The sequence below is a fragment of the Manis javanica genome, chromosome X (assembly GCF_040802235.1).
Source record: "Manis javanica isolate MJ-LG chromosome X, MJ_LKY, whole genome shotgun sequence".
Taxonomy (NCBI): Eukaryota; Metazoa; Chordata; class Mammalia; order Pholidota; family Manidae; genus Manis; species Manis javanica.
In genome coordinates this window covers 41939890-42011978 of record NC_133174.1, presented here as the reverse complement: position 1 = coordinate 42011978, position 72089 = coordinate 41939890, and the positions used below count along the sequence as shown (strand labels likewise).

Genomic DNA, 72089 nt, shown 5'->3' with positions numbered 1-72089 from the left:
TTCTCTGCCTGGCTTATTTCACTAAGCATAATACCCTCTAGCTCCATCCATGTTGTTGCAAATGTTAGGATTTGTTTTCTTCTTATGACTGAATAATATTCCATTGCGTATATGTACCACATCTTCTTTATACATTCATCTACTGATGGACACGTAGGTTGCTTTCAATTCTTGGCTATTGTAAATAGTGCTGTGATAAACATAGGGGTGCATCTGTCTTTTTCAAACTTGAGTGCTGCATACTTAGGGTAAATTCCTAGGAGTGGAATTCCTGGGTCAAATGGTAAGTCTATTTTGAGCATTTTGAGGAACCTCCACAGTGCTTTCCACAATGGTTGACCTAATTTACATTCCCACCAGCAGTGTAGGAGGGTTCCCCTTTATCCACAACCTCACCAACATTTGTTGTTTGTCTCTTGGATGGTAGCCATCCTTACTGGTGTGAAGTAATACCTCATTGTGGTTTTAATTTGCATTTCTCTGATAATTAGCAATGTGGAGCATCCTTTCATGTGTCTATTGGCCATCTGTATTTATTTTTCGGAGAACTGTCTGTTCAGTTCCTCTGCCCATTTTTTAATTGGATTATTTGTTTTTTGTTTGTTGAGGTGGGTGAGCTCTTTATATATTTTGGACATCAAGCCTTTATTGGATCTGTCATTTCCGAATATATTCTCCCATACTGTAGGGTACCTCTTTGTTCTATTGATGGTGTCTTTTGCTGTACAGAAGCTTTTCAGCTTAATATAGTCCCACTTGTTCATTTTTGCTATTGTTTTCCTTGCACGGGGAGATATGTTCAAGAAGAGGTCACTCATGTTTATGTCTAAGACACTTTTGCCTATGTTTTTTTCTAAGAGTTTTATGGTTTCATGACTTACATTCAGGTCTTTGATCCATTTTGAATTTACTTTTGTGCATGGGATTAGACAGTGGTCCAGTTTCATTCTCCTACATGTAGCTGTCCAGTTTTGCCAGACCATCTGTTGAAGAGACTGTCATTTCCCCATTGTATGTCCATGGCTCCTTTAGCAAATATTAATTGACCATATATGTTTGGGTTAATGTGTGGAGTCTCTAATCTGTTCCACTGGTCTGTGGCTCTTTTATTGTGCCAGTACCATATTGTCTTGATTACTATGGCTTTGTAGTAGAGCTTGAAGTTGGGGAGTGAGATCCCTCCTACTTTATTCTTCTTTCTCAGGATTGCTTTGGCTATTCGGGGTCTTTGGTGTTTCCATATGAATTTTTGAACTATTTGTTCCATTTTGTTGAAGAATGTTGCTGGTAAGTTGTTAGGGATTGCATCAAATCTGTATATTGCTTTGGGCAGGATGGACATTTTGACGATATTAATTCTTCCTAGCCAGGAGCATGGGATGAGTTTCCATTTGTTAGTGTCCTCTTTAATTTCTCTTAAGAGTGCCTTGTAGTTTTCAGGGTATAGGTCTTCCACTTCATTGGTTAGGTTTATTCCTAGGTATTTTATTCTTTTTGATGCAATTGTGAATGGAGTTGTTTTCCTGATTTCCCTTTCTATTGGTTCATTGTTACTGTATAGGAAAGCCACAGATTTCTGTGTGTTAATTTTGTATCCTGCAACTTTGCTGTATTCCGATATCAGTTCTAGTAGATTTGGAATGAAGTCTTTAGGGCTTTTTATGTACAATATCATGTCATCTGCAAATAGTGACAGTTTAACTTCTTCTTTACCAATCTGGATTCCTTGTATTTCTTTGTTTTGTCTAATTGCCATGGCTAAGACCTCCAGTACTATGTTAAATAACAGTGGGGAGAGTGGGCATCCCTGTCTTCTTCCCGATCTCAGAGGAAAAGATTTCAGCTTCTCGCTGTCCAATATGATATTGGCTGTGGGTTTATCGTATATGTCCTTTATTATGTTGAGGTACTTGCCCTCTACACCCATTTTGCTGAGAGTTTTTATCACGAATGGATGTTGAATTTTGTCAAATGCTTTCTCAGCATCTATGGAGATGATCATGTGGTTTTTATCTTTCTTTTTGTTGATGTGGTGGATGATGTTGATGGATTTTTGAATGTTGTACCATCCTTGTATCCCTGGGATGAATCCCACTTGGTCATGATGTATGATCCTTTTGATATATTTTTGAATTCGATTTGCTAATATTTTATTGAGTATTTTTTCATCTACATTCATCAGGGATATTGGTCTGTAATTTTATTTTTTGGTGGCATCTTTACCTGGTTTTGGTATTAGGGTGATGTTGGCCTCATAGAATGAGTTTGGGAATATTCCCTCCTCTTCTATTTTTTGGTAAACTTTAAGGAGAGTGGGTATTATGTCTTCTCTGTATGTCTGATAAAATTCCGAGGTAAATCTGTCTGGCCCAGTGGTTTTGTTCTTGGGTAGTTTTTTGATTACCGTTTCACTTTCTTTGCTCGTAATTGGTTTGTTTAAGTTTTGTGTTTCTTCCTTGGTTAGTCTTGGAAGGTTGTATTTTTCTAGGAAGTTGTCAGTTTCTTCTAGGTTTTCCAGCTTGTTGGCATATAGGTTTTCGTAGTAGTCTTTAATAATTCTTTGTATTTCTGTGGAGTCTGTCGTGATTTTTCCATTCTCATTTCTGATTCTGTTGATTTGTGTTGATTCTCTTTTTCTCTTAATAAGTTTGGCTAGAGGCTTATCTATTTTGTTTATTTTCTCAAAGAACCAGCTCTTGGTTTCACTGATTTTTGCTATTGTTTTATTCTTCTCAATTTTGTTTATTTCTTCTCTGATCTTTTTTATGTCCCTCCATCTGCTGACTTTAGGCCGCATTTGTTCTTCTTTTTCCAGTTTCGATAATTGTAATGTTAGACTATTCATTTGGGATTATTCTTCCTTCTTCAAGTGTGCCTGTATCGCTATATACTTTCCTCTTAAGACTGCTTTCGCTGCGTCCCACAGAAGTTGGGGCTTTGTGTTGTTGTTGTCATTTGTTTCCATATATTCCTTGATCTCTATTTTAATTTGTTCGTTGATCCATTGATTATTTAGGAGCGTGTTGTTAAGCCTCCATGTGTTTGTGAGCCTTTTTGTTTTCTTTGTAGAATTTATTTCTAGTTTTATACCTTTGTGGTCTGAAAAGTTGGTTGGTAGAATTTCAATATTTTGGAATTTAGTGAGGCTCTTTTTGTGAGCTAGTATGTGGTCTATTCTGGAGAATGTTCCATGTGCACTTGAGAAGAATGTATATCATGTTGCTTTTGGATGTAGAGTTCTATAGATGTCTATTAGGTCCATCTGTTCTACTGTGTTGTTCAGTGCCTCCGTGTCCCTAGTTATTTTCTGCCCAGTGGGTCTATCCTTTGGGGTGAGTGGCGTGTTGAAGTCTCCTAAAATGAATGCATTGCTTTCTATTTCCCCCTTTAGTTCTGTTTGCATTTGTTTCACATATGCTGGTGCTCCTGTGTTGGGTGCATATATATTTAGAATCATTATATCCTCTTGTTGGACTGAGCCCTTTATCGTTATGTAATGTCCTTCTTTGTCTCTTGTTACTTTCTTTGTTTTGAAGTCTATTTTGTCTGATATTAGTACTGCAACCCCTGCTTTCTTCTCTGTTGTTTGCCTGAAATATGTTTTTCCATCCCTTTACTTTAAGTCTGTGCATGTCTTTGGGTTTGAGGTGAGTTTCTTGTAAGCAGCCTACAGATGGGTCTTGCTTTTTTATCCAGTCTATTACTCTGTGTCTTTTGATTGTTGCATTCAGTCAGTTTGCATTTAGGGTGACTATTGAAATATATGTACTTATTGCCATTGCTAGCTTTAGATTTGTGGTTACCAAAGGTTCAAGGTTAGCCTCTTTAGTATCTTACTGCCTAACTTAGCTTGCTTATTGAGCTGTTATATACACTGTCTGGAGATTCTTTTCTTCTCTCCCTTCTTATTCATCCTCCTCCATTCTTTATATGTTGGTTGTTTTATTCTGTGCTCTTTCGTGTTTCCTTTTCCACTTTCATGTTTCCACTGCTTTTAGTGGGTAGTTGATTTTATTTTTTTGTCTTTAGTTAGTATTTGGTTGGTCTGATTTCTTTGCTGTGATTTTATTTTCTCTGGTGACATCTGTTTAGTTTTAGGAGTGCTCCCGTCTAGAACAGTCCCTCTAAAATACTCTGTAGAGGTGGTTTGTGAGAGGCAAATTCCCTCAACTTTTGCTTGTCTGGGAATTGTTTAATCCCTCCATCATATTTAAATGAAAATCGTGCTGGATACAGTATCCTTGTTTCAAGGCCCTTCTGTTTCATTGCATTAAATATATCATGCCATTCTCTTCTGGCCTGTAAGGTTTCTGTCGACAAGTCTGATGATAGCCTGATGGATTTTCCATTATAGGTGACCTTTTTCTCTCTAGCTGCCTTTAAAACTCTTTCCTTGTCCTTGATCTTTGACATTTTAGTTTTTATGTGTCTCGGTGTTGTCCTCCTTGGGTCCTTTCTGTTGGGAGTTCTGTGTATTTCGTGGTCTGTTCGAATTTTTTCCCCCAGTTTGGGGAAGTTTTCAGCAATTATTTGTTCAAAGACACTTTCTATCCCTTTTTCTCTCTCTTCTTCTTGTGGTACCCCTATAATACAGATATTGTTCCTTTTGGATTGGTCACACAGTTCTCTTAATATTGTTTCATTCCTGGAGATCTTTTTATCTCTCTCTATGTCAGCTTCTATGCGTTTCTTTCTCTGGTTTCTATTCCATCAATGGCCTCTTGCATCTTATCCATTCTGCTATTAAATCCTTCCAGAGTTTGTTTAACTTCTCTAATCTCCTTCCGGGCATCTGTAATCTCCCTCCGGACTTCATCCCTTAGCTCTTGTACATTTGTCTGCATCTCCGTCAGCATGTTTATGAATTTTATTTTGAATTGTTTTTCAGGAAGACTGTTTAGGTCTGTCTCCTTCTCAGGTGTTGTCTCTGTGATCTTTGTCTGCCTGTAATTTTACCTTTTCATGGTGATAGAGATAGTTTGCAGAGCTGGCACAAGTGATGGCTGGAAGAACTTTCCTTCTTGTTGGTTTGTGGCCTTCCTCTCCTGGGAGAACAGCGACCTCTAGTGGCTTGTGCTGGGCAGCTGCACACAGACAGGGCTACTGATTCCTGCCCAGCTGCTATGGAGTTTATCTCCACTGTTGCTTTGAGAGTGGCTTGCTTCGGGCTGCTGCTCTGATATGGTGAAGCCATGTTGGACCTGGAGCGGCCGGGAGGCTATTTATCTCCGTGAGGGGCCTCTGTGCTCCCTGCTGCCCAGGGGGTGAGAGTGCCCAGAGATCCCCAGATTCCCTGCCACTAGACTAAGTATCCCAGGACGCTTCTGTCTGGTTTTGGGGTCCCTGTCCCTTCAAGACTTCCAAAAAGCACTCGCAAAAAAAAAGAAAAAGCCACTTGCTTTTCTTTGTCCCCAGGTGCCGGCCTCAGGGACCCGCTCACAGGTCTTACTGTCCTGTTTCCCTAGTATCCAGGACCCCGTGCATGCACTGTGTCTGCCCTCTTGTCTGGATTGCTAGGTCTGGGTGTTTAGCAGTCCTGGGCTCCCTCTCCCTCCCTGCTCTGTCTCCTCTCCTCCTGCCAGGAACTGGGGTGAGGGTTGCTCGGGTCCCGCCAGGCTGGAGCTTGTATCTTACCCCTTTCGCAAAGCGCTGGTTTCTCGCAGGTGTGGATGTGGTCTGGATGTTGTCCTGTGTCCTCTGGTCTCTATTCTATGAAGCGTTTTTTTTTTTGTTATATTTTCATAAATATATGTGGTTTTGGGAGGAGATTTCTGCTTCTCTACTCACACCACCATCTTAGTTCCACCCTGATCTTTGCCATTTTAATTAGTATATGTCTTGGTGTTGTCTTCCTTGGGTCCCTTGTGTTGGGAGATCTGTGCCCCTCCATGGCCTGAGAGACCATCTTGTTACCCAGACTGGGGAAGTTTTCAGCACTTACCTCCTCAACGACATTTTCTGTCCCTTTTTCTCTCTCTTCTTCTTCTGATACTCCTATAATGCAAATATTGTTCCATTTGGATTGGTCACACATTTCTCTCAATATTCTTTCATTCTTAGAGATTCTTTTATCTCTCTGTGCCTCAGCTTCTTTGTGTTCATCTTTTCTAGTATCTATTTCATTCATCGTCTCCTCCACCATATCTAATCTGCTTTTAATATCCTCCATTGTGCTCTTTAATGATTGGGTCTCCAACCAGAATTCATTCCTGAGTTCTTGAATATGTTTCTGTACCTCCATGAGCATGTTAATGATTTTTATTTTGAACTCCATTTCAGGAAGATTCATGTGGTCTGTGTCATTCAAATCCTTCTCAGGAGTTGTATTAATATTTTTACTTTCAACCTGGTTCCTTTGGTGTTTCATGTTTGTATATGGCGCCCTCTAGTGTCCAGAAGCTCTACTCTATGGAGCTGCTCAGCCACTGAAGCAATGGGTCACAGGGGAGTTGTACTGGTGCCTGGGGGGAGGAAAGAGCTGTTTCCTGCTTCTAGGCTGCTATGCCTTGTCTCCACTGCCTGATCCAGTGGGCAGAGCACACAGGTATAAGCCTTTATGCTTTGCTTTTGTAGTTGCTGTAGACAGATCTTCCCTCTGGTTGGTGTAGTGCCAAGGTAGGGTTTGCCAGTTTGCGAGCCAGGTGGGGCTGGCTGGGAGAAAGGCACAGTAGGCTGTGTATCACAGAAGGGGACCTTGGAGCTGTTCAGCCAGCCAGGTAGCTGGAGCACCTGAAGATTATGAAAGCTCCCAACCTGCTAGGCAGAGTACACCTGGACACTTTTGTCTACCTGTCCTTTCTTCTGAGCAGTAAGCTCTGTGCAATCTTTGCCCCTTTAGCAGACTTCTTGCTAAGGATTTCCTTGTTAGGAAGTCTCTCAGACTGCCCACCTTTCTTTTGTCCCAGAGCAGCTGGCTATGGATCCCTGCTTTCCACAAGTGGCTGGAATCTCAGTCACTCCAGGAATTCTGCCTGTCTTAGCTTTCAAACCTCCTAATCATGAGAGTACCATGCAAGCACCATGAAATGTAGGTTTGTGCTTACAGAGCAGATCTCTGGAGTTAGGTATTCAGCAGTTGCAGGCCTCCACACCCTCCCTACTCCATTTCTCTTCTGTTGGTGAGCTGGGGTGGGGGAAGGGCTTGGGTCCCACCAGGCCACAGCTTTGGTACTTTACCCTATTCTGTGAGGTCTGCTCTTTTCTACAGGTGTATGCTGTCTGGTGCAGTCCTCTTTCCTGTTGCCCTTTCAGGATTAGTTGTATTAATTATATTTTCATTTCATATGTGGTTTTATGAGGGAGCCTCTATCTCACCTCTCATGCCGCCATCTTTAATCCCTATTACTTATCACTCTACTTTCTTTACTGTTGTTTTATTTAATCTGGTGACAGCTATTTAGCCTTAGGAACACTTCCATCTAGAGCAGTCCCTCCAAAATACAGTGGAGATATAGTTTGTGGGATGCAAATTCTCTCAGGTTTTCCTTATCTGGAAATTGTTTTATCCCTCCTTCAAATTTAAATGATAATCTTGTTAGGTAGAGTATTCTTGGTTCAAGGCCCTTCTGCTTCATTGCATTAAATATATTTGCCACTCCCCTCTGGCCTGTAAGTATTCTGTTGAAAAGTCTGATAATAGCCTGATGCACTTTCCTTTGTATGTGATCTTTTTTCTCTCTCTGGCTGCTTTTAATAGTCTGCCCTTATCCTTGATCTTTGCCATTTTAATTAGTGTATGTCTTAGTGTTGTCATCCTTGTGTCCCTTGTGTTGGGAGATCTGTGCACCTACATGGCCTGAGAGACTATCTCCTTCACAAAATTGGAGAGGTTTTCAGCAATTACCTCCTCAAAGATACTTTCTATCCCTTTTTCTCTCTTCTTCTTCTGCTAACCCTATAACACAAGTATTGTTCCGTTTGGATTGGTCACACAGTTCTCTCAATATTCTTTCATTACTAGAGATCCTTTTTCTCTGTGCCACCTCAGCTTTTTTGTATTCCTGTTCTCTAGTTTCTATTTCATTTACTGTCTCCTCTACTTCATCTAATGTGCTTTTAAATCCTTTCATTGTATGTTTCATTTCAGATACTGAATTCTTCAATGTTTGTATTTCATTCCTGCATTCCTCCTTGAGTTCTTGATTTTTTTTCTGTATCTCTGTGAATATGTTTATGATTTTTTTATTTTGAAACCTCTTTCAGGAAGAGTGATGAGTTCAGTTTCACTTGGCCCTTTTCCTGGTGGGGATTTTGGTTTGAACCAGGATCCTTTGACATTTCATGTTTATAGGTGGCACACTCTAGTTCCCAGAAGCTTTACTCTTTGGAGCTACTCAGCCCCTGGAGCAATGGCAGGGGTTGTAGGGGGGCGGTGATGGTGCCTGGGGGGTGTCCTGCTTCCCGACTGCTGTGCCTGTCTCCACTGCCAGAACCAGTGGGCCAAGTGAGCTCACAGGTGTAAGCCTCTATGCTTTGTGTTTGTGGGTACTGTAGGCAGGGCCTCCCTCTGGCTGGCCTGACACCAGGACAGGGGCTCCCGATTTGGAAGCTGGTGCCAGTTGGCTAGTAGGAAGGCACTGCAGGCTGCATATCACAGTGGTGGGCCTCGGACCTGAGTAGCCAATCAGGGGCATAGAGCACCTGAAGCTCCTGAAAGTTCCAAACCTGCTGGGCAGAGTGCACCAGACAATTTTGTCCACCTGTCCTTTCTTCTGAGCACCAAGCTCTGTGCAATTCTTGCCCCTTTAGCAGCCTTCTCACTGTTAGGCAGTCTCTTAGACTACCCATCATTCTTTTGTCCTGGAGCAGCTGGATGTGGATCCCTGTTTGCCACAAGTGGCTGGAATCCCAGTGTCTCCAAGTATTTCACCTGTCTTAGCTTTCCAACCCCACTAATCGCCAGAGCACCATGCAATGTAAGTTCGTTCTCCCAGAGCAGATCTCCAGGGCTAGTTGTTCAGTAGTCCTAGGCCCCCACCCCCTTCCTGGTCCATTTCTCTTCCTCCCGCTTGTGAGCTGGGGGTGGGGGAAGGGCTTATTTCCCACAGGATCATGGCTTTGGTGCATTATCCTGTTCCATGAGGTCTGTTCTTTTCTCCAGGTGTATGCAGTCTGGCATAGCCTTCTTTCCTGTTGCTCTTTCAGAATTAGTTGTATTATTTTCATATTATATGTGGTTTTGGGAGGAGGCCCCTGTCTCACCTCTCATGCCGCTATGTTTAATCTTTCCTACCCCTAAGAATTTCATAATTTTTATGATATTGTAAATGTTTCTTTTGGTATCATTAATGTACAATTACTTGAGTATTATGTTTACTAGACTCCCCCTATTATCCCCCCCCACATACCCCATTGCAGTCATTGTCCATGAGCATAGTAAGATGCTATAGAATCATGACTTGTCTTCTCTGTATACACTGCCTTTCCTGTGTCCCCCACCACCACCACTACATTATGTGTGCTAATTGTAATGCCCCTTTTTTCTGCTTATCCCTCCCTTCCCACCCATCCTCTCCAGTCCCTTTCCCATTGGTAACTGTTAGTCCATTCTTGGGTTCTGTGAGTCTGCTGCTGTTTTGTTCCTTCAGTTTTTACTTTGTTCTTATGCTCCACGTATGAGTGCAATCATTTGGCACTTGTCTTTCTCCACCTTGCTTATTTCACTGAGCATCATACCTTCTAGCTTCATCCATGTTTTTGCAAATGGTAGGATTTATTTTCCTATTATGGCTGAATAATGTTCTATATTTACCACACCTTCTTTATCCATTCATATATGGATGGACACTTAGGTTGCTTCCATTTCTTGGCTATTGTAAATAGTGCTGCGATAAACATAGGGGTGCGTATGTCTTTTTCAAACTGGGCTGCTGCATTCTTAGGGTAAACTCCTAGGAGTGGAATTCCTGGATCAAATGGTATGTCTATTTTGAGCTTTTTGAGGAACCTCCATACTGCTTTCCACATTGGTTGAACTAGTTTACATTCTCACCAGCAGTGTAGGAGGGTTCCCTTTTCTCCACATCCTCACCAACATTTGTTGTTTGTCTTTTGGATGGTGGTGATCCTTACTGGTGTGAGTTGATATCTCCTTGTGGTTTTAATTTGCATTTCTCTGATGATTAACGATGTGGAGCATCTTTCATGTGTCTGTTGGCCATATGAATTTCTTCTTTGGAGTAGTGTCTGTTCAAATCCTGTGCCCATTTTTTAATTGGATTATTTGCTTTTTGTTTGTTGAGGTGTGTGAGCTCTTTATATATTTTGGATGTCAATCCTTTTTTGGATATGTCATTTTTGGATATATTCTCCCATATAGTAGGATGTCTTTTTGTTCTATGGATGATGTCCTTTGCTGTACAGAAGCTTTTCAGCTTGATATACTCTCACTTGTTCATGTTTATTTTTGTTTCCCTTGCCCGGGGGGATATGTTCATTAAGAAGTTGCTAATGTTTATGTAGCTGTCCAGTTTTGCCAACACCAGTTGCTAAAGTGACTGTCATTTCCCCATTGTATATCCATGGCTCCTTTATCATATATTAATTGACCATATATACTTGGGTTTATATCTGGGCTTTCTATTCTGTTCCACTGGTCTGTTCTTGTGCCAGTACCAAATTGTCTTGATTACTGTGGCTTTATAGTAGAGCTTGAAGTCAGGGAGCATAATTCCTTCTGCTTTATTCTTCCTTCTCAGGATTGCTTTTGCTATTCGCAGTCTTTTGTCCTTCCATATGAATTTTAGAACTATTTGCTCTAGTTCATTGAAGAATGCTGTAGGTATTTTCATGTGAATTGCATTGAATCTGTAGATTGCTTTAGGCAGGATGGCCATCTTGACAATATTAATTCTTCCAAGCCAAGAGCATGGGATGAATTTCCATTTATTAGTGTCCTCTTTAATTTCTCTTAAGAGTGTCTTGTAGTTATCATGGTATAGGTCTTTCACTTCCTTGGTTAGGTTTATTCCTAGGGATTTTATTTAAATGGTGTTTCTCATATTGATTTCCAATGGATTATTGCCTATATTGGAATGTAAATTATTTTTGTTTATTGATATATCCTGCACCCTTCTTAAACAATTTATTATTTCTGGTACATTTTTTGATTTTCCATCTAATTTCTGCATAAATAATCATCTCTGAAATATAGTTTTACTTCCTCCTTTCTCACCCATATTTTTTTTTGTCTTATTCCTTTGGCTAGAACCTTCAGTATAATGTTGAACAGAAGATCCTTTTCTTGTTACTCATCTTACCAGAAAGCAATCAATGTATCCATTACTATTCCTCTCATAGTCTCACCCAATTCATTAATTTAATCCAATCTCCTCTTAATTCCACTCCAGCATAATTAATATTAATTGCTATAAGATGTGGTGGGCCTACCCCATTTTAAACAGCCCTTTCATGAATTTATGCCAAAATTCTTTTTAGCCCTGTCCCCTTCATGTATTTAAGTCATTTACCTTTCTTAAACCAATCCCGCTTTTTGCACTGTTCCATTCCTGGGTTTGAGTAGAACCCCATCATAGCATGCCCCATGAAAGTATTTAAACCAATGTCCTTCTTGACCCTCTCACACTCTAGGATTTAAGACTGTCTTCCCTCCTAAAGCCTCTTTTTTCAGGGATTTCAGCAAGATTCTCTTCAAGTTCTGCCCACATGCATGTACATCTGATCCTTGCTCAATGCAGGGGTTGGAATACCAATCCCCCATGCAGTTAAAAATCCACATAGGGGCGGAGACAGGATGGCGGTGTGAGTAAAGCAGTGGAAATCTCCTCCCAAAAACACATAGAGCTATGAAAATATAACAAAGAAAACTCTTCCAAAAATAGAGACCAGAGGACACAGGACAACATCCAGACCACATCCACACCTGCAAGAACCCAGCACCTTGCGAAAGGGGAGAGGAAGGCCACAAACCAACAAGAAGGGAAGCTCTTCCAGTGGTCACTTGTATCAGCTCTGCAGACTATCTCTATCACCATGAAAAGGCAAAACTACAGGCAGACAAAGATCACAGAGACAACACCTGAGAAGTAGACAAACCTAACCAGTCCTCCTGAAAAAGAATTCAAAATAAAAATCATGAACATGCTGACAGAGATGCAGAGAAAAATGCAAGAGCAATGGGATGAGATGCAGAGAAAAATGCAAGAGCAATGGGATGATGTACGGAGGGAGATCACAGATGTCAGGAAGGAGATCACAGAAGTGAAACAATCCCTGGAAGGATTTATAAGCAGAATGGATAAGATGCAAGAGGCCATTGAAGGAATAGAAGCCAGAGAACAAGAACGTATAGAAGCTGACATAGAGAGAGATAAAAGGATCTTCAGGAATGAAATAACACTAAGAGAACTATGTGACCAAGCCAATAGGAATAATATTCGTATTATAGGGGTACCAGAAGAAGAAGAAAGAGGAAAAGGGATAGAAAGTCTCTTTGAACAAATAATTGCTGAAAACTTCCCCAAACTGGGGGAGGAAATAATCGAACAGACCATGGAATTACACAGAACCCCCAAGAGAAAGGATCCAAGGAGGACAACACCAAGACACATAGTAATTAAAATGGCAAGGATCAAGGACAAGGAAAGAGTTTTAAAGGCAGCTAGAGAGAAAAAGGTCACCTATAAAGGAAAACCCATCAGGCTAACATCAGACTTCTCGACAGAAACCCTACAGGCCAGAAGAGAATGGCATGATATACTTAATGCAATGAAACAGAAGGGCCTTGAACCAAGGATACAGTATGCAGCACGACTATCATTTAAATATGATGGCGGGATTAAACAATTCCCAGACAAGCAAAAGCTGAGGGAATTTGCTTCCCACAAACCACCTCTACAGGGCATCCTACAGAGACTGCTCTAGAAGGGAGCACTCCTAAAAAGAGCACAGAACAAAACACACAACATATGAAGAAGGCAGGAGGAGGAATAAGAAGGGAGAGAAGAAAAGAATCTCCAGACAGTGTATATAAAAGCTCAATAAGCGAGCTAAGATAGGCAGTAAGATACTAAAGAAGCTAACCTTGAACCTTTGGTAACCACGAATCTAAAGCCTGCAATGGCAATAAGTACATATCTCTCAATAGTCACCCTAAATGTAAATGGACTTAATGCACCAATCAAAAGACACAGAGTAATAGAATGCATAAAAAAGCAAGACCCATCTATATGCTGCTTACAAGAAACTCACCTTAAACCAAAAGACAAGCACAGACTAAAAGTCAAGGGATGGAAAAACATATTTCAGGCAAACAACAGTGAGAAGAAAGCAGGGGTTGCAGTACTAATATCAGACAAAATAGACTTCAAAACAAAGAAAGTAACAAGAGATAAAGAAGGATACTACATAATGATAAAGGGTTCAGTCCAACAAGAGGATATAACCGTTCTAAATATATATGCACCCAATACAGGAGCACCAGCATATGTGAAGCAAATACTAACAGAACTAAAGAGGGAAATAGAGTGCAATTCATTCATTGTAGGAGACTTCAACACACCCAAAGGATAGATCCACCGGGCAGAAAATAAGTAAGGACACACAGGCACTGAACAACACACTAGAACAGATGGACCTAATAGACATCTATAGAACTCTACATCCAAAAGCAGCAGGATATACATTCTTCTCAAGTGCACATGGAACATTCTCCAGAATAGACCACATACTAGCTCACAAAAAGAGCCTCAGTAAATTCCAAAATATTGAAATTCTACCAACCAATTTTTCAGACCACAAAGGTATAAAACTAGAAATAAATTCTACAAAGAAAACAAAAAGGCTCACAAACACATGGAGGCTTAACAACACGCTCCTAAATAATCAATGGATCAACGAACAAATTAAAATAGAGATCAAGGAATATATGGAAACAAATGACAACAACACAAAGCCCCAACTTCTGTGGGACGCAGCGAAAGCAGTCTTAAGAGGAAAGTATATAGCGATACAGGCACACTTGAAGAAGGAAGAATAATCCCAAATGAATAGTCTAACATTACAATTATCGAAACTGGAAAAAGAAGAACAAATGCGGCCTAAAGTCAGCAGATGGAGGGACATAAAAAAGATCAGAGAAGAAATAAACAAAATTGAGAAGAATTAAACAATAGCAAAAATCAGTGAAACCAAGAGCTGGTTCTTTGAGAAAATAAACAAAATAGATAAGCCTCTAGCCAAACTTATTAAGAGAAAAAGAGAATCAACACAAATCAACAGAATCAGAAATGAGAATGGAAAAATCACGACAGACTCCACAGAAATACAAAGAATTATTAAAGACTACTACGAAAACCTATATGCCAACAAGCTGGAAAACCTAGAAGAAACTGACAACTTCCTAGAAAAATACAACCTTCCAAGACTGACCAAGGAAGAAACACAAAAGTTAAACAAACCAATTACGAGCAAAGAAAATGAAATGGTAATCAAAAAACTACCCAAGAACAAAACCCCGGGGCCGGACGGATTTACCTCGGAATTTTATCAGACACACAGAGAAGACATAATACCCATTCTCCTTTAAGTGTTCCAAAAAATAGAAGAAGAGGGAATACTCCCAAACTCATTCTATGAGGCCAACATCACCCTAATACCAAAACCAGGCAAAGACCCCACCAAAAAATAAAATTACAGACCAATATCCCTGATGAATGTAGATTCAAAAATACTCAATAAAATATTAGCAAACAGAATTCAACAGTATATCAAAAGGATCATACACCATGACCAAGTGGGGTTCATCCCAGGGATGCAAGGATTGTACAACATTCAAAAATCCATCAACATCATCCACCACATCAACAAAAAGAAAGACAAACACCACATGATCATCTCCATAGATGCTGAAAAAGCATTTGACAAAATTCAACATCCATTCATGATAAAAACTCTCAGCAAAATGGGAATAGAGGGCAAGTACCTCAACATAATAAAGGCCATATATGATAAACCCACAGCCAGCATTATACTGAACAGCGAGAAGCTGAAAGCATTTCCTCTGAGATCGGGAACAAGACAGGGATGCCCACTCTCCCCACTGTTATTTAACATAGTACTGGAGGTCCTAGCCATGGCAATCAGACAAAACAAAGAAATACAAGGAATCCAGATTGGTAAAGAAGAAGTTAAACTGTCACTATTTGCAGATGATATGATACTGTACTTAAAAAACCCTAAAGACTCCACTCCAAAACTACTAGAACTGATATCGGAATACAGCAAAGTTGCAGGATACAAAATTAACACACAGAAATCTGTAGCTTTCCTATACACTAACAATGAATCAATAGAAAGAGAAATTAGGAAAACAATTTCATTCACCATTGCATCAAAAAGAATAAAATACCTAGGAATAAACCTAACCAAAGAAGTGAAAGACTTATACTCTGAAAACTACAAGTCACTTTTAAGAGAAATTAAAGGGGACACCAATAAATGGAAACTCATCCCATGCTCATGGCTAGGAAGAATTAATATCGTCAAAATGGCCATCCTGCCCAAAGCAATATACAGATTTGTTGCAATCCCTATCAAATTACCAGCAACATTCTTCAATGAATTGGAACAAATAATTCAAAAATTCATATGGAAACACCAAAGACCCCGAATCGCCAAAGCAATCCTGAAAAAGAAGAATAAAGTAGGGGGGATCTCACTCCCCAACTTCAAGCTCTACTACAAAGCCATAGTAATCAAGACAATTTGGTACTGGCACAAGAACAGAGCCACAGACCAGTGGAACAGATTAGAGACTCCAGAAATTAACCCAAACAAATGTGGTCAATTAATATTTGATAAAGGAGCCATGGACATACAATGGGGAAATGACAGTCTCTTCAACAGATGGTGTTGGCAAAACTGGACAGCTACATGTAGGAGAATGAAACTGGACCATTGTCTAACCCCATATACAAAGGTAAACTCAAAATGGATCAAAGACCTGAATGTAAGTCATGAAACCATTAAACTCTTGGAAAAAAACATAGGCAAAAACCTCTTAGACATAAACATGAGTGACCTCTTCTTGAACATATCTCCCCGGGCAAGGAAAACAACAGCAAAAATGAGCAAGTGGGACTACATTAAGCTGAAAAGCTTCTGTACAGCGAAAGACACCATCAATAGAACAAAAAGGAACCCTACAGTATGGGAGAATGTATTTGAAAATGACAGATCCGATAAAGGCTTGACGTGCAGAATATATAAAGAGCTCACCAGCCTCAACAAACAAAAAGCAAATAACCCAATTAAAAAATGGGCAGAGGAACTGAACAGACAGTTCTCTAAAAAAGAAATACAGATGGCCAAGAGACACATGAAAAGATGCTCCACATCGCTAATTATCAGAGAAATGCAAATTAAAAATACAATGAGGTATCACCTCACACTAGTAAGGATAGCTGCCATCCAAAAGACAAACAACAACAAATGTTGGCAAGGCTGTGGAGAAAGGGGAACCCTCCTACACTGCTGGTGGGAATGTAAATTAGTTCAACCATTGTGGAAAGCAGTTTGGAGGTTCATCAAAATGCTCAAAACAGACCTACCATTTGACCCAGGAATTCCACTCCTAGGAATTTACCCTAAGAACGCAGCAATCAAGTTTGGGAAAGACAGATGCACCCCTATGTTTATTGCAGCACTATTTACAATAGCCAAGAATTGGAAGCCACCTAAATGTCCATCGGTAGATGAATGGATAAAGAAGATGTGGTACATATACACAATGGAATACTACTCAGCCATAAGAAGTGGAAAAATCCAACCATTTGCAGCAACATGGATGGAGCTGGAGAGTATTATGCTCAGTGAAATAAGCCAAGCAGAGAAAGAGAAATACCAAATGATTTCACTCATCTGAGGAGTATAAGAACAAAGGAAAAACTGAAGGAACAAAACAGCAGCGGAATTACAGAACCCAAAAATGGACTAACAGGTACCAAAGGGAAAGGAACTGGGGAGGATGGGTGGGCAGGGAGGGATGAGGGGGGGAAGAAAAAGGGGGATATTAAGATTAGCATGCATGGGGGGAGGGAGAAAGGGGAGGGTGGGCTGCACAACACAGAGAGGACAAGTAGGGATTCTACAACATTTTGCTAAGCTGATGGACAGTAACTGTAATGTGGTTGTTAGCAGGGACCTGATATAGGGGAGAGCATAGTAAACATAGTACTCTTCATGTAAGTGTAGATTAAAGATTAAAAAAAAAAGAAAGATAGAAAGAAAGAAAAGGGGGATTACTCCTTGATAGGATAAAACTATTGGTAAATCAAAGATCAACGCATGCTTTAAATATCCTTAATGTTGATCACTTAAAGGGTGTCAGATGATCAGCTATGGAGTACTCTTTTCTGATAATATTCCTTTCTCTTAATAAAAAAAAAAAAAGGCAGTCCCTGTGTGCTGACCTCCAATGAGTTCTGCACAGTGGTATAGAGGGCATGTCAAAGTGTGGGCAAAGGGTCTATTTGTTTCTATGCAGAAGATCAAGGCCTAGCTTGGATACCCAGAAAATGAACTAAGATACGATATGAGGAGGAGCTTCCAGCATCAGCACTCTCTGGAGGACTCGTGCTGGGGGATGATCATCTAAAAGCCTCCACAGGGATCCGGGCGATGCTCCGGTTGTGGCTGCGTCCACCCCACCATTTCCTGGACTTGCCATTGGAATGAGGAGGGAGATGTCTAGGCTGGCATGTGCATACAGTGAGACAACGAATTTGACCGGATCTGTACTGTTGGAACTCAACCAGGAGTTGGGAGGGGTGCAAGTTGTAGCACTCCAAAATCTTATGACTATAGACTATCTACGGTTAAAAGAACATATGGGATGTGAACAGATCCCAGAAATGGGCTGCTTTAATTTGTCTGATTTTTCTCAGACTGTTCAAGTACGGTAGGACAATATCCATCATATCATAGACAAATTTTCACAAATGCCTAGGGTGCCTAAATGGTTTTCTTGGCTTCACTGGAGATGGATGGTAATTATAGATTTGCTTTGTTTATTTCACCGTATTCCTATTATGTTAATATGTGTGTGCAAATTAGTTAGTAGTTTAAAACCTATACATACTTAAGGTACTCTACAAGAAGATATGTCAAAGAAATAATCAATCCTCCCATGTTTTCTTCCATATGCTACCTCTATAGCTTTTCTTCTTCCTTCCTAATTACAACCCTTAAATAGAATTCGTGCCTCATATCGAATTTACCGAGCATCATAATTCCTCCAGGTGTAAAGATACCTCGAGAAAAGTGCTGGGTATAGAAGCCACATGGCATAAATCTGCAAAGAAGTAAAAAGCTAACCTTTTCAAACAATATGGCTTCTCTCTCACTCACCAACTTTACATTTCCCTGTATGGCCCCGGAAGATGACTGGTTAGCCAGAGACGGGTAAGATTCCTCAAGGGAGGAACAACCTAAGACAGGCACAGTCGCAGGGGGGCCATCAGGTGAGAAATTGGGGATCAACAGAGGTGAGGCTCAGAACCTCATCCCCCCTGCTTTGAGAGAAATCTTCTGCATCCGTGGATGTTTTGCTGCCCTTGTCTAGCTTGGATTAATACTTAGTCCATAGGCACACACCTGATCATCTACATTTGCCCTCTTACAGCACTAAACTATGTTTTCTACCTTTATCTTGCATCTACCTACCACTTCAGCATTTTATTAAAAATAAAAATAATAATAATAATAAAGGGAGAAATGTGGGATCAACATATAAATCAAGTATAAAAATCAAACGAATATTCATATTTGACCTGATTGTTTATAGTCCATAATGCGTGATCAAAACCGAAAGTTTCTGTGATGAATGCCCTTTTACTGTTCACCATGTAAGAATTTATTCACTATGTAAGAATTCGTTCACCATGTAAGAACTTATTCGTTATGCTTCAGAAGATTGGAGACTGACGAGAATTAGGCTTGAGATGGATCAATGATTGTACATTGAGCATTGACCCCCCTATACTGAATCTTATTGTTGTTAACAACCATTTGATCAATAAATGAGAGATGCCCTCTCAAAAAAAAAAATCCACATAACTTTTGATTCCCCATAACTTAACTACTTATTGCCTACTATTGACCAGAAGCTTTACTGATGACATAAATAGTTCATTAATACATTATTTATATGTTATATGTATTACATTCTATATTACAATAAAAGAAGCTAGAGAAAATGTTTTTTTCAAATTATCACATCTCCAAAAACTTTTCCAATATATTATTGAAAAAACTCCACATATTAGTGGACCTACGCAGTTCAAACCCATATAATTCAATGGTCAACTGTATTGCTATCATCCCCATCTTGGCCCCATACCTTCTTTGATTTAGGCCAATATACCTCATAAATACTACCCATTCACTTATTTGAGTCTCGCCCCTTCACTGCCATCTTCCTGGATGTAAATTTAAAAGCCTTGCTCCTTTTAAATATTTCAGTCCTGCCCCTTCCATGGATATAGACATTCTGTACCCATTAAACAATACTCCTATTCCCCCTTTCCCCCAGCCCCTGGTAACCTCTATTCTACTGTCTGCCTCTGCGAATTGGCCTAGTCTAAGTACCTCATGTAATCAAACACTATTTGTCCTTTTGTGACTGGTTTATTTCATTCAGCATAAAGTCTTCAAGGTTTATTCATGTTGTTCCATGCATCAGAATTACATTCCTTTTTAAGGCTGAATAATATTCTATTGTGGATATAACACCACATTTTGCTTATCCCTCAATGGACATTTGTGTTGTTTATACCTTTTGACTGTTGGGAATAGTGCCACTATGAACATTTGCACAAGTATCTGTGTGAGTCTCTGCTTTCATTTCTCTTGAGTATATATCTAGGATGGAATTGCTGGATCATATGTAAGTTTATAGCCAACTTTTTGGGGAACCACCAAACTGTTTTCCACAGTAGCTGTACCATTTTATATTCCCACTGCAATGCACAAGGGCTCCAAATTGTCTACATCCTAACCAGCACTTGCTCTTTTCCATTTTCATACTAGCCACTCTAGTGGGTGTGAGGTGGCATGTCACTGAAATTAAAGTGAACTGATTTTCCTAGCACCATATACTAAAGATTCTGTCCCTTCTCAATTGATTTGTAGTACCACCTACATAATGTATTGAGTTCCTGTACATACCTATTTTGTTTCTGAAACCCCAGTACCTCTTTGATTATCTGGACTGTCTAATCCATGCCCAGGTCCACACTCTTTTTATTACTATGCCTTTGTAGCATGTCACAAAATTTTGAAATTTATGTCCTCCCTCTTTGTTTTTGAGGTTGACCAGGCCCACCCATAACATTTGTGAGGCAAAGGGTGAAGATACAAATGGAGGTCCACATATTATTAGGCAAATGTCTAAAAGTAATCAATCAAGGTAACTTAAATAAAACATGATGTACCCTCCTACTATGACAAGTACATTTCCACACAAACCTACAAGGCAGGCAGATCCCACCCTGACCACACTGTGTTGTCAACGTGTGTGTCAGTGTCTGGTGGAGCCTCTCTCTCCAGACAGGGTACCTGCCAATGGTAAAGCTGAAAGCCATTCCAGCACCATGTACTCAGCTGGCCTTGGCATGGGGCTAGGCTTTGAATAGGTGGCAGAGAATATCTGTGGAATGCACAAATATATGAGAATTATATAGAAGAGAACTGTAGTACAGGATGTCTCAACCTTCCCCTACCTAACCCCAGACTCAGGTTGAGACACATTTGGGCAGCCAGACAGAGAGCCCACATGCAGTTCAAGAGAGGTGGAATAGTGTGATACTTGAGTGCAGTCTGTGAAGCTAGGAACATCTGGTGCAAATTCTAGCTCCATTGCTTTTTGGCTGTTGCAACCTTGGGAAAGTTATTTAGCCTCTCTAGGCCTCCATCTACCACTCTGTAAAACTAGGAAAACAGTTGTACCTTGAGTTGGCTTATTTCTCATTCCACAAATCATAAGTAAGAGGTTTACACAGCATAATGCAAAGAAAGCATCCTGGCTTCCCTGAAGAGAAGGTGGACAGGAACGGCCAACTTCTGCTGGGGACCCTTGGGAGCACAGACAGCAGCTAGACTCCCAGGACGGCCAAGAGGGACAGAGTGGATCCCAGTGCAGATAGAGCCCAGAGAAGCTAGTGATCCTGATGACCAGCACTGTCCTATAGGATTGGTAAAGTCCCCAAGGAGAGTGTGAGGAGAGTGGAACCTGAAGGAGAGAATGGGAAGGCTTTCTAGTGGAAAACAGGACATGGGAGCCAAGGGTGCAACATTGGTTTTTCTCTTCATTCCAGTTTCTTGGGAAGACGCAGGAAAAGATATCAGCCTGGACTATTCCACAAACAGAAGCATTTTGTTTTACAGTTCTATATACTCAATCATCCATCTTCTGCTTTTGCTGTCGTTTTTTCAGAAATGGAAGAATGGAGGGTGGGAGCCTCTGAACTGGCCCTACAGTCACCTTCCAGGCAGACAAAAGTCTGTAAGGGCATCCCAGAAAGAAGGCATAACACAGGCAAAAGCAGGGAGGTGGGAAAAACAACGGGCATATTTGGGGAGCTGTGACAGCCCTATGTGGTCACCACAAGAAAAGGGCAGAGCCAATGAAGAAGGTCAAGCCTGACCCCCTTCAGACAAGGTCAGGTCAGAGTGGGGAGAGAGGCAGAGGATGGCAGGAGGAATGAGAGCAGGTACCATTCACCCCTTTCACCTATGACAACACTGGGACCCTGAAAGGTGGGTGAGAGAGGTTGCGCAGCGAGCCAGAATGGGCGTCAGGGCACAGGCCAGAGTGTAACAGGGCCCATAGTGAAACAGTCAGAGACCAAGTGAGTGTTGGGGTAAGCTGCCTGAGACCTAGGTCGTTGTTCGGGGAGCTGTGGGGTCCTGGGAAGTTGTCTGAGACCTCCTGCCCTCAGCTTCTTCCTCCACAGAGTGGTGGTCCCAGGCTGTCTCTCACTGCTCCCCATTCGTCCTTCCACTACAGCAACACTGTGCCCAAGCCCTCCTCCACTGGGGTCTGTGCCCTTAGATCCCACCCCCAACTCCCACCGCCCTTTTCAAACCTACCACAGGCCTCCTTTCTCCTCTTTCATTGTCTGGCACCCCACACCCATCCAGGTATCTTCAAAGCCTCTTCAAGTCCAGGAACCCCCCCTTCCACTCTCAAGGGGACCTGCCCTTCCCTGCCTTCTGAGTCCCCCAACCCTATCAGGCTCAGGGCCCCAAACCCTGTCATGGCCCTCAAGGCTCCAAAGGCAGCCCCTCCCCAGCTCACCGGATTCTTTCAGTTCCCCAGCAGGAACCGGCTTAGGCGAACACTCACTGCACATTTACTGAGCGCCTACCATGTGCAAAGCTCTGTTGGAAGCGGCAGAGTTCCCTGATGAAACCTGGGCTCCGGATGTGCATGCCCGGTTCTTAGATGACAGAGCTCAGGTGGGGCCCTTCACTTCTCTGGGCCTCGACTTCCCTTTCCTCACACCTGAAATAACATCCCCCGGGTGGACAGAAGAGCCCCAGCTCAGCGTCCTGGGAGAACAGAGAGGCGCCTGAGACAGCGAGGCCAAGCGCTCGCGCTGGCTCCCGCAGCCAGGCCTGCTTGCCAGCCGCCAGGTAGGTCACCGCGCGGGTCGGGACGCCGGGCACGGGACCGGCCCGCCTCAGCCGCGTTGAGGCCCGGGCAGGCCGCCAGGTGAGCGCACCCAGAGCTCCAAACACGTCGCTGGCGGCCGTGCGTCCACCCTCCAGACCACGGGTCATGGAGCCGCGCGCGGGGGGCGCCACAGACCCCAGGGGAAGCAGAGGAGGTAGGGGGAGGCGGGGAGGGAGTGGGCGCGTCCCTGCCACTCCTCGCTCCGCCTGTCTGCTCCTCAGCTTTTCCTTCCGACAGGTGGCAAACAAAGCAGCACTGGAGCCCAAGCGGCGGCGGCGGAGGCGGCGACCGGGGGCAGGGGCCCGGCGACCCGGGCTGGGCTCGAGGTCCCCTATCTGCACGTGCGCCGCGGGGCGGAACACCAGACCCGGGGGGCTCTTACGAGTCTCCCGGGAGGTGTGCCGGAGGGGTCTGCCGGGGGTCACTAGGACCACCTAGGCCTCAGGGTCTGTGGTGACTTAATTGTGGGGATTTAAGCAGGGGCCTCTGGGGATGTGTGGAGGGGCAATGTGAGGCTGCATGGGCCATCAGGGTTGCCTAGGGTATCTGGAAAGGGAATCGGGGGTGCCGGGCCACAGTGGGGCAGACCGTATTCTGTCGGTACACCTGGGGGAACTGGGGTCCCTCTCGACATTGTGGGGGAAGAGTTTGGAATCTGGGGTTCTGAGGGGGCAGTCGGGGACCTCCAGGGATATTCACAGGCGTTCGGAGGTGTCCAGGAATATTGCGAGCCAATGGCTATCTCCTGGGATATCGTGGGGGCCGACGGGGTGCACAGGCCCACGCGCGACTTTCCGGGGTGGCGGGAGATGAGGGGCACAGTCGGCCACCTCCGGAACTGCCGGGGGAGGGAGTGGTCCGGGGGTCTCCGAAGATCTTGAGGGGCGGGCATTCGGCGTCTTCGGGCGTCAGGGAGCTGGGGGTTTGCCGATGCTGAGAGTGGGCGCTGATCTGTTCTTCCCACCCGCGCAGGCCGGGGCCCTCGCCAGCCCGCAGGCCCTAGGGCCCGGCAGCTCCTGGCACGGCTGGACTGACGTCCCCTGGCTGCGCGAGCTGCGGCCGACGTGGCGGCGCTGGTACGCAGGACGGGCACCACATTGCGCCTGCGCTCCAAGGAGGGTGCGTGTCGGGGGCGGGGCCTCCCCGGGGGGCGGGGGTGGAGCTGGGTTCTGACGGGGACCCGTAATTGTTGGTTTCTCCCCCAATGGTCGTGGCTCGGGAGGGCGGGGCTCGGAGGGAGAATCGAGTGGGCGGGGCCGTGGGGGTATCCTAGAATTTTCTTATAAGGAGTTGACACACCCGGCGGGTCTTTGCAATAGGTGAATGTTGCCACGTGAGTTGTGAGTGCCGGACTGGGTCGGCATCCCTGTGGGCGGGGCGTCGAAAGGCGTTTCTGAGGAGGCGGGGCCTGCAGAGCGCCGGGGCGGGCACTTGACTAAGGGGCGGGCCTGGAGTGCCAGTCTGGCGGCTGGAGCCTACAAACGTACTAGGGGGCAGGGCTCGAAATTGTGAGGACTGACTGGAGGTTTCTAGGCTAATTAGAGGGCGGGTCTGGAATGTTCAGGAGCTGAATCCCGGGTGGGCTTCCCTGGTGGGCCTCAGGGTGTTACTGGAGGGGCGGGTTCTGCGTGTTGTTAGAGGTAGGTAGGAGGGCTTGGTGTTTTATTCCAGTAGTAGTAGTTAAGAAGGCAGGATGTGGTCGTTGATTGGTATAGGCGGAGTCTGGACCACTACTTGAGGGTGTACTATCAAGGTAATTAAATGGTGGAAGAAACCTGGATGTAGGGTCAAATTGGCGAGAATTGAATGTTAATTTAAGTGGCCGGGCCTACGTAGTTTATTCCTAGAGTCACTCACAGCTTTCTTAGCGTATTCCATATTCCAGCGGTTAGCTTGTTAGACTGGCAGGACAAATAATGTCCTGCATAGTCGGGTGTCCCTAGGCTACCTTGCCTTCCATGCGGATTCCTAGCATGACAGATACAGGAAGGTCTGAAAAACTTTTGTGTAGTTTTGGGGAGCTTGAACAGTCCAAGACGCTGGAGACCCCCTTAATGAAATTGGGGGCGTGGATTCAGCGGGAAAGGGTGGTGGCGAAGGATCGGAGCTGAGAATCCAGCTCAAGCCCTGAGTTAATATTGGATATCTCTCCATTTATTTAGGTTACCTTTATTTTCTTTCAACAATGTTTTGTAGTTTTGTGAGTACAATTTTTACACTTATTTTGTTAAATTTATTCCTAAGCATTTTATTTTTTTGAGGCTATTGTAAATGGAATTATATTCTTTCATTTTTATTTATCTATAGAAATAAAATTCATTCTTTATATTGATCCTCTGTAACCTTACCAAACTTGTTCATGAGTTCTAATAGCTTTTTAGTGGATTTATTAGGATTTTCTATATAATGTCATCTGCAAATAGAGATGGTTTTACCTCTTCCCCTTTAATCTGGGTGCCTTTTATTTATTTTCTTCCCAAATTTCCTTTGCTAGAACTTTAAGTACAATATTGAATAGAAGTGGCAACAGCAGACATTGTTATTTTGTTGTGGAAAGTATTTAGTCAAAAATGTGTGTTAGGAAAGACCATAATTTCTTAGCATAAAAAGAGGTTGGGTTCCCTGAAGGAGGTTCATTCACCCTTACAGCATTTACATCATTGGGATCCTACACCTCAGAGGTGTTCTTGAGAGCAAAAGAAAAGAAAAATCCTGAATAGCATGATGGATATGCTTCCAGGGTTGAAAGTTGTGTTTTATTTTACAATGTGGTTTTCACAGGTTACTTTTTTTTTTTCCTGGAGGACTGACTGTCTTTGCTCTTGTTGTTTGGCCAGTGACCAGGTGTACCTTGCATGAAAGTTGTCTTGCAGTTGTCAGGTAGTGGACAGTTTTCCTCCCAAGCCATGTTCACATCTTTAGTAATAAGAATCATGAACTTCCTGATACGATGTGAGGAGAGGGGCATTTCAAAATAAAAATGTATACATTTTTGTTGTATATTGAAAACTGCAGTGGCTTTGCACTTCAGATTAAGGGCCCATTCCAGGATGCCCAGTCTCTGTGGCATTCTTACTTAAAGATCCATAACTTCAGTCTCATCGTGAGACATCATTAGAGGAGCCAAAATAGAGGGACATTCTACAAAATAACTGAACTGAACTTTTCAAAAGTGTTAAAGTCTTGAAAGACAAGGAAAGACTGGAAACTGTCACAGACTGGAGAAGACTAAGGAGGCATTGCAATTATACGCAGTGTGTAATCCTAGATTGAACCCTGTGACACAACATGGAGTATAGTTTGTAGAATTGCACCAGTGTTAATTTCCTGATTTTGATAATTATATTGTTGTTATGTAAAATGTTTAGGAAGATCTAGGTAAAGAAAATAGAGGAACTCTGTACTAGTTTTATAACATTTAACTCAAATTATTTCAAAATAAAAATGTATACATTTTTGTTGTATATTGAAAACTGCAGTGGCTTTGCACTTCAGATTAAGGGCCCATTCCAGGATGCCCAGTTTCTAAACCTGGAAGCATTGGCCACAAGATTGATGCAATATTGGGCTTCCTGTTTTCAAGACCATCCTCTAACCTCCCTTATTAATCTACTTTACAAACATTGTGACTGTGTTCCCATTTCACTTAATTATATTTATAGCTTCACATTAGAAGATTCTAGTATATTTGTTCCATCCAAGGTATGTGCTATTATTCATTTACTCCATTCCCTTCTTTTGAAGTGGTCTTCGAGTTTTTGCTACAATAAATTATACTATGATGAATCTCATATAAAAATCTTTTCGCACATCTTTGTTGATTTCCTTGGGATGAATTTTTAGCAGATTTGTTGTACACCTGCTTGTTGACTATGTAAGTATCAGTCTTCTACTTTAAAAACTCTTGAGGTCCTAAACAAGAGGATTCTGCCTCAATAATCTTTTGAAGTCTTAGTACCTATCTCTCACATTTATTGGTAGGAACTATTTTTAAAAAATATCTGCTTAAGAAAAGACTCACCGACTCCAAGAAGGGACTAGTCATTACTGAAGGGGAAGGGCTGGGGAGGAATAAGGGTATTAAGGGGAACTATAATTCACAATCACAATATAGGTAGGTGATGGGCAAGGCAGTACAGCACTGAGAAGACAATGACTGTAACATCTTACCACGTTGATAGACAGTGACCACAATGGAGAGGGTGAGAACTTGATAATATGGGTGAACGTGGAAACCACTGTGTTGTTTATGTGAGACCATCATAAGATTGTATATCAATGATACTTGAATTAAAAAAATAATCCGCTTAAGTGTCATTGCTCTCCACTGGATTATGAGCTCTAGAGAGTAAGAGATCTATTTCATTAATACCTGATTCCACAACTTGTGGAGTATTAAATCTCAATGATTTATTTTACCTAACTCTTCGCACATCATACGGCACAGTAACACGCACACAGGAGGCAATTAATAAATAGTTGTCAAACGCCTACAGAAAGAAATGACTACGTGGTAAGAATGATTTCACCTTCTACCACGCCTACCTCGCTGAAGAACTACATTTCCCTGTACGCTTGGCCCGACGCACTCCTTCAACTAAAAAGAGCGACAATTACTTCCTACGGTCCTTTAGCCTCCTTCGTCGGCCCATGCCGCAGTGTTTTAAGGGAAAGGTAGTTCTAGTGCTCGACATCTGCCTCCAGCAAGCCGAGCCCAAACTAAATTTCCCAGCAAGCAGCGCGCCGACCTCTGAAAAGGAGCAAGATGGCAGACGCCGGTGAGGGTGTTTTGCGGCAGGCAGGAGTCAACACTGCCCCGATTTCATTCAGCTTCAGTCGCACGTCCGCCCTAAGACGGCTGGCCGACCAGGGGGATGGCGCTGGTGCGGCTCCTGAGGAGAAGTATTTCTTGAAGACCGTGGAAGGAAGGGAGTTGCAGAGGTGAAGCGCTGGGTCTTTAATCCCTTGAAAATCGGTGGGGTGGGTGCTAGCGGGAGGGTAGAATGTGAGTTGTCTGTTTTGGTGACAGTGGCCTGGAAAGCCTGAAGCACAGCCTGAGGAAATTCGTGGAGGTGGGAAGGCTGGAGTTTGTAGGAGAGGTGGAGATATTTGACCTGATAGCCGTGGGAGTTGAGAAGAGAGGATGTATTCCTGAGAGGGTGTGTCTTTAGGACTTGGAGACCCTGAGATGTGTTGCGTTATGAGAGTAGGAAAAGAGAGGCGAATTACAGGACCCCTAGTGTCTCAACTGAAGTGGTGGGGCTTCTCCGATATGGCGAACGGGATGGAGCGGCAGATTCAGGTTGAGGGAAGCCATCGTCAGCTTAATTCGGAAAGGAGAGTTGAAGAGAGGGACTTCCAGAAGAGAATCAAACCATCCAGATGACCGGTATGGAACCTGGACCTGGGCTGAAGATGGTGACTTGTGAGTCATTGTGGAAGCCATGGAAATGGATTTTGTGATGAACAGAGGATCCAGGACTGAGGACCGATTCCTTAAAGACTCAGACATTTAAGAGTTGGGGATGGGGGAGAATCCAAAGAAATCACCATAAGAGCCAGAATAGGAGAGTCAGACAGAAGGAAGGGCATGGTCCATGCTTGTGAGAGTGAGTGAGTTCTGTGTTTTCCCTGAATGAATGGGTATGGCTCAGAGTCCAGTGACTACTCTCCCAACTTCACCCCTGTGTTTCCACATCAGTGTGAAGCCCTCAGAAGCCCCCAAGGAACTCATCATACCTTTGATCCAGAGTGTCCATCACAGGCTGCAACCGACCCATGCCCCTGGGTCATCCACAGATACTAAGGCCTTGGTGTATGGTGTGCTGTCCCAGGCTGTGAAGGAGCTCAGTGAGGGTGAGTGATCCCTCCTTTACCTTGCCCTAATGAAGGAAGAAGGGGAGGAAAATGAAAGGATAGGATAGAGTGGGACCTCATTGCTCCCTTCCATTCTTCCTTAGAATCCAAGAAGTCTTTGGAGGAGAGAGAGAATGCAGGTGTCAACCCCACACTCGCTATCCCCATGATCAAGAAAGGATGCTCCCCCAACAGGGAAGGAGCAGACAGCGAACCCCAGGCTGACACAGTGAGCTGGCCCCTAACCCTTCCTCCTACCTGAACCTCTCTTTGCCCTGTCTGTCAGGCTTGCCTTCCTGCACACAGCAGGGAATATCTATGTGTGTGCTAGAGGCCCATTGCCTATCCCTTCCTCCTTCCACCCTTTTTGCAAGCACTAACAAATTAATTCAGATACCGCAGTGTGAAAAAGTACTTGGATTTTGGGATTATCTGAATGAGATGGGGAGCAAAGGGAACAGGATGTGTAAAGGTCCAGAGGGTAGACTCTGCCTAGAATGTTTGAATAGCAACAAGAAGACCAATGAAGCTGGAGTGGAATGAGTGAGGGGAAGGGTAGTTGATGAGGTCAAAAGTGGGGATGTTAAATTAGGCAGAATCTTGTGGGCCATGGTAAAGACTTTGACTTTTACTCTGAAAGAGATGAGAGCCACCAGAGTGCTCTGAGCAGAGAAAGGACAAGACTTATGATTTGACAGGATCTCTCTGGCTGCTGTGAACAGAACAGACTAGTAAGCAAACATGGAAGCAAGGAGACCAGTTGTCAGGCTAGAAACGATGGAGACTCAGACCTGAGTGGTAGGCGTGAGGCCTGGAAGGACAGGTAGGGTTTAGTGAGAAAAGGAAGAGAAGAAGAGTTAGTATTCCTAACAGCGTCAACAACCCAAGCAATGGCATGGCAGCAGGAAAGCTGTATGGTGTGTCTAGAGTGAGTATAAAGAATTAAGGAGGCAGTGATGACACATGATAACAGGAAAGGTGAGGTGTGTTTACAGAAGTAACCAAGTCTGTCTTTCATACCTATGGGCCCCACTTTTCACCCCTTCAGTCACAGTTTTTTTGTAATGCTTCTTTGGATCCTAGTACTCCAGCAGTCGCAGACCACCCTCTCTTTCAACTGAACTGTTCTCATCAGCCTTCAGATGTCCTCTGGTTTCTTTGATCTCAGAAATTTTAAAAATGGCTTTCAGTCCACTCTCCATCTTGTTCCAGCTTTGGCCTCATTTCTCTAATGTCCCTCTTCTTGCAGCCTTCCACACTGTGACTGACCATAGTTCCCACCATCCTTCCTCTCACTCATCCTAAAAACCTCTGTCACCCTTGACTCCCCTCTTTATTATTCAGTCTATCAGCACAGTCCTATCATCTCCCTTTACAGAGTACATCCAGAATCTGACACACCTCTCACAGTCACTGCTACCACCACTCTGGTCTGAGTCACCAGCTTGTCTCATCTGGACTATTGCAGTAACTTCCTCACTTGTCCTCCTTGTGGCTGCCACCCTCTTGTACCTCCTGCCCAGCTCTCCCAATTAATCTCTTAACACACCTCTCAGCTGCTGTGTCTGTTTCAGTCAGGTTTACTTTCACAATACTCTTCACATGTACCGAATCTTGTTCTGCCCAAGGGCCTTTCTTTGTTTTTACTGTCTTCTGCTTGAAACAGTCTTCCTTCTCATATCCTCACAGCTCCCTTTTCTTTTTTTCTTTTTTTAAATTAACTTATTTATTGAAGTATAGTTTATATACAATATTATATTGGTTTCAAGTAGACAACACAGTGATTCAACAGTTACACACATTATTAAATCCTCAGTCCTCACCCTAACTAGTGTAGTTACTATCTGTCAACATAGAAAGATGTTATAGAATCATTGGCTATATGCTCCATGTTATACTACCATCCCTGTGACCAACTTATGTTATATTGAGATTCTGTGCCTCTTTATCCCCCTCACCCTCCCCACCCAGCCACCCCAACCCCTCTCCCATGATAACTACCAATCACTTATCAGTATCTATGAATCAATGGCTATTTTGTTCATTTTGTTTTGTTTTGTTTATATATTCCAAAAATAAGTGAAATCATATAGTATTTGTCTTTCTTTACCTGGCTTATTTCACTTAGTATAATATCCTCTAGGTCTATCCATGCTGTTGCAAATGGCAGAATTCCTTTCCTTTTTTTATGGCTGAATAATATTTCATTGTGTATATGTACCGCATCTTCTTGATTCGTTCATCTATGGATGGACACTTTGGTTGTTTCCATATCTTGGCTATTATAAATAATGTGGCAATAAACATAGGGGGTGCATATATTTTCCTAATCAGAGATTTTGTTTTCTTTGGGTAAATTCCTAGAACTAGAGTTACTGGGTCCTCATGGCTTCCTTTTCTGATCTCTGCTCAAATATCAACTCAGTGCCACTCCCTTCACCATCCCTCTGCATCCCCTTAACCTACTTTAGTTTCTTCATATAACTTATCACCACTTGACATATCATATTTTATGTATTTTATTTATTGTGTGTCTCCATAACTAGAACTAGAATTTTATTTATTGTAAGCTCCACAAGGGCAGTTTTTGTCTGTTTTATTCACTGCTTTATTCCCAGCACCTAGAACAGTACCTGGCACAGAATAGGTGCTTTATAAGTATTTGTTGAAAGACTGAACGTGGAGGAATAAAGTGAGGGATGGCAAGAGGAAATCAAAAATCACCCTTGAGCTGACTGAAAAAGAACCATCACAGGTTACCCAGTGGGTGATAGCAAGAACACTTGAGAGGGCCTACTGTAAGCCAAGCCTAACTGTCTTTCCTCTCCCTGAACCCTTAGGTGCCAGAGGAGGCCGATTATGAGGCTATCCCTGTGGAGGCCTACGGGCTGGCCATGCTGCGGGGCATGGGCTGGAAACCTGGCGAGGGCATTGGCTGCACCTTCAATCAGTGAGTTCTAGGATAAGGGCAAGGGGACAGCAGATGGGGTAGTGAACCACCCATGCAGAACCATCCAAACAGGGACAGGACACATTACCACCCTAAGTAATTCAGTAGGCCCTTCCACTGCTGTTTCAACCTCCTACCTATCCTTTGAAACTCCATAATGTGATCCCATTTATGTAAAGACTGCCTCTCTGGGCATCAGCTTCCTCACCTGAAAAATGGGAATAATAACAATACTGATTTCCCAGGTCTATTGTGAGAGTTAAGTGAAATTACACACACAAAGTACAGTAGGTCCTGGCCCCAAATAAGGATAGACTAAACATTTGCTATTATCACATGGACTTCCAAACCCTTCTCCACAGTTGTAAACTCCAAAGAATTCTGAAAACAAAACTTTTTTTTCATAGCCATATAGCAGCCAAATGGGTCATGAATTGACATTGAGCGTTTTATAGTCTATTTCTCCTGCTTGGCTGAATATTTGCATGATATCCCCTATAGAAATATCAGGGTATTTAGTTAAAGGGATCTGCCTCAGATCCCACTGTAGGTGCTATATAAAAGATGGTATATGCAGCATGTCATTAGGTTGAACCAAATGAAATTGCCATTGCTATAGGTCAAATGTAGTTCTAATATGAGATTAGGAAATATATTCTTGAATATATTGATAGGGTGGGATTTGGATGGGAGGTTAGGGGCACTGAAGACCATTGCATCCCCCAACAAGCCAATATTCTGTGCTCCCTGCAGAGTGGTGAAGCCCCGTGTCAACTCACTGAGGCCCAAGGGGTTAGGGCTGGGTGCCAGCCTGACTGAGGTCCAGACTCTGGCCCCCACCAGCCCCCACTACCTGCCGAGGCCAGACGAGGAACAAAAGAAGGACAAGGAAGACCAATCTCAAGGACTGGTGCCTGGAAGAGCTGTGGTGGTACTTTCTGGCCCTCATCGAGGCCTCTATGGGAAGGTAAGGAACCAAGATATGCCTGGAGTCCAAAACAGGCATCAGGGAGGATTGCTATGCGGGTCAGAGGGAAGAGAATTAGGTTTGGGGTAGAAAGTCTAGAAGCCCTTGTCTTATGGGTCTTCCTGGCTCACTGCTCATTCAGTAACTCAGGACCACTTGCTGGGCCTTTGTGAGCCTCAGTTTCCAACTAAAAGAGAGAGAATGCCACATGCCATAAGTCCCCAAGGATTAAATGCTTAAAATATGTCCATACCCCACAGTCTGCTGAGGGAGACAGAGACCAGGACTGTTCCCTGCCCACAGGGGTCACAGTCAGCTGGGGAAGTCACCAGAGTCAGGCCTATTGGAGGTAAAGGGGAACAGCTTGGTCCTAGGAGTGTGGGTCGAATCTACCCACCCTCTACCTAACTTCTTCCTACCAACACTTTAGGTGGAAGGCCTTGATCCTGACAATGTTCGAGCCATGGTTCGTCTGGCTGTGGGGAGCCGCGTGGTGACTGTTAGTGAGTACTGCCTGCGGTCTGTCTCCAAGAAAGAGTTTGACAAGAACTCCTTAGACTTCGGTGAGTGAGCCTCTTAACTAGCTGGGGGAGTTGGAGAAGCATTCTAGGGGTGGTATGGCCTATCTCAGGATGAGGGCTAGATCTGCAGAAGAGACATGTGACTTCTGGTCAGAGGTCAAGAGATAAGAATGAAGATAAGTGGTTTATTCAGTTTGATTGAAAAAAGGCTGATATAGTAACCCTGGGTCTTTAGCCTCTTTCTGAGGGAGAAGAAACAGGTGTGGAAACCAATTCCTACCCTCAGGAAGCCTTTGTCTTTTTGGAGTGATGAACCTCTCTTTTGCTAAGGAGTGAGAGCAGCCAGGACTAGGGCATGACCGGGGAGGAAGGCACTGTAGACATGTCAGTAAGAGGGTCAGTTTGGCAACAGAGCTCTCCAGGACTCCCCCGCCCACACTACACGGTTGACCTAGATAAGCACTGTCAGCATGGGCTGGAGTGGTTGAGAAAGGTTTCCTGAAGGAGGCCAGGACAAATGAGAGAAAGGGGAGAGCATTCTAATAGCCTAGGCAAAGGTGTGATGGTAAGAGGGGAGATGTTGGCAGATGGGAGGTGACCTGAGGCTGAGATGTGACCTGGAAAGAAAGAGAGAGAGAGAACTAAGGCCCCTTTTTGGTTCTCTTCACACCCCCCTGCACACAGGCCAGGTGAGCAAAACTTCCCCAGGGCAACAGAATGGAACAGCTTCATCATGCAAGGGCATCCGTGATCAGGACCCCCACGTCTGGCGGGAGGACTCAGAGAGGAAGCGGAAACACTTTCTGGACCGGTGGGACCCTGGGCATCTGGGATGAGGGAAGAGGGCGGGGCTGTGGGGAGGCTCCAGCAGTCAAAGAAGGCTTCCAGGGCAAGGCAAGAGCATAGAAGGAAGTAGGAACAGCATTATGGGTGTTTCTCAGCATTGGCAAAGGTGGGGTGAGCAGAACATGTGTCTGACTAACCCGCTGTTGGCCCCCTCTCCACAGACAAGATGGGCCTGCACCCAAGAGTGAGAAAGCAGCACCCAGGAGTCAGCACTGGCTGCATAGGGACCTGCGCGTGAGATTTGTGGACAAGTTGCACAAGGGCGGCCAGTATTACAACACGAAGGTGGGAACCCCACAACCTAAGTCCCTTTTATCCCCCCAGGGATTAGGCTCCCTTAATTCTCTAACATTCTCACATCCCCTGACACTCTCCCCAGATGACAATTGAAGATGTCCTCAGCCCAGATACCTGTGTGTGTCGGACAGATGAAGACCAGATCCTGGAAGGTGAGTCATGGGTGTCTGTTGGGTCATTACCAGCCTGGAGGCTGATCAAGAAGGCTGTCTTAGGCCAAGAGGCTGGAAGGTTGGGCAGAGTTCAGGTTTTTTGTAAGACCCAGCATGCTTTAATAGAACATTAGGCATTCCTGTGGATTGTCTGAGCCCCTTTCCCCATCTGTAAAATTTGTATGGAAATGACCTCTTCTGCCCTCCCATGAATGGAGCCTTGTAGGGATGTGTACTGAGCTCCCTGTGCAGGGCAGGGCATGTGACATACCTGCAATAATTGGCTTTTACCACCCCCATCCATCATCATCAAACAGAAATGCTCCCTCTATTATAGTTATTTCTAGGAGCTGCTCTTTAGGTTTCCTTAGCTGTGAAATGGGTGTGGTGGGCCTCCCATCTGTCAGCAGCGTGCACAGTGGCTCTGGGGAATACAGGAAAGGCCCTTCTGACAGAATGCTGGCTGGGCTGGCCCTGGCTGCAGGCCTCACTCTCTGTCCTTGCCTGCAGGCCTGAGGGAAGACATGCTGGAGACCCTGGTGCCCAAGGTCAAGGGCAACCGGGTGATGGTGGTATTGGGACCACAGGCTGGAAGGGTGAGTCCCAGACCTGAGAATGGGGGTGGGGGCATGCAGGGAATGTCCCAGGGTCTGTGTTGGCCTTGCTGACTCCAGCTGCCCCTGCTCTAGGTGGGCCATTTGCTGGGCCGGGACAGAGAGCGGAGCCAGGCTCTGGTGCAGCTACGGAAAGAGAATCAGCTGGTAGAGCTTCACTACGATGCTGTCTGCCAGTACATGGGCCCCAGTGACTCAGACGAAGACTAACCCATGGACCCACTTGAGTCCCCCAGGCTGTTACCCATTCTGTACAGAAAAGCCTACTTTCAGGAAGGCGGGAAGGTGATTGTTCCAGCCTCCACTTGCAGGGCAGCCCTGAGACATGGCCAGGGAGCAAGGTGAATGGACTGGAAGGGAGGCTAGAAACAAACCAAGTATTTTCCATAAGTTTGGATAATAAAAAACATATCAAATATTTAGTAAAATGAAGATATAAATGGTGTGTTGAACTGTGAATAGAGGTGGGAGCCATTCCATTTTTCAGCCCCACCACCCTGCTTGGGCTGCCAGACAAGATAAAGAATCCATCCACTCACAGGCTCACTTGGATTACAGAAGCTATGAAATCTGTTCCCTGAGTAGACACTATGGAGTCTGGAATGCCACATCTCTGGACAACTTTCCTAACAAGAACCCTAGCTGTAGCTCTGCTTTTACCCTTGGTTCAAAGCAGATACCCAGAGGGCATTTTGAGCCAGTGATGGGTATCAAGAGGAAGGGAGGCTTCGACGCACACATGAGATGTGTTAGCACTACTTTCCAAAGAAGCCAGTTAACTTCAGGGCACCTGTTTTAGTCCCCAAAGTTTTCCTTGCATGTAAAAATCTGTCTCAGGTAGCATTTCTCTGGTTGCTTTAGGTAACTGGATTCTCAACAAGGCTATTGTCAAAGACTACACAAACTTTTTGCTGTTTAATGGCCTGAGAGACAAAAATCAGCGAGGGAAGACAGTTTTTTAAAAAATTTATTTTGGTATCATTAATCTACAATTACACGAAGAACATTATGTTTACTAGACTCCCCCCATTACCAAATCCCCCACCACATGCCCCATTACAGTCACTGTCCATCCACGTAGTAAGATGCTGTAGAATCACTAATTGTCTTCTCCATGTTACACAGCCCTCCCCGTGCCCCCACAAATTATACATGCTAATCGTAATGCCCCTTCTTTTTTTGCCCCCTTATCCTCCCCTTCCCACCCATCCTCCCCTGTCCCTTTCCCTTTGGTAACTGTTAGTCCATTGTTGGGTTCTGTGATTCTGCTGCTGTTTTGTTCCTTCAGTTTTTTCTTTGCTCTTATACTCCACATATGAGTGAAATCATTTGGTACTTGTATTTCTCCGCCTGGCTTATTTCACTGAGCATAATACCCTCTAGCTCCATCCATGTTGTTGCAAATGGCAGGATCTGTTTTCTTCTTATGGCTGAGTAATATTCCATTGTGTATATGTACCAAATCTTCTTATCCATTCATCTACTGATAGACATTTAGGTTGCTTCCATATCTTGGCTATTGTAAATAGTGCAGCGTTAAACACAGGGGTGCATCAGTCTTTTTCAAACTGGAGTGCTGCATGCTTAGGGTAAATTCCTAGAAGTGGAATTCCTGGGTCAAATGGTATTTCTATTTTGAGCATTTTGAGGAACTTCCATGCAGCTTTCCACATGGTTGAACTAATTTACATTCCCACCAGCAGTGTAGGAGGGTTCCTGTTTCTCCACAACCTTGCCAACATTTGTTGTTGTTTGTCTTTTGGGTGGTAGCCACCCTTACTGGTATGAGGTGATATCTCATTGTGGCTTTAATTTGCATTTCTCTGATGACAAGCAATGTAGAGCATCTTTTCATGTGTCTGTTGGCCATCTGAATTTCTTCTTTGGAGAACTCCCTGTTCAGCTCCTCTGCCCATTTTTTAATTGGATTATTTGCTTTTTGTTTGTTGAGGTGCGTAAGCTCTTTATATATTTTGGATGTCAACCCTTTATCGGATCTGTAATTTATGAATATATTCTCCCATACTGTAAGATGCCTTTTTGTTCTATTGGTGGTGTCCTTTGCTGTACAGAAGAAGCTTTTCAGCTTGATATAGTCCCACTTGTTCATTTTTGCTTTTGTTTCCCTTGCCCAGGGAGATATGTTCATGAAGAGGTCGCTCATGTTTATGTCCAAGAGATTTTTGCCTATGTTTTTTTCTAAGAGTTTTATGGTTTCATGACTTACATTCGGGTCTTTGATCCATTTCAAGTTTACTTTTGTGTATGGGGTTAGACAATGATCCAGTTTCATTTTCTTACATGTAGCTGTCCAGTTTTGCCAACACCAGCTGTTGAAGAGGCTGTCATTTCCCCATTGTATGTCCATGGCTCCTTTATCATATATTAATTGACCATATATATTTGGGTTAATATGGGAAGACAGTTTTAGGCACGATTATTTTTAAATCATCCTCGATCACTAAGTCATTGGTAAAGCAAGTGGTATTTGAGTTAGATCTAGGCCACTCAGATCAGCTCCTGTCAGAGCATGGCACAGTGTCGGAGAATTTAACACTTAAACTCCTAGAGCAAGATAATACAAGTAAAGCTGCCATCCCGCCAAGCAGAAGCAGACTGCTGTTCACAGCCCAAATGAGCAGGTATAGAAAAACTATGAGTTGGCCAGATCAGCAGTGCCCAGTAAGGTAAGGGATGATTAGTAACTTTACAAGAGAGTAACCCCAACATGAAGTACACTTGCACAGGCTGATTTACTTATTTTACCATCCCTAATTAATTAATTCCAGAACTCAAATGGTTTCAAGATTGGACAGCAGGGTTAAAAAGGACAGTGGGGGACAAGCTACCACTCCCAGTTGCTCCAGTTCCTGAGCAATTGTGATTGTACACACTGCCTCCAGAATTACAGGCTGGGTTGTATTTTTCTTTAATTGAAGTACAGTTGATATACAGTTTAGTTTCAAGTATACAACACAGTGATTTAACAGTTACCCACATCATTAAATCTTCACCCCAACTGCATAGTTACTGTCAACATAGAAAAGATGTTACAGAATCATTGGCTGTATTCTCTATGCTATACTACTATCCCCGTGACCAACTTATATTATGATTGGGAATTTTTGTGCCTCAATCCTCCTCACCCTCACCACCTACCCACACTAACCCCTCTCCTATGGTAACTACCAGTCACTTCTCAGTGTCTACTGCCATTTTGTCCATTTTGTTTTGTTTTTAGATTCCAGAAATAAGTGAAAACATGGTATTTGTCTTCTCTGCTTGGCCTATTTCACTTAGCATAATACCCTCTAGATCCATCCATGCGCAAATGGCAGGATTTATTTCTTTTTTATGTTTGAATAATATTCCATTGTGTACATGTGCCACATCTTCTTTATCCATTCATCTATGGATGGACACTTTGGTTGCTTCCATATCTGGGCTATTGTAAATAATGTGGCAATAAACATAGGGATGCATATATCATTTTGAATCAGGAATTTTGTTTTCTTTGGATAAATTTCCGGAAGTGGAATTACAGGGTCAAAATGGTATTTCTATTTTTAGTTTTTTGAGGAACCTCCATTACTGTTTTCTATAGTGGCTACACCAATTTACATTACCACGAATAGTGTAGAAGGGTTCCTGTTTCTCCACATCCTTGCTAACCTTGTTATTTCTTCTCTTTTGATAGTGGACATTCTGATGGGTGCAAGGTGATATCTCATTGTGGTTTTGATTTGCATTTCCCTGATGATTAACAATGTGGAGCATCTTTTCACGTGCCTATTGATCATCTGTATTTCTTCTTTGGAAAAATTTTCAGGTCCTACCGCCATTTTTAATCAGGTTATTTATTTTTCTGGTGTCAAGGCATATGAGTTCTTAATATATTTTGGGTGTTAACCCCTTATCAGATAAATCATTTACAAATATATTCTCAAACTGTAGGTTGCCTTTTGATGGTTGCATACCTCTGTTGATGGTGTCTTGCTGTACAGAAGCTTTTTTAGTTTGATGTAGTCCAACTTGTTCACATTTTGTTTCCCTTGCCTTGGGAGGTGTGTCCAGAAAAAAATTGTTCATGCTTATGTTCAAGAGATTTTTGCCTGTTTTCTTCTAAAAGTTTTATGATTTTTGTATCTTACATTTAGGTCTTTAATCCATTTTGAATTTTCTTCTGTATATGTAGACAGTGATCCAGTTTCATTCTCTTACATATAGCTGTCTAGTTTTCCCAACACCAGTTATTGAAGAGGCTGTCTTTTCCCCATTGTATATTCATGGCTCCTTTATGTACATTAATTGACCATATATGCATGGGTTTATATCTGGGCTGTCTATTCTGTTCCATTGATCTGTGGGTCTTTTCTTGTGCCAGTGCCAAACTGTTTTGATTACTGTAGCTTTGTAGTAGAGCTTGAAGTTAGGGAGTATGATACTCCCAGCTTTCTTTTTCTTTCTCAGAATGGCTTTGGCTATTTGGGATCTTGTGTGGGTCCATATGAATGTTAGGATTATTTACTCTAGTTCATTGAAAAATGCTGTTGGTATTTTGAAAGGGTTTGTACTGAATCTTTAAATTGCTTTGGGCAGGATGGCCATTTTGACAATATTAATTCTTTCTATCCATGAGTATGGGATATATTTCCACTTATTTGTATCTTTTATTTCTCTCATCAGTGTTTTAATAGTTTTCAGAATACAGGTCTTTCACTCCTTGGTTAGTTTATTCCTAGGTATTTTAATCTCTTTGATGTAATTGTAAATGGAGTTGTTTCCCTGATTTCTCTTTTTCCTAGTTCATTGTTAGTATATAGAGGAATATAACAGATTTCTATGTATTTTGTATCCTGCAGTTTTGCTGAATCCAGTTATTAGTTCTAATAGTTTTTTGGTGGAGTCTTTAGGGTTTTCTATATATAGTATCATGTCATCTGCAAATAGTGAAAGTTTTCATTCTTCCTTACCAATTTGGATGCCTTTTATCTCTTTATCTTGTCTGACTGCTGTGGATAGGACTTACAGTGCTATGTTGAATAAAAGTGGTGAGAGTGGTCATTCTTGCCTTGTTCCTGATCTTAGAAGAAAGGCTTTCAGCTTTTGAGTATGCCATTGGGTATGGTGTTAGCTGTGGTTTATCATATATGGCCCTTACTGCATTGAGGTACTTAACCTTTATGCCCATTTTGTTGAGAGTTTTTATCATGAATGGATATTGAATTTTGTCAAATGCCTTTTCAAGCATCTATTGAGATGATCATATGGTTTTTATCTTTCTTTTTGTTAATATGGTGTATCATGTTGATTGATTTATGAATACTGTGCCATTCTTGCATCTCTGGTCCCACTTGGTCATGATGGATGATCCTTTTGATGTATTTTTTTTTTCGTGAAGTATAGTTGATGTACAATACCATATTGGTTTTGGGTGTACAGCAGTGATTTGACAACCACATGCATATGAAATGCTTACCACAATAAGTGTAGTTACCATCTGCCACCATACATAGCTATTATAAAATTATCGACTACATTCCCCATGTTGTGCTTTTCATCCCCATGACTTACTTATTTTATAATTGGATGTTTGTACCTTTTTTTCCCATTCTATTTCACCCGTCCCCTCTACCCCATGGCAAGCACCAGTTTGTTTTCTATGTTTGTGAGTCCATTTATATTTTGTTTGCTTGTTCATTTATTTTATTCTTTTTAGGTCCCATATATAAGTGAAATCATGGTATTTATCTTTCTCTGTCTAACTTATTTCCCTTAACATAATACCCTCTAGGTCCACTCATGTTGTCACAAATGGCAATATGTCTTTAATTTTTATGGTGGAGACATATTCCACATCTTCTTTACTCATTTTGGGTTTCAAGGTGAGAGGAGACTTGAAGATATGCCAATGACATTGGTGTGAGCCTGTGTGTTGGGTGATGGGAAGGCATCCTGTGTAACAGGGAGCTCGGACACACAGACGTGGACTTGAACTCTGAGTCACTAGTTGGTGTATCTGGGTGACCCAGAGAAAGGTGTGAAAGCTTTCAGAGCTCCAGATTCCTCATTCCAAACACAAGAGGTGCATCCCACATCTGGGGTCAGTATTAACATTAAAGGGCAGAATTTTACGTAATTCTTTTGACCAAAAGCTTCATTAAGATAAACATTTTATATTTTACATCTGGACCCAGTACAACCTTACACACACAAACCAACATTTTACAAAATAATTATCTTATTATACATGATGCCCTGATATTTTTTATTCTATTTACTTTTTAAGTGTGAAAAACACTAGTGCACAAGCCCAAGTGCAAGGCACACAGTTGTCAGGCATAAATGAGACCATCATAAAGGTTGGATCAAATAAGTTCTTTAAATTTTAGAAGACTAAAGTCTACTGTTCCAAACAAACATGCCTGAAAGGTGTGGTTCTCGATGGAATTTAGGACTTTAGGAGTGGTTCTCAACCTTGGCTCCATCTTAGAATCACCTCTTGTGCCTAAAAAACTCCCTGGACCAATGGAATCAGAACTCTTAAAGGAGAGCCAGGCACCAATGGCTGAAGCTCCCCAGGGGACTTGATGTGCAGCCAAGCCTGTGACCTCTAGTCTAGTAGGGACTGTCTGTCACTACTCCAGCTCACTCTGCTTATTTCTCAAGGGTTAGAGCCCACTGGACACTCAGTCCTCTGTTTATATGCACCCCACATGCCCATCAGAGGCACTGCTGATGGCCCAGGGAAAATACCCTGATGCTTGTTGTTGGGACTGGAGGGAGAACTCACTTTCCCTGGCTCTGAAGCAGTGACTAAATATTCAGTTATCTGAATTCACCTGAAATGACATGAATGGGAGTCTGCCAGCCTCCTCAGGTTCTTGCTGGGATTTAGCATGTTAATGTTTGTAAGTTGAGGCCCCTAGACCAAGAGACCCAGATTATGAAGTTGTGCCATTCAGAGTTTACCATTGAGCAGACATAAAGGCAAGACAGTGTGTCTCTTTGGGATGTACCCAAATCATACTCTCTGAGGTTGTTACTTAAGTTTGCAAAATGTCTCATCTTGTGATGTGTAGATACTTAGCTAAATGGGAGACAAGAATTTTGCTTTTTTGCCTGCATTTCTAAATACGCTTTTGACCAAAAAACATCACATGGCCCATAAGACACTTGTCAATTGCATCAGAACATAATTTTAACGATGTCCTAAATTTCCAATCTAATTGCAGAAATACCTTCCTATTAAAGGGAAGATGGCTTAAATGTGACACAACAAAAACGCTCAGCAAACTTCCTTCTCTTGATATTTGAAGGCTACCAAGGTTTAGCCTCTTGCAAATGACCATTTAAAAACAAAGATTTATTTGATTATTTCTTATATAAAAGTATATATCCATTTGGCAATTTTTTGTAGTGCTAAACCACAGGGGAGGAGGGAAAGAGGATTGAGAGAGCACAGAGAATACCTATCTTTTCTGTGTGGCTCTGCTCACTCATTGCATTTATCACTAGACCAGGCACAGGAGTTACTGCATTATAGGGCTTATCGAGCTCAGATCTTTGAGACCCCATTTACTCTTCCAGAAGTATGCACTCTGATTAATAATGGATGGTTAGCCACATAGTTAAGTAGAATGATTGGCACCTTTTATTGGTTGTCTTTAAGACTAATTTAATGAAACCGGCTGGCCAGAGAGCAGAGGCTTGTTGCTGGACTGGCTAACAGATGCCTGCTGTTTGTAAACTAAGAAAGCCCTCCTTGAAAAGATCAAGCTCTCTGGAAATTTACTCCATTTTATGTGGCACTTAAATCCATTTGGAGACTATGCCCCTGAGTTGTCCCTTCTTTTTCTATAAGAATACTTCATCCTTTTGCCAAAAGGGTCGAAAAGACACCTTTATGCCTCCAACCAGGCAACATAATTAGAAATTAACCACTGATTTGGTGAAGATAGTATCCTTTGGGCCAGTTAGGCTTTGGGAAGGCCAGGCTGAAGTTTGGTTGCTAAGAACTCCACTAAGAAATGTAGAGTGAGGGAGGGGTGTAGGAGGGCAGGTGGGAAGGGAAGGAGAAGGGGATTGAGGGGTATTGTTTAGTACACATGGTGTGGGGGATCACGGGGAAAACAGTGCAGCACAGAGAAGGCAAATAGTGAATCTGTGGCATCTTACTGATGGACAGTGACTGCATTGGGGTATGGGTGGGGACTTGAGAATATGGGTAAATGTAGTAACCACATTGTTTTTTTCATGTGAAACCTTCATAAGAGTATATATCATTAATACCTTAATAAAAAATTTTTTTAAACAGAAAAGAAATGTAGAGTGAATAAGCACTAAAGCCAACACTGAAAAATCAAAAACACAAAAATAGAAAGCCTGCTGTACAGGAGCATTAATTATGTGCATGTGCAAGTGTGTATGTTGACATCTGTACTGAGAATGGAACAAGGACTGTGGCTGCAGGATTGTGTATTTCTCCGTGAGAACAGGAGAGTGGCAGGGGCTTGGAGGAATGGGAGTCTACTGACCAGTTTCTTTTCTGGGCCTGTTTTGCTCTACCCAACTCCTCCTACCCCAAACCCACTCTCACTTTATTCTGCACCCCCAGGAAGCTGGTCTGTTTGAAGTGGTGCCTCAATAGGCTCCCTGTTCTAGGGATGCTCCTTGAGTTTGGCCAGTTTAATACTGATAGGAAAGGAGGCAGGAGAAAAGCAGTTAATTTACTCTTCTGGTCCATTCCCGTGGGTTGCTGAGGGTTGGTGGTATCTCTCTACCAAAGGCCACAGCAGTTGTCAGATGACCCTCTCTGCAAAGTCACCCTCTCTGGGTTCTGACAACCATTCCTTCCCCAAGTCCACTGGCCCTCCACTGCCAGCCCTTGCTGGTTTCCCCAAACCCTGTCCACACCCTGTAAATAATCTCTTTATTGAGATTGCCCCAACCACCCAGCCTGAATGGATCATCTGACTCCTGCCTGGGCCCTCATTGAGACAGTATTCCCAGTCCTATCTGTAGAGAGGAGTGATTGGAAGCTAAGTGCTTAATTAATTTGGCTGAGGTCATACAAAGAGTAATTGGTGAAATTCTGTTCCATCCTTTATGAGCACAATGGGAAGTATCCTCAGATATCATGGCAATGGAGACAACAGCTGTGGCTCAAGTTTTCTCAAAGCAGACAGGACTGGATGGGCATATGACAGAGGTGAGAGGGTTGGTGTGCTGGCCAGCCCTTCTGATACTTCCCATGGGTTGGTCACCCACATTGCTGCAATGGGATAATAAATGGGAATGAAAGCATCAGCACATCTTAGCATTGCAGGATCATCTAGGTACCAAGATCACCTGGAAGCCAAACTGGAGCTCTGCAGAGACAGGAAACCATTGTCTGATGTTTGCCTTTGCACCCTCAGCAATCTGGCAACTCACCAAGGGATACTGACCTTCCCCCAGAACTTAAAACTTTTGCAGTTCAAAGGGTATTAAAAATTAACAGGATTGCTGTATAGCAGACCTGTTTTGCTGGGGAAGCCACCCAACCCATTAAAAAAATAATAATACAACTAATATTACTTGAGTGGCTATTATGTGCTAGACACTGTGATCATAACTCTGTGTACATTAAAGTACTCAATTCCTCCAAAAACCCTTGAGGGAGGTCCTAGTAACCTTCCTATTTTATAGTGAGGAGACTGGGTTGTAACAAAGACTCAGGCAGGTGCCTAAAGCTCTATAGCTAGTAAATGGTAGAGCTGGGATCTAAATCCAGGTCTATTTGAGATAATCCTTGCTTCAAACCATTATGCTATGTAAATATATAGGTAGCTATATAGGTATTCTCTTTTGACATATTTTTGAATTCAGTTTACTAATAATTTGTTGAGTATGGCTGGGTTGTAATTTTAATCTTGAGGAGAAGGGTTGGAAGTTCTAAAGGTTCCCAATCTGGCACATACTGTAGTCAGTTTCCTATGCTATATGTGCTTCACCCACTTAAAAGGACCTCTCCTTTTCTCCAAATCATAATAAATTCATTTTGGTAACACCCTTAGAAGGGTTTAAAGCTCCCTGGGGAACAGCACTGGTCCCCCATGTATGCCTTGTAACATGGCATAACCTGCCAGTTTCAGACAATCCCTTCATCAGCTCCATGTGCCATGACATCTAAAGCAGATCTTTCATCAGATTCCGGTTTCCTGGATTTGATGTTTCTCCTAAGCCTGTCTTTGAAATTCTTTCAAGTTCTTGAATACAGCCCTGTGTCCAGAATGCCTAGCCCTAGGCAGAGCACCTGGTTCCCCCAACAGGCCACTGGGGCTTTTTGTGCTTCCCCTGAGAGATTCCTCCTGATCCCTCAGTTTGAGGGTAGGATTCCTTAAATTCTGAGAATGTGAACAATATCAGGAGCCTTTTCCAATCTGCCCCTTGTTCATTGTGCATAAAGAATTGTTTCCAAAGATGCTGTGAGTCTGTGCAGTTTTCTCTTGGCTTGCTTCCTGCCATTTCCCTGCTGCCAAGGTTGCTCCTCTGGCAGTGGTTACTGTAAGCAACCGCTTTTGTGAGTCCACAAATTCTCCCTGAACCACTCATGAGCCAGGGACCATGACCTGTACAATTTGTACAGTTTGTTCAGACTGGCTTCTTCCACATCACAGGAATTGAGCAACATGTAGGTGAAGAAAACACCTGCATCTTCTGCCAGGTCTCCCAAAGTATCCCTGGCATGGTGCTATCTGCTAAAACTGTGCTGCCACTGAACCACGAATTTGTGGAAGCAGACTCAAGAAGCAGTTTCTTTCCCTCAGAGAGAAGTGAATTTGAGTGATTGGGACTCCTGTCTGGGGCTGAGCTTGGTGACAGATACATACAGGTTAGACTCTCAGATATTCCTTCCTCAGCCGAGGATGCTCCCCTCCACTGCCACACTGGGGCCTCTTAAGCTCCATGTTTGTAGTGCCATGCAGACAGATAAAGCATCCCACAATTTGGAAAGCTATGTGAGGGGTAGCAGGTCCTCATCAAGTGCCCCTATAACCCCAACTCATTCAGTGGGCATCTGTTGAACCCCTACTGCATGCCAGGTACTGTTCTGCATGCTAGGGATAAAGTAGGGAGTAAATTATTAATTCAACAAACTAAGTCCTTACTATCTGCTGGGCATGATTCAAGGTACTGAGGATAGAGCCATGAACAAAAAGACAAGTCCTTGCCCTCGTGGAGCTGACATTCCAGTGGGGCAAAGAGACAATAAGCAATAAACGTAAGACATAGATTATCTAGCATATTAGAAGGTGCTAAACCATGGAGGGGAAAGAAAGAACAGCCAAGTAAAGGGGATTAAAGTAGGCAGGTGGATCTGTACAGTAAAGGATACCAACAGCAGAACAAAAAGGCATCCTACATGGCAGAGCCAAGATGGTAGCATGAGTAGGACAGCGGGAATCTCCTCCCAAAAATATATATATTTTTGAAAATACAACGAATACAACTATCCGTAAAAGAGAGACCAGAAGATACAGGACAACAGCCAGACTACATCCACACACGTGAGAACCCAGCATCTGGCGAAGGGGGTAAGATACAAACCACTGCCCGGCGGGACCCGAGCGCCTCTCACCCCAGTTCCCGACGGGAGGAGAGGAGTCGGAGCAGGGAGGGAGAGGGAGCCCAGGACTGCTAATCACCCAGCCCTAGCCATCTGCACCCAGAGTGCAGACACACAGTGTGAGGAGCGTGGGAAACCACCGAAATGGGACAGTAAAAACCTGTGAACGGGTCCCTGCAGCTGGTGCCCCTGGGACAAAGAAAAGCGAATGCTTTTTCAAAGTCCTAAAGGGATAGGGACCCCACGGCTTGATGGAAGCATCCCGGGACACTTAGCTGAGCAGCTGGGATCCCAGTGAACTCTGAACACCCTAAACCCCTGGGCAGCAGTTCTGAGACACCTCAGGGTGATAAACAGCCCCCTGCCCATTCCCCCTCCGGCATGGCCCTGCCATAGCAGAGTAGCAGCCAGAGGCTGTCCACGCCTACACCAAGGAAGTTTCCGCCATAGTGGCCAGGCAAGAAACAGAGACCCAGTCTACACGTAACTGCCCAACACAAGCCGCTAGGGGTCGCTTTTGTCCCAGTAAAGAAAGGCCAGGAGTGAGTGGAAAGGGTCTTGGTTCCTGCAGCTGACAGACAATAAACAGCATACCACTGCATCTATCAACATGAAAAGGCAAAAAAATTCAATCCGGACCAGACTAACCCAGACATCTTCCACATCTTCCCCTGAGAAGGAATCTGAGGAGACAGATTTAACAAATCATCCTGAAAAAGATTCCAAAACAAAAGTTATAAACATGCTGATGAACTTGCAGAGAAATATGCAAGAACAAAGGAGGGAGAATACAGAAATAAAACAGTCTCTGGAAGGCCTTCAAAGCAGAATAGATGAGATGCAAGACCATCAATGGTCTAGAAATCAGAGAACAGGAACACAGAGAAGATGATGCAGACAGAGATAAAAGGATCTCCAGGAATGAAAGAATATTAAGACAACAGTGTGACCAATGGAAACGGAACAATATTCACATCATAGGAGTACCAGAAGAAGAGAGAAAAAAAGGGATAGAAACTCTCTTTGAAGAAATAATTGCTGAAAACTTCCCCAAAATTGGGGAGGTTCTCAGACCACAGAAGCACACAGAACACCCATGACAAGGGACCCAAGGAGGGCAACACCAAGACACATAATGATTAAAATGGCAAAGATCAAAGACAAGGACAGAGTATTAAAGGCAGCCAGAGAGAAAAAAAAAAAGTCACCTACAAAGGAAAACCCATCAGGCTATCATCAGACTTCTCAACAGAAACCTTACAGGCCAGAGGAGAATGGCATGATATATTTAATGCAATGAAACAGAAGGGCCTTAAACCAAGAATACTGTATCCAGCACAATTATCATTTAAATATGAAGGAGGGATTAAACAATTCCCAGACAAGCAAAAGTTGAGGGAATTTGCCTCCCACAAACCACCTCTAGAAGGTATCCTAGAGGGACTGCTCTAAATGGAAACATTCCTAAAAAGAGCACAGATATGCTTCAGAACATTGGAGACTGTTGAGAATTAGGCTTGGGGTTGATTAATGATTGTGCGTGGAGTCCCCTGTACAGAATTTTGTTGTTCTTAACAACCATTTGATCAATAAATATGAGAGATGCTCTCTCAAAAAATAAAATAAATTAAATAAATTTAAAAAAACAGAACAAAACACCCAACATATGAAGAATGGAGGAGGAGGAATAAGAAGGGAGAGAAATAAGGAATCATCAGACAGTATTTATAATAGCTCAATAAGCGAGTTAAGTTAGACAGTAAGATAGTAAAGAAGCTAACCTAGAACCTTTGGTAATCACAACATTAAAGCCTGCAATGGCAATAAGTACATATCTTTCAATAATCACCCTAAATGTAAATGGACTGAATGCACCAATCAAAAGACACAGAGTAATAGAATGGACTAAAAAGCAAGACCCATCTATATGCTGCTTACAAGAAACTCACCTTAAACCCAAAGACATGCACAGATTAAAAGTCAAGGGATGGAAAAAGATATTTCATGCAAACAACAGGGAGAAAAGAGCAGGTGTTGCAGTATTAGTATCAGACAAAATAGACTTGAAAACAAAGTAACAAGAGATAAGGAAGGACATTACATAATGATAAAGGGCTGAGTCCAACAAGAGGATATAACCATTACAAATATAGATGCACCCAATACAAGAGCACCAACATATGTGAAACAAATACCAACAGAATTAAAGGAGGAAATAGAATGCAATGCATTCGTTTTGGGAGACTTCAACACACCACTCACTCCAAAGGACAGATCCACCAGACAGAAAATAAGTAAGGACACAGAGGCACTGAACAACACACTAGAACAGATGGACCTAATAGACATCTATAGAAATCTGCATCCAAAAGCAACAGGATACACATTCTTCTCAAGTACACATGGAATATTCTCCAGAATAGACCACATACTAAGCCACAAAAAGAGTCTCAGTAAATTCCAAAAGAATGAAATCCTACCAACCAACATTTCAGACCAAAAAGGTATAAAACTAGAAATAAACTGTACAAAGAAACCAAAAAGGCTCACAAAAACATGGAGGCTTAACAACATGCTCCTAAATAATCAATGGATCAATGACCAAACTAAAGTGGAGATCCAGCAATATTTGGAAACAAATGACAACAACAACACAAAGCCCCAACTACTGTGGGATGCAGCAAAAGCAGTCTTAAGAGGAAAGTATAAAGGAATCCAGGCCTACTTAAAGAAGGAAGAACAATCCCAAATGAATAGTCTAATGTCACAATTATCGAAATCAGAAAAAGAAGAACAAATGAGGCCTAAGGTCAGGAGATGGAGGGACATAATAAAGATCAGTCAGAGAAGAAATAAATGAAATTGAGAAGAATAAAACAATAGAAAAAAATCAATGAAACCAAGAGCTGGTTCTTCGAGAGAATAAACAAAATAGATAAGCCTCTAGCCAGACTTATTAAGAGGAAAAGAGAGTCAACACACATCAACAGAATCAGAAACGAAAAAGGAAAAATCACGATGGACCCCACAGAAATACAAAGAAATATTAGAGACTACTATGAAAACCTATATGCTAACAAGCTGGAAAACGTAGGAGAAATGTACAACTTCCTAGAAAAATACAACCTTCCAAGACTGACCCGGAAAGAAACAAAATATAAACAGACCAATTACCAGCAACGAAATTGAAGCAGTAATCAAAAAACTACCCAAGAACAAAACCCCCGGGCCAGATGGATATACCTCAGAATTTCATCAGACATACAGAGAAGACATAATACCCATTCGCCTTAAATTTTTCCAAAAAACACAAGAGGAGGGAATACTCCCAAACTCATTCTATGAAGCCAACATCACCCTAATACCAAAACCAGGCAAAGACCCCACCAAAAAAGAAAATTACAGACCAATATCCCTGATGAACGTAGATGGAAAAATACTCAACAAAATATTAGCAAACCGAATTCAAACACACATCAAGAGGATCATATGTCATGACCAAGTGGGATTCATCCCACGGATGCAAGGATGGTACAACATTCAAAAATCCATCAACATCATCCACCACATCAACAAAAAGAAGGACAAAAACCACATGATCATCTCCATAGATGCTGAGAAAGCATTTGACAAAATTCAACATCCATTCATGATAAAAACTCTCAATAAAATGGGTATAGAGGGCAAGTACCTCAACATAATAAAGGCCATATATGATAAACCCACAGCCAATATCATACTGAAAGCGAGATTCTGAAAGCTTTTCCTCTGAGATAGGGAACAACACAGGGATGCCCACTCTCCCCACTGTTATTCAACATAGTACTGGAGGTCCTAGCCACAGCAATTAGACAAAACAAAGAAATACAAGGAATCCAGATTGGTAAAGAAGTTGAACTGTCCCTGTTTGCAGATGACATGATAAACCCTAAAGACTCCACTCCAAAACTACTAGAACTGATATTGGAATACAGCAAAGTTGCAGGATATAAAATTAACACACAGAAATCTGTGGCTTTCCTATACACTAACAATGAACAAATAGAAAGAGAAATCAGGAAAACAACTCCATTCACAATTGCATCAAAAAGAATAAAATACCTAGGAATAAACCTCACCAAGGAAGTGAAAGACCTATACCCTGAAAACTATAAGACACTCTTAAGAGAAATTAAAGAGGTCACTAACAAATGGAAACTCATCCCACGCTCCTGGCTAGGATGAATTAATATTGTCCAAATGGCCATCCTGCCCAAAACAATATACAGATTCGATGCAATCCCTATCAAATTACCAACAGCATTCGTCAAGGAACTGGAACAAATAGTTCAAAAATTCATATGGAAACACCAAAGACCACGAATAGCCAAAGCAATCCTGAGAAGGGAGAATAAAGTGGGGGGGATATGACTCCCCAAATTCAAGCTCTACTACAAAGCCACAGTAATCAAGACAATTTGGTACTGGCACAAGAACAGAGCCACAGACCAGTTGAACACAATAGAGACTCCAAACATTAACCCAAACATATATGGTCAATCAATATACAATAAAGGAGCCATGGACATACAATGGGGAAATGACAGTCTCTTCAACAGATGGTGCTGGCAAAACTGGGCAGCTACATGTAATAGAATGAAACTGGATCACTGTCTAACCCCATACACAAAAGTAAATTCGTAATGGATCAAAGACCTGAATGTAAGTCATGAAACCATAAAACTCATAGAAAAAAACATAGTCAAAAATCTCTTGGACATAAATATGAGTGACCTCTTCTTGAACATATCTCCCTGGGCAAGGGAAACAAAAGCAAAAATGAACAAGTGGGACTATATCAAGCTGAAAAGCTTCTGTACAGCAAAGGACACCATCAATAGAACAAAAAGGTATCCTACAGTATGGGAGAATATATTCATAAATGACAGATCCGATAAAGGGTTGACATCCAAAATATATAAAAAGCTCACACATCTCAACAAGCAAAAAGCAAACAATCCAATTAAAAAATGGGCAGAGGAGCTGAATAGACAGTTCTCTAAAAAAGAAATTCAGGTGGCCAACAGACACATGAAAAGATGCTCCACATCGCTTGTCATCAGAGAAATGCAAATTAAAACCACAATGAGATATCACCTCACACCAGTAAGGATCACCACCATCCAAAAGACAAACAACAACAAATGTTGGCAAGGTTGTGGAGAAAGGGGAACCCTCCTACACTGCTGGTTGGAATGTAAATTGGTTCTACCATTGTGGAAAGCAGTATGGAGGTTCCTCAAAATGCTCAAAATAGAAATACCATTTGACCCAGGAATTCCACTTCTAGGAATTTACCCTAAGAATGCAGCAGCCCAGTTTGAAAAAGACAGATTCACCCCTATGTTTATCACAGCACTATTTACAATAGCCAATAAATGGAAGCAACCTAAATGTTCATCAGTAGATGAATGGATAAAGATGTGGTACATATACACAATGGAGTATTACTCAGCCATAAGGGAAAAACAGATCCTACCATTTGCAACAACATGGATGGAGCTAGAGGGTATTATGCTCAGTGAAATAAGCCAGGTAGAAAGACAAGTACCAAATGATTTCACTCATATGTGGAGTATAATAACAAAGGAAAACTGAAGGAACAAAACAGCAGCAGAGTCACAGAACCCAACAATGGACTAACAGTTACCAAAGGGAAAGGGACTGGGGAGGACAGGTGGGATAAGATCGGGGAAAAAGAAAGGGAGCATTATGATTAGCATGTATAGTGTGGGGGGGGGGGCACGGGGAGGGCTGTGCAACACAGAGAAGACAAGTAGTGATTTTACAGCATCTTACTACACTTATGTACAGTGACTGTAAGGGGTATGTTGGGGGGACTTGGTGAAGGGGGGAGCCTAGTAAACATAATGTCCTTCATGTAATTGTAGATTAATGATACCAAAATTAAAAAATTAAAAAAAATTAAAAAATTTTAAGTGATACATTAGTCCTTGAAGGCAGGGCTAATATTTTAAATAGGATATAGGGGCAATGCAGAATTTATACAAGAGCATGCTAATTTGAAATAAAAAGTAATCACCTTTACAAAAAAAGGCATCCCACAGTATGGGAGAATATATTTATACATGACATATCTGACAAGGGGTTAACATCCAAAATATATAAAGAACTCACATGTCTCAACACCCTAAAAGCAAATAACCCTATTAAAAAATGGGCAGAGGATATGAACACACACTTCTCCAAAGAAAAAATTCAGATGGCCAACAGACACATGAAAAGATGCTCCACATCACTAATCAGGGAAATGCAAATTAAATCCACAATGAGATATTACCTCACACCAGTAAGGATGCTGCCGAGGATGCAGAGAAAGGGGAACCCTCCTACACTGCTGGTGGGAATGTAAGCTAGTTCAACCATTGTGGAAAACAAAATGGAAGTTCTTCAATACACTAAAAATAGAAATACCATTTGAACCAGGAATCCCACTCCTTGGAATTTATCCAAAGAATACAACCTCTCAGATTCAAGAAGACATATGCACCCCTATATTTATTGCAGCACTTTTTACAAAAGCCAAGATAATGGAAGCAACCTAATTGTCCATCAGTAGATGAATGGATAAATAAGATGTGGTACATATACACAATGGAATACTATTCAGCCATAGGAAAGAAACAAATCCTACCATTTGCAACAACATGGGTGGAGCTTGAAGACATTATTATCAGTGAAATAAGCCAGGCTAAGAAAGACAAGTACCAAATGATTTCCCTCATTTGTGGAATATAACAATGAAGCAAAACTGAAGGAACAAAATAGCAGCAGACTCAGAGACTCCAAGAATGAACTAGTCGTTACCAAAGGGGAGGGGTATGGGAGGGCAGGTGGTAAGGGAGGGAGAAGGGGATTGAGGGGTATTATGTTTAGTACACATAGTGTGGGGGAGCACAGGAGAGCAGTGTAGCACAGAGAAGGCACATAGTGGATCTGTGGCATCTTGCTGCACTAATGAACAGTGACTGCACTGGGGTATGAGTGGGGACTTGATAATATTGGTAAATGTAGTAACCACATTGTTTTTTCATGTGAAACCTTCATACGAGTGTATATCAATCATACCTTAATAAAACATTAAAAAAAATAAAAAGCAACCAAGATGTCCTTCAGTACATGAATAGATAAATAAACCATGGTATATGAAGACAGTGGAATATTACCCATCACTAAAAAGAAAGAAGCTATCAAGCCACAAAAAGATAGGGAGGAACCTTAAATGCATATTACTAAGTGAAAGTGGCCAATCTGAAAAGGCTACATACTGGATGGTCCCCCAACTACATGACATTCTGGAAAAGACAGAACTATGAAAACAGTAAAAAAGTGGTTGCCAGGAGCTAGAGGGGAGAGAGGGATGAATAGGCAGAGCATAGAGGATTTTAGGGCACTGAAACTGTTTTGTATGATATTATAATGGTGGATACATGTCTTTATACACTTGTAAAAACCTATGAAATGTAAAACCCAAAGAGGGAGCCCTAACATAAATTGTGGGCTTTGAGTGACAATGATGTGCTGTTGTTGATTAATATAGGTTCACTCATTGTAACAAATGAACCACTCTCTTGCGGGATGTCAATAGTGAGGGAACATATGTCTGGGGAGGAGGGGAACAGAGGTGTATTTGCCACTATTTTCTATGAATCTAAAAGCGCTCTAAAAAATAAAGCCTATTGATTTTTAAAAAGGCTTAAAGAGGGGCGGAGCCAAGATGGCAGTGTGAGTAGAGCAGCAGAAATATCCTCCCAAACCACATTTATCTATGAAAATATAACAAAGACAACTCCTCCTAAGATAGAGACCAGAAGACACAGGACAACATCCAAACCACATCCACACCTGCGAGAACCCAGCACCTCGCAAAGGGGGTAAGATACAAGCCCCGGCCCCGCGGGTCCTGAGCAACCCTCCCCCCACCTCCCAGCAGGAAGAGAGAGATCTGAGCAGGAGAGAGAAAGAGCACAGGACTGCTGAACACCCAGCCCGAGCCATCTGGACCAGAGCGCAGACACAGTGCATGCGTGGGGTCCTGGATACTAGGGAAACAGGGCAGCAGGACCGGTGAGCGGGTGCCTGAGGCCAATGCCGGAGAACAAAGAAACGGGAGCGGCTTTTTTTTTTTCTTTTTTTTTTTTTGGCGAGTGCTTTTTGGAAGTCTTAAAGGGACAGGGACCCTAATATAAGGGAAAAGGGGAAGCAATACAGGTGAGCGGGTGGCTGAGACCGGCGCCTGAAGACAAAGAAAATCGTGCGTTTTTCTTTTTTTTTTTAATTAATTAATTAATTAATTATTTTTTCTTTTGTTGCTGTTGTTGTTTTGGTTTGGAAAGTGCATTTTGGAAGTCTTAAAGGGGCAGGGCAGGACACTTAGTCCAGAGGCAGGGAATCTGGGGATCTCTGGGCACTCTAACCCCCAGGGCAGCAGGGAGCACAGAGAACCCCTTACGGAGATAAATAGCCTCCCAGCCACTCCCCCTCCAATGGGGCTCCACCATTTTGGAGCAGCAGCCCCAGCCAGGCCATGCTCACAGCAACAGCGAAGTTAAACTTCGTAGCAGCTGGGCAGGAAGCAGAAGCCCTGTCTGTGCAAAGCTTCCCAGCACAAGCCACTAGAGGTCAATATTCCCCCAGGAGAAGAAGGCCACAAACCAAGAAGAAAGAAAGCTCTTCCAACTGTCACTTGTACCAGCTCTGCAAACTATCTCTATCACCATGAAAAGGCAAAACTACAGGCAGACAAAGATCACACAGAGAACACCTGAGGAGACAGACCTAACCAGTCTTCCTGAAAAAGAATTCAAAATAAAAATCATGAACATGCTGACAGAGATCCAGAGAGAACTGCAAGAGCAATGGGATGAGATGCAGAGAAAAATGCAAGAGCAATGGGATGAAGTCCAGAGGGAGATCACAGATGTCAGGAAGGAGATCAGAGAAGTGAAACAAACCCTGGAAGGATTTATAAGCAGAATGGATAAGATGCAAGAGGCCATTGAAGGAATAGAAACCAGAGAACAGGAACATATAGAAGCTGACATAGAGAGAGATAAAATGATCTCCAGGAATGAAACAATACTAAGAGAACTATGTGACCAATCCAAAAGGAACAATATCCATATTATAGGGGTACCAGAAGAAGAAGAGGGAGGAAAAGAGATAGAAAGTCTCTTTGAAGAAATAATTGCTGAAAACTTCCCCAAACTGGGGGAGGAAATAATCGAACAGGCCAAGGAAATACACAGAACCCCCAACAGAAAGGATACAAGGAGGACAACACCAAGACACATAGTAATTAAAATGACAAGGATCAAGGACAAGGAAAGAGTTTTAAAGGCAGCTAGAGAGAAAAAGGTCACCTATAAAGGAAAACCCATCAGGCTAACATCAGACTTCTCGACAGAAACAGAAACCCTACAGGCCAGAAGAGAATGACATGATATATTTAATGCAATGAAACAGAAGGGCCTTGAACCAAGGATACTGTATCTAGCACAATTATCATTTAAATATGATGGTGGGATTAAACAATTCCCAGACAAGCAAAAGCTGAGGGAATTTGCTTCCCACAAACCACCTCTACAGGGCATCTTACAGGGACTGCTCTAGATGGGAGCACTCCTAAAAAGAGCACAAAACCAAACACACAACATATGAAGAATGGAGGAGGAGGAATAAGAAGGGAGAGAAGAAAAGAATCTCCAGACAGTGTATATAACAGCTCAAAAAGTGAGCTAAGTTAGGGCAGTAAGATACTAAAGAGGCTAACCTTGAACCTTTGGTAACCACGAATCTAAAGCCTGCAATGGCAATAAGTACATATCTCTCAATAGTCACCCTAAATGTAAATGGACTTAATGCACCAATCAAAAGACACAGAGTAATAGAATGGATAAAAAAGCAAGACCCATCTATATGCTGCTTACAAGAAACTCACCTCAAACTCAAAGACATGCACAGACTAAAAGTCAAGGGATGGAAAAACATATTTCAGGCAAACAACAGTGAGAAGAAAGTAGGGTTTGCAGTACTAATATCAGACAAGATAGACTTCAAAACAAAGAAAGTAAGAAGAGATATAGAAGGACACTACATAATGATAAAGGGCTCAGTCCAACAAGAGGACATAACCATTCTAAATATATATGCACCCAACACAGGAGCACCAACATATGTGAAACAAATACTAACAGAACTAAAGGGGGAAATAGACTGCAATGCATTCATTTTAGGAGACTTCAACACACCACTCACCCCAAAGGATAGATCCACCGTGCAGAAAATAAGTAAGGACACAGAGGCACTGAACAACACACTAGAACACATGGACCTAATAGACATCTACAGAACTCTACATCCAAAAGCAACAGGATACACATTCTTCTCAAGTGCACATGGAACATTCTCCGGAATAGACCACATAGTAGGCCACAAAAAGAGCCTCAGTAAATTCCAAAAGATTGAAATCCTACCAACCAACTTTTCAGACCACAAGGGCATAAAACTCGAAATAAATAGTACAAAAGAAAGCAAAAAGGCTCACAAACACATGGAGGCTTAACAACACGCTCCTAAATAATCAATGGATCAATGACCAAATGAAAATGGAGGTCCAGCAATATATGGAAACAAACGACAGCAACAACACTAAGCCCCAACTACTGTGGGACACAGCAAAAGCACTCTTAAGAGGAAAGTATATAGCAATCCAGGCATATTTAAAAAAGGAAGAACACTCCCAAATAAATGGACTAACGTCACAATTATCGAAATTGGAAAAAGAAGAACAAATGAGGCCTAAGGTCAGCAGAAGGAGGGACATAATAAAGATCAGAGAAGAAATAAATAAAATTGAGAAGAATAAAACAATAGCAAAAATCAATGAAACCAAGAGCTGGTTCTTCGAGAAAATAAACAAAATAGATAAGCCTCTAGCCAGACTTATTAAGAGGAAAAGAGAGTCAACACAAAGCAACAGTATCAGAAACGAGAAAGGAAAAATCACGACGGACCCCACAGAAATACAAAGAATTATTAGTGAGTACTATGAAAACCTATATGCTAACAAGCATGGAACCCTAGGAGAAATGGACAACTTCCTAGAAAAATACAACCTTCCAAGACTGACCCAGAAAGAAACAGAAAATCTAAACAGACCAATTACCAGCAACGAAATTGAAGCGGTAATCAAAAAACTACCAAAATAAAAAACTCCGGGCCAGATGGATTCACCTCAGAATTTTGTCAGACATACAGGGAAGACATAATACCCATTCTCCTTAAAGTTTTCCAAAAAATAGAAGAGGAAGGGATACTCCCAAACTCATTCTATGAAGCCAACATCACCCTAATACCAAAACCAAGCAAAGACTCCACCAAGAAAGAAAACTACAGACCAATATCCCTGATGAACGTAGATGCAAAAATACTCAACAAAATATTAGCAAACCAAATTCAAAAATACATAAAAAGGATCGTACACCATGACCAAGTGGGATTCATCCCAGGGATGCAAGGATGGTACAACATTCGAAAGTACATCAACATCATCCACCACATCAACAAAAAGAAAGACAAAAATCACATGATCATCTCCATAGATGCTGAAAAAGCATTTGACAAAATTCAACATCCATTCATGATAAAAACTCTCAGCAAAATGGGAATAGAGGGCAAGTACCTCAAAATAATAAAGGCTATATATGATAAACCCACAGCCAGCATTATACTGAACAGCGAGAAGCTGAAACCGTTTCCTCTGAGATCGGGAACCAGACAGGGATGCACACTCTCCCCACTGTTATTTAACATAGTACTGGAGGTCCTAGCCACGGCAATCAGACAAAACAAAGAAATACAAGGAATCCAGATTGGTAAAGAAGAAGTTAAACTGTCACTATTTGCAGATGACATGATACTATACATAAAAAACCCTAAAGACTCCACCCCAAAACTACTAGAACTGATATTGGAATACAGCAAAGTTGCAGGATACAAAATCAACACACAGAATTCTGTGGCTTTCCTATACACTAACAATGAACCAACAGAAAGAGAAATCAGGAAAACAACTCCATTCACAATTGCAGAAAAAAAAATAAAATACCTAGGAATAAACCTAACCAAAGAAGTGAAAGACTTATACTCTGAAAACTACAAGTCACTCTTAAGAGAAATTAAAGGGGACACTAACAGATGGAAACTCATCCCATGCTCGTGGCTAGGAAGAATTAATATCGTCAAAATGGCCATCCTGCCCAAAGCAATATACAGATTCGATGCAATCCCTATGAAACTACCAGCAACATTCTTCAATGAACTGGAACAAATCATTCAAAAATTCATATGGAAACACCAAAGACCCCGAATAGCCAAAGCAATCCTGAGAAAGAAGAATAAAGTAGGGGGGATCGCAATCCCCAACTTCAAGCTCTACTATAAAGCCATAGTAATCAAGACAATTTGGTACTGGCACAAGAACAGAGCCACAGACCAATGGAACAGACTAGAGAATCCAGACATTAACCCAGACATATATGGTCAATTAATATTTGATAAAAGAGCCATGGACATACAATGGCGAATGACAGTCTCTTCAACAGATGATGCTGGCAAAACTGGACAGCTACATGTAGGAGAATGAAACTGCACCATTGCCTAACTCCACATACAAAGGTAAACTCAAAATGGATCAAAGACCTGAATGTAAGTCATGAAACCATTAAACTCTTGGAAAAAAACATAGGCAAAAACCTCTTAGACATAAACACGAGTGACGTCTTCTTGAACATATCTCCCCGGGCAAGGAAAACAACAGCAAAAATGAACAAGTGGGACTATATTAAGCTGCAAAGCTGCTGTACAGCAAAAGACACCATCAATAGAACAAAAAGGAACCCTACAGTATGGGAAAATATATTTGAAAATGACAGATCCGATAAAGGCTTGATGTCCAGAATATATAAAGAGCTCACGCTCCTCAACAAACAAAAAACAAGTAACCTAATTAAAAAATGGGCAGAGGAACTGAACAGACAGTTCTCTAAAAAAGAAATACAGATAGCCAACAGACACATGAAAAGATGCTCCACATCGCTAATTATCAGAGAAATGCAAATTAAAACTACAATGAGGTATCACCTAACACCACTAAGGATGGCTGCCATCCAAAAGACAAACAACAACAAATGTTGGCAAGGCTGTGGAGAAAGGGGAACCCTTCTACTCTGCTGGTGGGAATGTAAATTAGTTCAACCATTGTGGATAGCAGTATGGACGTACATCAAAATGCTCAAAACAGACTTACCATTTGACCCAGGAATTCCACTCCTAGGAATTTACCCTAAGAATGCAGCAATCAAGTTTGAGAAAGACAGATGCACCCATATGTTTATCGCTGCACTATTTACAATAGCCAAGAATTGGAAGCAACCTAAATGTCCATCGATAGATGAATGGATAAAGAAGATGTGGTACATATACACAATGGAATACTACTCAGCCAGAAGAAAAGGGCAAATCCTACCATTTGCAGCAACATGGATTGAGCTGGAGGGTATTATGCTCAGCGAAATAAGCCAAGCAGAGAAAGAGAAATACCAAATAATTTCACTCATCTGTGGAGTATCAGAACAAAGGAAAAACTGAAGGAATAAAACCGCAGCAGAATCACAGAACTCAGGAATGGACGAACAGGTACCAAAGGGAAAGGGACTGGGGAGGTTGGGTGGGTAGAGAGGGATAAGGGGGGGTGGAAGAAGAAGGGGGGTATTAAGATTAGCATGCATGGGGGGTGGGAGAAAGGGGAGGGCTGTACAACACAGAGAAGACAAGTAGTGACTCTACAACACTTTCCTATGCTGATGGACAGTGACTGTAAAGGGGTTTATAGGGGGGACCTGGTATAGGGGAGAGCCTAGTAAACATAATATTCATCATGGAAGTGTAGATTAATGATAACAAAAAAAAAAGCAGTTCCTGTGTGGTGACCTCCAATGAGATCTACACAATGGTATAAAGGGCATGTAAAAGTGTAGGCAAAGGGTTTGTTTGTGCTTATACAGAGGATCAAAGCCTAATTTGGCTACCCCGAAAATGAACTAAGATACGATATGAAAAAGAACTTCCAACATCAGCACTCTCTGGAAGACTCGTGCCAGAAGATGATCATCAAAAAACCCCAACAAAGATCCACGCGCTGCTACAGGTGTAGATGCACTCATCCCACCGGTTCCTGGACTTGCCATGGGAATGAAGAAGGAGATTTCTAAGCTGGCCTGTGCATACAGTAAAACAACAAATTTGACTGGATCTACACTGTTGGAACTCAACTAAGAATTAGGAGAAGTGCAAATTGTAGCACTCCAAAATCTTACAGCTACAGACTATTTACTGTTAAAAGAACATATGGGATGTGAACAGTCCACAGGAATGGGTTGTTTTAATTTGTCTGATTTCTCTCAGACTGTTCAAGTTCAGTTGGACAATATCCACCATATCATAGATAAGTTTTCACAAATGCCTAAGGTGCCCAACTGGTTTTCTTGGTTTCACTGGAGATGGCTGGTAATCATAGGTATGCTTTGGTTATGTAACTGTATTCCTATTATGTTAATGTGTGTGCACAATTTAATTAGTAGTTTAAAACCTAGACATGCTTAAGTTACTCTACAAGAAGATATGTCAAAGAAATAATCAATCCTCCCATGTTTTCTTCCGTCTGCTACCTCTATAGCTTTTCTTCTTCCTTCCGAATTACAACCCATAAATAGAATTCGTGCCTCATCTCGAATTTACCGTGTATCACAATTCTTCCAAGTGGTAAAGATACCTCAAGACAAATGCTGGGCATAGAAGCCACAGGGCATAAATATGCAAAGGAGTAAAAAAACTAACCTTTTCAAACAATAAGGCTTCTCTCTCACTTACCAACTTTACATTTCCCTGTATGGCCCCGGAAGATGACTGGTTAGCCAGAGACGGGTAAGATTCCTCAAGGGAGGAACAACCTAAGACAGGCACAGTCGCAGGGGGGCCATCAGGTGAGGAATTGGGGATCAACAGTGGTAAGGCTTAGAACCTCCCCACCCCCCCTTTTCTGAGAGAAATCTGCTGCATCCGTGGATGTTTTATTGCCCTTGTCTAGCTTGGATTAACACATCGTCTACAGGCACACACCTGATCATCTACATTTGCTCTCTTACAACACTAAACTATGTTTTCTACCTTTATCTTGCATCTACCTACCACTTCAGCATTTTATTAAAAATAATAATAATAATAAAGAGAGAAATGTGGTATCCACATTTAAATCAAGTATAAAAATCAAACAAATATTCATATTTGAACTGACTGTTTATAGTTCATAATGCATGATCAAAACCGAAAGTTTCTGTGATGACTGCCCTTGTACTATTCACCATGTAACTTATTCACTATGTAAGAATTTGTTCTCCATGTAAGAACTTGTTCGTTATGCTTCAGAAGATTGGAGACTGACGAAAATTATGCTTGGGGTGGATTAATGATTATACATTGAGCATTGAGTCCCCTATACAGAATTTTATTGTTGTTAACAACCATTTGATCAAAAAAAATAGGAGAGATGCCCTCACAAAAATAAATAAATAAATAAAGTACACACTTCCAATTGTAAAATAAGTAAGTAACCGGGATGTAATGTATAGCATAAGGAATATAGTCAACATATTGTGACAACTTGGTATGGTGATAGCTGGTACCTAGAATTATCATGTATATAAATGTTCAATCACTGTGTTGTACACCTGAAACTAATGTAATACTGTATGTCAACTACCCTTCAATAAAAAATAATTATCTAAAAAAAAAAGGCTTAAAGAATCTTTATGAAAATTAGGGCTACACAACCCCCTTTGCCTTTGCCATATCCTGTTAAAAGATTGTGTTCAAAAGCAGTAAGATAAAGATTAAGAATATAATCAGAAATGAAACAGTCAGTAGGGTTGCCTGTGGACATCAAAGGCACCAGGCATTGTGACCCACTTTTATTACCTCGTCACTGAAAGTGATGATGTCCAGTGGTAATTTTTCATATTTTGGGTCCTAAGAGATGACTGTTTATGCCTTCAGAAATATCACAAAGTGATGGGAATGATGGAAGGGAATGATGGTGGCTTGTGAAGGCAGAAGAGAGGGATCATGTTATTCCTAAAATAACATATGTATGCTCCCATGAAACCATGACCACAATCATGATCGTCAACATATCATCACGCCCCAAAAGTTTCCTCTACCCCTTGTGAATCCCTTCTTCCTGCCCTGTCCCCATCCCTAAACAACCACTGATCTGCTTTCTGTCACTACACTTTAGTTCTCATTTTCCATAAGTGCATTATTGAATATGTATTCTTTTCTATCTGATACACTCTACAATATTACTGGAGATTCATCCATATAGTTCCATGTATCAATAGTCATTCCTTTTTTTAAAGATAAAATTCACATACCGTAAAATCACCTCTTTAAAGTGTACAATTCAGTGGTTTTGGTACATTCCCAGGGTGGTGGCAACCATCACCACTAATTCCAGAACATCTCATCACCTCTAAAAGAAACCCTGTATCAATTAGCACTCAGTTTCTATTTTTCCCTGCCCCCAGACCCTGGCAACCACTAATTATTTTCTGTCTCCATGGATTTTCCTATTCTGAATATTTCATATAAATGAAACATGCAATATGTGGCTTTTTGTATTTGGCTTCCTTCACTGCAGCATGTTTTCAAGGTTCATGTATATTATAGCATTTATCAATTCTTCATTCCTTTTTATGGCTTAATATTCTATTGTATAGATACATAATATTCTTACTATTCTATTGTATATTCTATTGTATACATATTCTATTAATATTCTATTGTATAGATATACCACATTTTGTTTATCCATTCATCTGTTAGTGAAGACTAGTGCATAAGTCTTTGTATGGACATTTATTTCCTTTTTCTGTGGGTGACCACCTGGGAACAATGACCTGGTCATATCATAAGTGTATATTAATGTTTTAAAAGACTGCCAATATCCCAAACGTCCAGCACAATATGTAGCATATAATAAGCTTTTATGAATAATTGTTCTATAAAGAATAACTGTCTTTATGACAAAAAATACCCTGTCAAAATGTCTCCCAAAGTGGTTGTACCATTTTACATTCCTACCAGCAGTGTATGAGTATTCTAGTTCCTCCACATCTTTGCCAGTTTTTGGTATGGTCAATCATTTTGACTTTATCCATTCTAATATATGTTTCTGGTGTCTCATTGTGGCTTTAATTTTCATATCCTGAATGATCAGTAATATTGAGCATTTTTTCATATATTTACTTGCCACCTGTGTATCTTTGGTAGAGAGTCTCTTGAAATTCTTTGCCAATTTTTTTTTAAATGGGCTTCTTGTTTTCTCATTGAGTTTCGAGAGTTCTTTATATATTCTGGATACGATACTTTATCAGATAGAAACCTTGCAAATATTTTCTTCCAATCTGTGGCTTGTCTTTTCATTTTCTTAATGTCTTTTGAAAAGCAGAACTGTTCAATTTTGATTAAATCAAATTGATCAATTTGTTCCTTTTGAATTGTCCGTTTGATGTCATATCTAAGAAATCTTTGCCTAATACCCTCACAAAGGTATTCTAGAAGGTTCATAATTTTAATTGTATGTTTATGTCTTTGATCCATTTTGTGCATAGTGGGAGGTATAGATCCAGGCTCATTCTTTCGCATATGGATATCCCACTGTTCCAGCACCATTTGTTGAAAAGACTGTCCTTCATCCACTGCATTGCCTTGAGCCTTTGTCAGAAATCAATTATCCACCGCAATGAAAAGAAAAAATCAGTTGTCCATATATGTATGGATTAATTCTAAACTCTATTCTGTTCTGTTGATATATTTGTCTCCGAATGCCAGTTTCATGCTCTATTGATTACTGTAGATTTATAATGATCCTTGAAATCAGGTAGTGTTAGCCCTGCAACTTTGTTATTCTCTTGTTTTGGCTATTCTAGGTCTTTTACATTTCCATATGAATTTTATAATGTTTATCAATTTCTGCAACAAAACAGCCTACTGGGATTGGATCAAATCTACAGGTTAATTTTGAAAGAACTGATACGTTAATAACATTTAGCCATCTGACCTATGAACAAAGTCCATTTATATATGTCTTCTTTAATTTCTCCCAGCAGTTTTTATAGTCTTCCATTACAGGTCTTGCACATCTTTCATCAGATTAATCCCTAAGTATTTCACATTTCTTGATATTAGTGTACATATTATTTTTACATTTCAATTTCCAATTGTTCACTGCTAGTGTGTAGAAACACAATTGATTTTTGTACACTGATCTTGTGTCCCATAACCTTGTTAACCTTATTCATTTTATTCAGTTTTTTATAAATTTATTGGATTTTCTACTGGATAATCATGTCTGCAAATAAGACAGTTTTACTTCTTCCTTTCCAATTTGGATGCCTTTTATTTACTTTTCTTGCCTTGATGCACTGGCTAGAATCTCCAGTACAATGTAAAATAGTGGTGAGAATAAATGTCCATCTTGTTACTGGCTTTCGGGAAAAAGCATTCAGTCTTTCACCATTAAATATAATGTTAACTGTAGGGTGTTTTTTTTCCTCTCCAAAATACCTGTCATTTATTAAACAAACATTTATTACCAAGCAGGTCCTAATGATACACCTGTTTGTAAATTCAGCAAAGTCCCAGCTTCCTGTCCTTCTAGGGACTTTGGCCATACTTGAATCAAGAGTTCCCCTGTGGTGGATGAGACAGTATCTAGGGGCAGAGTTCTGTTATTTTGTAGTATGTAGCAACGAGTGATTATCAAAATGCGAACCCTGAACCAGTGGCATCAGCATAACCTGGAAACAGGGTAGAGTTGCAAACTCTCAGCCCCCCTGCCCCAGACCTAATGAATTTGACACTCTGGGGGTTGGGGGTGGGGACCAATACTCCTTTATGCCAAACCCTCCAGGGGCTTACGACAGGAGCTCCAGTTAAGAACTGCTCTTCCAAGCGGGCGGGGCAGTGGGGGGTGGGGGGGACTCTATAATACGGGTGAATGTAGCAACCACATTGTTTTTCTTGTGAAACCTTCATAGAATGTATTTCAATGATACCTTAATAAAAATAAATAAAACATTAAAAAAAAAGAAGAGGCAGCACGGACACAGCTGCCAGCCAAGAGAGAGGCCTGAGAGAAAATCAACCATGCCAGCACCTTCCTTGATCTTGGACCCTCCAGAACAGTGAGAAAAATTAATTTTTGTTGTTTAAGAGGAAAAAAAAAAGAAATACATATTTGGAAGCATGGAGAAGACAAGTAATGAATCTATAGCATCTTACTCTGCTGAAGGGCAGTGAATGCAGTGGGGTGGGGGAAACTTGATAATATGGGTAATGTTGAAGCCACAATGTTGCTCATGTGAAACCTTCATAAGATTGTATATCAATGATACCTTAATTTTAAAAAATACATATTTGATTATTCATGACCAAATATGTATTTCCCAGGTATATTTGGTCTTCAACCACAGTTCCTGAAAACACTGCAGAGTCTTAAAGGTGAAACAGGTATTTTGTCATGTTAATGAGAGATTTTTGGACCCCCGACCCAGGAGGGCAGGGGGTGGAGACTGAATCAGCCAATGACCAATTATTTACTCAATCATGACTATGCAATGAAGCCCTCACAAAACTCATGTGAAGAGGTCTGTTTCACTCTGTACTCTGCCTGCTCTGCTCGGTTGGATCCTAATCCTTGGTTGGAGAGAGCTTCTATGCTTGGAGAACCAGAATGCCTCCACTTGCCACTGAGCCAGGCCCCAAGTTCCATGAGGACAAAAGCTCCTTTATTTAGGACCTTGCCCTATGTCTCTCTTTATCTGTCTGTTAACTTGTATCCTATATGGTAGCCTTTATTAAAATTAAACTGGTAAATGTAAAAAAAAGAACTGCTCTTCCAAAAATACATGGCAGTGGTACGTCTGTTTCAGGATCAAGCTTTGGACAATGCCTCTAAGGACAAAGGCCACAATTCTGTTCATGCAAGATGGAGAAGGCTTCAACAATAGTTCAGTCCATTCACTTATCTTTCTTTTTACCTTTATTATTTTATTGTGGAAAGAACACAAGATGAAATCTACCCTCTTAACATATTTTAAGTGTACATTATTGTTGACTAAAGGTACAGTGTTATACAGCAGACCCCTAGAACTTATTCTTACTTAACTGCAACTTTATGCCTGTTGATTAGTAACTTCCCATTCCCCCCTTTCCCCAGCCCCTGGCAACCACAATTCCAATGTTTAATTTTATGAATTTGACTCTTTCAGGTACCTCATATAAGTGGGATCATTCATCTTTCTTTTTTTTTTTTTGAAGAACATTATGTTTACTAGGCTCCCCCCTTCACCAAGTCCCCCCAACATACCCCTTCACAGTCACTGTCTATCAGCGTAGTAAGATGCTGTAAAATCACCACTTGTCTTCTCTGTGGTGCACAGCCCTCCCCGTGCCCCCCACACACTATACATGCTAATCGTAATGCCCCCTTTCTTTTTCCCCACCCTTATCCCTCCCTTCCCACCCATCCTCCCCAGGGATCATGCATCTTCCTATGTCTGGCTTATTTCATTTACAAAATGTCCTCAAGGTCCATCCATGTTGTCACATATTGCAGTATTTCCTTTTTAAGGCTAAACAGTATTCCATTGTATTTATATACCACATTTTCTTTATCCACTCATTTGTCATTGACATTTGTTTTCACATCTTAGCTATTGAGAATAGAGCTGCAATACACATGAGAGTGCTAATATCTCTTCAATATCCTCATCTCAATTCCTTTGGATAAATATCCAGAAGTGGGATTGCTGGATCATATGGAAGTTCTGTTGTTAACTTTTTGAGTTACCTCTGTACTATTTTCCACAGTGGCTGCACCATTTTGCATTCCCATGAACAGTATACAAGGTCCCACTTCCTCTATATCCCCACCAACAATTGTTGTGTTTTGTTTTGTTTTTTATAGTAGCCATCCTGATAGGTGTGAGGTAATATTGCAGTGTGGTTTTGATTTGCATTTCCCTGATGATTAGTGATGATGAGTATTTTTTCATATACCCATTGCATAGATGTTCTTTATCAAGTTGAGGAACCTATTTTCTATTCCTACTTTCCTGGGAGTTTTATCAGGAAATTGGGTTTAATTTTTATCAACTTATTTTTCTGCATCTATTGAGATGATCATATGTTGTGTTTTCTCTTGTTCGTTAGTATGGGAAATTACATAGATTGATTTTTTAATGTTAAAGCAACCCTGCATTCCTGGGATAAACTCCACTTGGTCCTGATGTGTTATATTATTAACATAATGTTGGAATCAGTTTGATAATATTATGTTTAGAATATTTGTATCTGTATTCATAAGTGATATTGGCTTTCATTTTCTTTTCTGTAATGTCTGTACCTGGTTTTGGTGTCAGAGAAATCCTGGTCCCATATAGAATGGCTGGGAATTATTCAAATTTTTGGAAGAGTCTATGTAGAGTTGACATTATTTTTTCCTTAAATGCTTGATAGAATTCACCAGTGACACCATCTAGGACTAGTGATTTCTTTGTAGGAAGGTTTTAAACTGTAAAGTCAACTTCTTTAATAGATACAAGGCTGTCCAGGTTATAATTTCTCTTTTTTTAATTGTGGTAAAATACACCTAGCAATAAGTTTACCATGTTAACCATTTTTAACTGTACAGTTAGTTCAGTGGCTTTAAGTACATTCACATTGTTATGCAACATTATTACCATCCATCTCCAGAACTCTTTTCAGCCTATAAAATTGAAATTCTATACCCATTAAACAATTACTCCCTATTCTTTCCCCTCCCCAGCCCCTGGAAACTACTTTTTTCTTCTTGAGTGAGCTTTGGTAATTTGTGTCTTTCAAGAAATTTTTTTCCATTTTAATTAATTTGTGGAATTTATTGGCATAAAGTTGTTCATAACATTCCTTTATCTTTTACAGTCATCTGTAGAATCTGTAGTGACATCATCTCTCTCATTCCTGATACTGGTAAGTTGTGTCTTCTTTTTTTTTCTTGTATGTCTTCATGTTTATCAGTTTTTGTTTTGTTTTGTTTTGTTTTTTGTTTTACACATGTATTTAAAAGTTTTTTTTATTGAAGCACAGTTGATATACAATGTTATATTGACTTCAAGTATACAACAGTGGTCCCATTGTTACCCATATTATTAAATCCTCAACCCAGCTAGTGTGGGTGCTATCTGTGAACATATGAAGATGTTACAGAATCATTAGCTATATTCTCAATACATGTACTCTTTTATATGTACTGAATATCTGTAAGTACACAAAGTTACCTCTAGGAGATGAAATAGGAAACTAAAGGAAAGGAGAAGTAAAATAGGCTAAGTATTCAATCTGTAATTTTTAAATTTTTTTATTGTGTGATGTATTATATATATGTCATACTCAATTACAACACTAAGCTTACTGTTCTGTTCAGCTGATCTGTTCTTGGTACAGAGACATTCTCAATGGAAAATGTAATGTTCATTATATATGGCACAAGCTTTTTTTTTTTTGAGAGGGCATCTCTCATATTTATTGATCAAATGGTTGTTAACAACAATAAAATTCTGTATAGGGGAGTCAATGCTCAATGCACAATCATTAATCCACCCCCAGCCTAATTCTCGTCAGTCTCCAATCTTCTGAAGCATAATGAACAAGTTCTCACATGGTGAACAAATTCTTACATAGTGAATAAGTTCTTACATGGTGAACAGTACAAGGGCAGTCATCACAAGAACTTTCGGTTTTGATCACTCATTATGAACTATAAACAATCAGGTCAAATATGAATATTCGTTTGATTTTTATACTTGATTTATATGTGAATCCCACATTTCTCCCTTTATTATTATTTTTTTTTTGAGAGGGCATCTCTCATATTTATTGATCAAATGGTTCTTAACAACAATAAAATTCTGTATAGGGGAGTCAATGCTCAATGCACAATCATTAATCCATCCCCAGCCTAATTCTCGTCAGTCTCCAATCTTCTGAAGCATAACGAACAAGTTCTTACATGGTGAACAAATTCTTACATAGTGAATAAGTTCTTACACGGTGAACAGTACAAGGGCAGTCATCACAGAAACTTTCGGTTTTGATCACACATTATGAACTATAAACAATCAGGTCAAATATGAATATTCGTTTGATTTTTATACTTGATTTATATGGGGATCCCACATTTCTCCCTTTATTATTATTATTATTTTTATTTTTTTTTTATTTTTTTTTTTTTATTTTTTTTTTTTTTGAGAGGGCATCTCTCATATTTATTGATCAAATGGTTGTTAACAACAATAAAATTCAGTATAGGGGGGTCAATGCTCAATGTACAATCATTAATCCATCTCAAGCCTAATTCTCGTCAGTCTCCAATCTTCTGAAGCATAACGAACAAGTTCTTACATGGTGAACGAATTCTTACAGAGTGAATAAATTCTTACATGGTGAACAGTACAAGGGCAGTCATCACAGAAACTTTCGGTTTTGATCATGCAATATGACCTATAAACCATCAGGTCAAATATGAATATTCATTTGATTTTTGTACTTGATTTATATGTTGATCCCACATTTCTCCTATTATTATTATTATTTTTATTTTTAATAAAATGCTGAAGTGGTAGGTAGATGCAAGATAAAGGTAGAAAACATAGTTTAGTGCTGTAAGAAGGCAAATGTAGATGATCAGATGATCAGGTGTGTGCCTATGGACTAAGTATTAATCCAGGCTAGACAAGGGCAGCAAGACATCCACGGATGCAGAAGATTTCTCTCAAAGCAGGGGGGGTGAGGTTCTGAGCCTCACCACTGTTGATCCCCAATTTCTCACCTGATGGCCCCCCTGCGACTGTGCCTGTCTTAGGTTGTTCCTCCCTTGAGGAATCTTACCCGTCTCTGGCTAACCAGTCATCTCCCGGGGCCATACAGGGAGATGTAAAGTTGGTAAGTGAGAGAGAAGCCATATTGTTTGAAAAGGTTAGCTTTTTACTTCTTTGCAGATTTATGCCCTGTGGCTTCTATGCCCAGCATTTGTCTTGAGGTATCTTTACCACTTGGAGGAATTATGATACTCGGTAAATTCGATATGAGGCACGAATTCTATTTAAGGGTTGTAATTAGGAAGGAAGAAGAAAAGCTATAGAGGTAGCAGACGGAAGAAAACATGGGAGGATTGATTAGTTCTTTGACATATCTTCTTGTAGAGTAACTTAAGCATGTCTAGGTTTTAAACTACTAATTAAATTGTGCACACACATTAACATAATAGGAATACAGTTACATAACCAAAGCAGATCTATAATTACCAGCCATCTCCAGTGAAGCCAATCAAGCCAGTTAGGCACCCTAGGCATTTGTGAAAACTTATCTATGATATGGTGGATATTGTCCAACTGAACTTGAACAGTCTGAGAGAAATCAGACAAATTAAAACAACCCATTCCTGTGGACTGTTCACATCCCATATGTTCTTTTAACAGTAGAGAGTCTGTAGTTGTAAGATTTTGGAGCGCTACAACTGCACTTCTCCTAATTCTTGGTTGAGTTCCAACAGTATAGGTCCAGTCAAATTTGTTGTTTTACTGAAAGCACAGGCCAGCTTAGATATCTCTTTCTTCATTCCAATGGCAAGTCCAGGAACCGGTGGGATGGATGCAGCTACAACTGCAGCATTGCCTGGATATTTGTTGGGGTTTTTGATGATCATCTTCTGGTATGACTCTTCCAGAGAGTGCTGATTTTGGAAGTTCTTCTTCATATCATATCTTAGTTCATTTTCTGGGTAGCCAAATTAGACTTTGATCCTCTGTATAAACACAAACAATGTTTATCAGTTTTATTGATCTCAATTAACCATCTTTTGGTTTCATTCATTTTCTCCATTGTTTTCCTGTTTCCATTGATTTCCACATTGATCTTTACTACTTTCTTTCTTCTGCTCACCTTCGGTTTACTCTGCTTGTCTTTTTCTAGCTTCTTACGGTGGAAGCTGAGGTAATTGATTTTAGACCTTTCTTATTTAGTCCTTTCTTCTTCTCTAATATTGGCATTTAATGCTGTAACTTCACTCCAAGTACTGCTTTAGTGGAATCTCACAAACACTAACATGTTGAGTTTTCAGTTTCATTCAGTTCAAAATGTTTTCTAATTTCCATTGATTCTTTTTTGATTTATGTTATTTTGAAGTGTGTTATTTAGTTTCCAAGTACTTGGAAATTTTCCAGAGATCTTCCAGTTATTGATTTCTAATTCAGTTCCATTGTGGTCACAGAAAATACTTTGTATAACCTTAATCCTTTTGCATTTACTGACACTAATGTTACGGCTCATAATACAGTCTGTGGAACTGCTTCATGCTGGTGTC

At 41.4% G+C, this 72089-nt stretch overlaps 1 protein-coding gene across 5 annotated transcripts; it reads left to right on the top strand.

Moving 5' to 3' along the window:
• The first annotated feature begins 22421 nt into the window (after nt 1–22421).
• Nucleotides 22422–35314, top strand: GPKOW (G-patch domain and KOW motifs). Of its 5 annotated transcripts, none has more exons than XM_036996391.2 (13): nt 22422–22653; nt 23666–23812; nt 27426–27634; nt 28395–28549; nt 28654–28778; nt 31390–31499; nt 32253–32466; nt 32897–33029; nt 33672–33798; nt 33995–34118; nt 34213–34282; nt 34793–34878; nt 34972–35314. In XM_036996391.2, the coding sequence occupies exons 3-13, from the start codon at nt 27459–27461 to the stop codon at nt 35104–35106; spliced, it is 1455 nt and encodes a 484-aa protein (XP_036852286.1). In that variant the 5' UTR covers nt 22422–22653; nt 23666–23812; nt 27426–27458; the 3' UTR covers nt 35107–35314. The 5 variants fall into 5 exon arrangements, with proteins under 5 accessions (XP_036852286.1, XP_036852285.1, XP_073083439.1 ...); XM_036996390.2 differs by lacking the exon at nt 22422–22653 and adding an exon at nt 22719–22847; XM_073227338.1 differs by lacking the exon at nt 22422–22653 and adding an exon at nt 22941–23139.
• Nucleotides 35315–72089: the final 36775 nt, after the last annotated feature.

Coding starts and splice junctions, on each gene's coding strand:
- GPKOW (XM_036996388.2), top strand. CDS start 23,624: ATGCTGAGAGTGGGCGCTGATCTGTTCTTCCCACCCGCGCAGGCCGGG. Junction 23,813..27,425: donor GCGCCTGCGCTCCAAGGAGG/GTGCGTGTCGGG, acceptor TAAATTTCCCAG/CAAGCAGCGCGCCGACCTCT. Junction 34,879..34,971: donor TGGGACCACAGGCTGGAAGG/GTGAGTCCCAGA, acceptor CCCCTGCTCTAG/GTGGGCCATTTGCTGGGCCG.